The sequence below is a fragment of the Cololabis saira genome, chromosome 19 (genome assembly GCF_033807715.1).
Source record: "Cololabis saira isolate AMF1-May2022 chromosome 19, fColSai1.1, whole genome shotgun sequence".
Lineage (NCBI taxonomy): Eukaryota > Metazoa > Chordata > Actinopteri > Beloniformes > Belonidae > Cololabis > Cololabis saira.
The window spans coordinates 2,114,106-2,186,194 of record NC_084605.1 but is presented as its reverse complement, the minus strand read 5'-3'; the positions used below and the strand labels follow the sequence as shown (position 1 = coordinate 2,186,194).

The following is a 72,089-nucleotide window of genomic DNA, read 5'->3' as shown; positions in this document are numbered from 1 at the left end:
AACCCATAAAAAGACATTATTTGTTGCACGTTATGTCTTGATGTCACGTGGATGAAATGATCTGAACAGAAATATTAAGGAATAATATTAAAAACACAGAAAAATATGTTTTTCCATGTTTAGAGTTTTACATTTGGTAAACGTGTATTTGTTGAAATGAAATTTAGGAAATTCCTCTCGCAGAGGGATGCAGAGAAACTAGTTCATGCGTTTGTATCTTCTAGACTGGATTACTGTAATGTGTTGTTAGCAGGATGTCCAAGTAATTTGCTGAATAGGCTCCAGCTGATCCAAAATGCAGCAGCACGAGTACTGACAGGAATTCGCAGGAGAGACCACGTCTCTCCAGTGTTAGCGTCGCTCCATTGGCTACCTGTAAAATTCAGAATTCAATTTAAAATTTTATTACTTGCATATAAAGCCCAAAACGGCTTAGCTCCGCAGTATTTACAAGATTTGATAGTACCTTATGTTCCTGGCCGAGCTCTCCGCTCCCAGGGTGCAGGTTTACTCGTAGTTCCTAGAGTATCTAAATGTAGATTTGGAGGGCGGGCGTTCTGCTATCAGGCACCATTACTTTGGAACCAACTTCCAATCTGGGTTAAGGAGGCTGACACCACCTCCACCTTTAAAACTAAACTTAAAACCTTTCTGTTTAGTAAAGCTTATAGTTAGTGTTAAGTAAACCTCTAGCTGGTGTTGGTAAATCTCTAGGTAGTGTAAACTTTAGTGTGTTAGAGTCAGTAGTCATTGTCGCAGCTATAGAACAAAACTATAATAGTTAGTCTCAAATATAGCTTCGCGGTAGATATGCTGCTATAGGCTTATGCTGCAGGGGGGCACCGACATGATCCGCTGGGCGGTGCCTCTCACCCTTCTTCTCCTCTCCTTTTCCCTGCCTCTCTTCTCCATTACCATTTTTATTTATTATAAATATCTCATAGCTATCATTTTTGTCCATTGTTCCTGTAGTTTCTTGTGCCGGCCCCCCTTTTTTCTCTTTTGTGTATGTTTGCAGGCCGGAGCCTCAGGAGCTGCGTTCTGGCCTGTGTTCCCGGCCCTCCCCCCCCTCTGGTCATCCCATTGCTTCTTCCACCTGCCTACGTGGATGTCTGCTGTTGCTGCTTCCGCCTGCCTGCACCCCCCCCCCTCTGGTCATCCCGCTGCTGCTTCCACATGACTGTTGTGTGCTGCTGATGCCCCCCCCCCCTCTGGTCATCCCGCTGCTGCTTCCACATGACTGTTGTGTGCTGCTGATGCCCCCCCCCCCCCCCACCTCTGGTCATCCCACTGCTGCTTCCACCTGCCTGCTGTGTGCTGTCGACGTCCCTGACTCCCCCAGTCTGGCCTTCGGCAGGAGGGTCCCCCCTTATGAGCCTGGTCCTGCTCAAGGTTTCTTCCCTCCTAAAGGGGAGTTTTTCCTTGCCACTGTTTGGCTTAAGGCTTTTCTCCCACTAAGGGAGTTTTTACCTGCCATTGTTTATATAATAATTGCTCGGGGGTTTATGTTTATGTTTATGTTTATGTTTATGTTTATGTTCATGTTCTGGATCTCTGGAAAGCGTCTAGAGACAACATCTGTTGTATTAGACGCTATATAAATAAAATTGAATTGAATTGAATTGAAATTTAATGATAGTCAAAGGAAGCCAACGTTGTTTTGACTGATTTCAGCCACAGTAAGAAGTTATTTAGTAAATGAGCTCTGTAACTCATATATTGGACGATTACACATTCAGTCTGTCCACTATTGTCTGTCAGACTCTCTAAGTTTATTAACATCTGGATGACATTTTTGAACGTATTAGCTGTTAAGTTAACTCATGTTTCTGAAGATGTTTTACTCCAGGTTCAGACACATCTCTGGTTCTTCATTTGTTCCTGTCTGACACATTCAAATGTTTAGTTTTATGTCATAAACTTCGAACTTCCTCCAACTCAACTACAACAAATCGGACATGCTCATCATCGGCCCAAAATCCCTCACCAAAACCGCTCACAACTTCACCCTCACCATGGACAACTCCATTCTGTCTCCCTCCACTCACATCCGCAACCTCGGAGTTATCCTGGACAGTAACCTCTCCTTCCAACACCATGTCAACCACATCACAAGGACTGCTTTCTTCCACCTGAAAAATATTGCCCGTCTCCGTCCATCACTCTCCTTCTCTACCGCTGAAACCTTGATCCACGCCTTCATCACCTCAAGACTCGACTACTGCAACAGCATCCTCTACGGTTCAACTTCCAAGGTCCTCAATAAACTCCAATACATTCAAAACTCTGCCGCCCGCCTGCTCACCCACACCCGCTCCAGAGATCACATCACCCCCGTCCTCCAGAAGCTCCACTGGCTCCCCATCTCTCAACGGATCCACTTCAAAATCCTTCTCCTCACCCACAAAGCCCTCCACAACCAGGCCCCCTGCTACCTCACCGAACTGCTCCACCGCTACACTCCCTCCCGCAGCCTCCGCTCCTCTGACGCCAACCTCCTGTCCCTTCCAGTCAGAACCAAGCACCGGACCTGGGGCGACAGGGCCTTCTCCATCGCTGCTCCCACCCTCTGGAACTCCCTCCCCAAAAACATCCGTGACTGTACAGACCTCCCAGCATTCAAATCCCATCTCAAAACTCACCTTTACAGAACTGCTTTTAATGTGTGATTAATGTCCTGTCTCATGTTGTGTCCTTTTGTACTGTCCTGTGTAATTGTAATTTGTATTATGTGTTTTGTTTTAATGTAAAGCGTCTTTGAGTGCCCAGAAAAGCGCTATATAAATAAAATGTATTATTATTATTATTATTATAAATCAGAAGGGGAACTTTCAGAAGAAACAAACTGTTGGAGGACTAAAGCAGAGAAGAAGAACTCAGAGCAGTCAGATGGTCAGTGTGGATCAGCAGGAGATCAGCCTGATGTCTGCAGGTTAGTGTCAACACAACTTTCACATCAGATTCATCTGAACACACAACTAAAACATGTCTGACCTCAGAGTCTCCAGTCTGCAGTCTGGACTCTCCAGAAATCCACACAGATGTTTCACTCCTGAATCCTGCAGGTCGTTGTTACTCAGGTCCAGATGTTTCAGATGGGAGGGGTTGGACTTCAGAGCTGAGACCAGAGAAGAACAGCTGATCTCTGACATCCTGCAGTTCTCCAACCTGAATAAAGAATAAAAGATGTCAGCTGAAGCCACCAGGATGCAGGTTCCAACAGTCCAACAGAACCAGTGAAAAAGATCTTCATCAATATTCATGACATCATGCTGCTGCTCCAATAAAGACGTAGTGACTTCAGCTCTGCAGCTCTGCAGCTCCACCAGTGGATCCATCCATACAAACTCATGTTGTGCAGCCAAATGATTCAAGTTTCCACACAAACAAACTGTCAGGAGGAATTCTGGGACAAATGTTGACTTATTCATTTGTATGAAGAGAAAATGAAGCATTTGTTTGAATGTCAGAGACACAAAAACATGATGAACTGATGTCTAATATTTCACGCAGTAAAACTAGTTTCAAGTGTTAAACAAGCAGATAAACAACTTGTTATTGTAACATGTTGTGTTTGAATATCTCAGTCAGTACAAACGTTAGAATCTTAGTGTTTGCACAGCAGCAGGGCTGGACTCGTTACCATGGAGATCTCTGGTGTGCAGCTAACCTGGTCTGGACCAGAATAACAAGCAGGACTTCTTCATCCTGCTGCTCCGTCTGATCAGTCAGCTGTCACTCTGATCAATCAATCATTTCATCAATACTTATTCATCATTTATGTCCGTTTGTTTCATCATTTTTATCATCATCATTTTACAGATAAGTTAAAATTCAGCATCATCTTCATCATTTGACATGCTCCATACAGATGAGAATTAGAAAGGTGATGGACTTTATGAAGGCTGATGTTCATATTGATGTCACACATGTGATCAATAGTCTGCATATATTTTTCTTCAGTATTATTGACTTGATGATCAGAAAGGTCTGAGTTTGTGCTGATTTCAATAAAATCAGTGATGAGGACGACAGTCTAGACCATGTAAAGTCCATTCATGTCACGTGTTTCTGTCCCAATAACACGTATGTTTGTAAATGATGTTTTGGACGATAAAGTTTTAATTCCTAGAAGGACTTTGTGAGCAGAGAAAGAGTTTCAGGAAAGGAAGACGTCTGTGTTTATTCAGCATTCATGAAAGACATCTCTTCTCCAGTGATGGATCTGGAACTTGTGCAGAAAACTTTTGTCTGATTAAGAAATGTGATTCATCAAGAACAGATGCATGATGGTACAAAAACGTACAAATCTGAACCCTTACAGGGAAACTACAACCAAATACTCGTCAAAATATGGAAACTAATTGATGCTCCAGGGTTTAATGTAGTTTTGATAGAATTTGAATTCAAATATCCGTCTTTCTATGTAAATATAAAATGAAGGGGAAAGTTTATTGGAGCTGAGTTTTGATTTAAAAATTTGAACTTGTTTAAATGTCCCCTCCCCCCCCATCAATGATGAATAAATGAACAATATCCACAATTTCTACGTTTTTAAGGAGACATTTCTTCATCAATCTGTACATATTTGTGTGTTTAGGAGATTTTCTCTGAAAAAGTTGATTGAGTGACGACATAGTTTCAACACAAAGTTTCTGATGTTCTTGTTGGATGTTTTGTGGCTGATGAAGGAAACTCATCGTCTAGACCAGCCTTTCTCAACCTTTTTTCAGTCATGACACCTTTCAAAAGTGAATAAAATCTCACGACACCCCAGAGTAAAATATAATTAAAAACCACATTGCATCGCTGTAAATGCATATGACGCGCACGTACGGTGTGCGGCGCCGCGTAGCCTACGCCGTAGGCTACGTGTCGATTTAACGCGGAACCAAAATTCAGGCTTCACTTTGAACGGCCGGTTCACACCGACGTCCAGCGGTTGGAGTTCCTTCGTCAGACCTCCCAGAATAACAGCAAGCACCGCATTCATATTTTTCACTTCTTTTTTTACATTGTCGCGCCCCCTTCCCCCTTTAACTTCTCATGGTGGCCTCAATTACGTCCGCCATACAATAATGCAATGGGCGCATTGGGTCATTGGGCGCGCGGCACATTTAAAAAAAAGACGTTTGTCTGCGCCTAATGGTCGTCAAAATACGGTATCTTATTTATTTATTCATTCATTCATTCATTCATTCATTCATTCATTCATTCATTCATTCATTCATTCATTCATAGGTAAAAATAATGTATTTATGTATGCATTCATATATTTATATATGAAATGTCAGAATAGGTAATTTTTTGAAGACACCCCTAAAGCAGTCAGAGGACACCCCAGGGTGCCGCGACACCCCTGTTGAGAAAGGCTGGTCTAGACAGCAGCTTTATTTCAGTTTTCTTACTTCAACACACATGTATTTATATTTAATTTAAACACTGAAAACCATGAAAATACCTTATTTGTTGCAACTTATGTCTTGATGTCACCTGGATGAAATGATCTTAACAGAAATATTAAGGAATAATATTAAAAACACAGAAAAATATGTTTAAGATAAGAAATCCTTTAATAGTCCCCCAGAGGGGAAATTTCCAGTTTGTCCATGTTTAGAGTTTTACATTTGCTAAACGTGTATTTGTTGAAATGAAATTTAATGGGAGTCAAAAGAAGTCAACGTTGGTTTGACTGATTTCAGCCACAGTAAGAAGTTATTTAGTAAATGAGCTCTGTAACTCATATATTGGACGACTACACATTCAGTCTGTCCACTATTGTCTGTCAGACTCTCTAAGTTTATTAACATCTGGATTACATTTTTGAACGTATTAGCTGTTAAGTTAACTCATGTTTCTGAAGATGTTTTATTCCAGGTTCAGACACATCTCTGGTTCTTCATTTGTTCCTGTCTGACACATTCAAATGTTTAGTTTCATGTCATAAATCAGAAGAGGAACTGTCAGAAGAAACAAACTGTTAGTGGACTAAAGCAGAGAAGAAGAACTCAGAGCAGTCAGATGGTCAGTGTGGATCAGCAGGAGATCAGCCTGATGTCTGCAGGTTAGTGTCAACACAACTTTCACATCAGATTCATCTGAACACACAACTAAAACATGTCTGACCTCAGAGTCTCCAGTCTGCAGTCTGGACTCTCCAGAAATCCACACAGATGTTTCACTCCTGAATTCTGCAGGTGGTTCCCGCTCAGGTGCAGATGTTTCAGATGGGAGGGGTTGGACTTCAGAGCTGAGACCAGAGAAGAACAGCTGATCTCTGACATCCTGCAGTTCTCCAACCTGAATAAAGAATAAAATATGTGAGCTGAACCACCAGGGTGCAGGTTCCAACAGTCCAACAGAACCAGTGAAAAAGAGCTTCATCAATATTCATGACATCATGCTGCTGCTCCAATAAAGACATAGTGACTTCAGCTCTGCAGCTCTGCAGCTCCACCAGTGGATCCATCCATACAAACTCATGTTGTGCAGCCAAATGATTCAAGTTTCCACACAAACAAACTGTCCGGAGGAATTCTGGGACAAATGTTGACTTATTCATTTGTATGAAGAGAAAATGAAGCATTTGTTTGAATGTCAGACACAAAAACATGAAGAACTGATGTCTAATATTTCACGCAGTAAAACTAGTTTCAAGTGTTAAACAAGCAGATAAACAACTTGTTATTGTAACATGTTGTGTTTGAATATCTCAGTTAGTACAAACGTTAGAATCTTAGTGTTTGCACAGAAGCAGGGCTGGACTCGTTACCATGGAGATTTCTGGTGTGCAGCTAACCTGGTCTGGACCAGAATAACAAGCAGAACTTCTTCATCCTGCTGCTCCGTCTGATCAGTCAGCTGTCACTCTTATCAATCAATTATTTCATCAATACTTATTCATCATTTCTGTCATTTCGTTTCCTCATTTTCTTCATCATCATTTTACAGATAAATTACAATTCAGCATCATTTTCATCATTTTACATGCTCCATACAGATGAGAATTAGAAAGGTGATGGACTTTATGAAGGCTGATGTTCATATTGATGTCACACATGTGATCAATAGTCTGGATATATTTCTCTTCAGTATTATTGACTGGATGATCAGAAAAGTCTGAGTTTGTGCTGATTTCAATAAAGTCAGTGATGAGGACGACAGTCTAGACCATGTAAAGTCCATTCATGTCACGTGTTTCTGTCCCAATAACACGTCTGTTTGTAAATGATGTTTTGGACGATAAAGTTTTAATTCCTAGAAGGACTTTGTGAGCAGAGAAAGAGTTTCAGGACAGGAGGACGTCTGTGTTTATTCAGCATTTTAGGAAAGACATCTCTTCTCCAGTGATGTATCTGGAACTTGTGCAGAAACCTTTTGTCTGATTAAGAAATGTGATTCATCAAGAACAGATGCATGATGGTACAAAAACGTACAAATCTGAACCATTACTGGGAAACTAGAACCAAATACTCATCAAAATATGGAAACTAATTGATGTTCCAGGTTTTAATGTAGTTTTGATAGAATTTGAATTCAAATATCCGTTTTTCTATGTAAATATTAAATGAAGGTAAAAGTTTATTGGAGCTGAGTTTTGATGTAAAAATTTGAACTTGTTTAAATGTTTTTTTCCCCCCATAAATGATGAATAAATCAACAATATCCACAATTTCTACGTTTTTAAAGGGACATCTCTTCATCAATTTGTACATATTTGTCTGTTTAGGAGATTTTCTCTGAAAACGTTGATTGAGTGACGACATAGTTTCAACACAAAGTTTCTGATGTTCTTGTTGGATGTTTTGTTGCTGATGAAGTAAACTCATCGTCTAGACAGCAGCTTTATTTCAGTTTTCTTACTTCAACAACACACATGTATTTATATTTAGTTTAAACACTGAAAACCATGAAAAGACCTTGGCCGGGTTTCCCAGATCAGTTAAGTAGTTCTTAACAGCGAAAGACTTCTTTCAAACCTTCTTAAGGAGCCTGTGAAAGAAAATCGCGTTTCCCAGAGTCGCTCTTAGCTTAAGTATCTCTTTCATTAAGAAGGAAATGAAAGATGCTGCTGACCCAGTCTTTACAACCATCTTAGTGAACAAAGACTCACAGATCCAGCCGCGTCAGGCAAATCAATATCACACCAAGCAATGAGATATTAAAACAATGCACCCCGCACAAATTTTGATCTATTTTATACTTTAGATTTATATTGTTTAGCATTTATTGGTGACAGCAAAGGGGGGAAAAAAAGAAAAATAAGGAATAACAAGTGTGTTCCTGTATATGCTTTATGCATTACGCACAAATAAAACGATCATCATGAATATCATTTATTTGATAATTTGGCTGCTATACAGCATGTTCTCGCTGCAAATCAACTGCGTCGCCGTGCGCGAAGCAGAACTGTTTATATGAACGCATTGGTGCGTCAGCACTTCAATCCCCTGGACGTGCTGTCGGACCGGGCTGTCCAGGCAGCCGTGACACCGATCCTCCTGCCCGAGCCCAAGCCCGAGCACCTACATGTGTGATGACAGGGAAGCAGCAGCTGAAGAACGGGATCCTTTGATGAATCGTTCATTACAGTCTCAAATATAATCAATGGTGTCGGTTTATATTAAAGAATCTTTTTGCCCAGAAGAAAAAAGAGCGAAGACAACGACCCATAACTATTTTCTTCTCTGGTAAAAACCCACCTCCCGACTCGCGCTGTATACAGCGCGAGTCGGGATGCAGCATCATTCAGAAGAGGAGGAATACGTGCGAGGCGGTGCTGATCTCCGCAATTAGAAGCCTTCTATAATTGTAAAAAGAATTTCACTTATCACGGGTTCTTTTTGGAACATAACCCCTGCGAAAAACCAGGGATTGCTGTAATTCCACGTTGCGATTTGCGAAACTCGCCTTCTCTTGGCTCATGACCGTCATGTTTTTGAACGCACACACACGCCCACCCCGTTTACTCCCGGTCTCTGCGTGTGGGGAAAAAAGCCTCACTGTAGCCAGAAATAACGGAGTAACGCACCGTTTGGATGAAAAAGGGTCATTGAATTATATTTATCATCTTAATTTTTCATTATAACGCACAGGCAGCAGTGAATTAGTGCGTTAGGTAGCAGTGCTGCATGTGAAAATGCGCTGATAGTGATCGGTGATTGATTTGCCTGGCATCGATTGATTTGGTTTCAGAACCGGACAGCTGCTCCAAAGAGCTTCTGAAAGAGCGAAACTAAAGAACGGTGTTAAGAAGTCATCTGGGAAACACCCGTATCTTAGGGTTCTCTCTTAAGTGAAACCTTCTTTGAACCTCTCTTAAGTCCTTAAGAGAGGTCGGATCTGGGAAACCCGGCCCTTATTTGTTGCACCTTATGTCTTGATGTCACCTGGATGAAATGATCTTAACAGAAATATTAAGGAATAATATTAAAAACACAGTAAAATATGTTTAAGATAAGAAATCCTTTAATAGTCCCCCAGAGGGGAAATTTCCAGTTTGTCCATGTTTAGAGTTTTACATTTGCTAAACGTGTATTTGTTGAAATTAAATGTAATGGTAGTCAAAGGAAGCCAACGTTGGTTTGACTGATTTCATCCACAGTAAGAAGTTATTTAGTAAATGAGCTCTGTAACTCAAATATTGCACGACTACACATTCAGTCTGTCCACTATTGTCTGTCAGACTCTCTAAGTTTATTAACATCTGGATGACATTTTTGAACGTATTAGCTGTTAAGTTAACTCATGTTTCTGAAGATGTTTTATTCCAGGTTCAGACACATCTCTGGTTCTTCATTTGTTCCTGTCTGACACATTCAAATGTTTAGTTTTATGTCATAAATCAGAAGAGGAACTTTCATAAGAAACAAAGTGTTAGTGGACTAAAGCAGAGAAGAAGAACTCAGAGCAGTCAGATGGTCAGTGTGGATCAGCAGGAGATCAGCCTGATGTCTGCAGGTTAGTGTCAACACAACTTTCACATCAGATTCATCTGAACACACAACTAAAACATGTCTGACCTCAGAGTCTCCAGTCTGCAGTCTGGACTCTCCAGGAATCCACACAGATGTTTCACTCCTGAATCCTGCAGCTTGTTGTTCCTGCTCAGGTCCAGAAGTTTCAGATGGGAGGGGTTGGACTTCAGAGCTGAGACCAGAGAAGAACAGCTGATCTCTGACATCCTGCAGTTCTCCAACCTGAATAAAGAATAAAATATGTGAGCTGAACCACCAGGGTGCAGGTTCCAACAGTCCAACAGAACCAGTGAAAAAGATCTTCATCAATATTCATGACATCATGCTGCTGCTCCAATAAAGACGTAGTGACTTCAGCTCTGCAGCTCTGCAGCTCCACCAGTGGATCCATCCATACAAACTCATGTTGTGCAGCCAAATGATTCAAGTTTCCACACAAAAAAACATGTCAGGAGGAATTCTGGGACAAATGTTGACTTATTAATTTGTATGAAGAGAAAATGAAGCATTTGTTTGAATGTCAGACACAAAAACATGATGAACTGATGTCTAATATTTCACGCAGTAAAACTAGTTTCAAGTGTTAAACAAGCAGATAAACAACTTGTTATTGTAACATGTTGTGTTTGAATATCTCAGTCAGTACAAACGTTAGAATCATCGTGTTTGCACAGAAGCAGGGCTGGACTCGTCACCATGGAGATTTCTGGTGTGCAGCTAACCTGGTCTGGACCAGAATAACAAGCAGGACTTCTTCATCCTGCTGCTCCATCTGATCAGTCAGCTGTCACTCTGATCAATCAATCATTTCATCAATACTTATTCATCATTTATGTCCGTTTGTTTCATCATTTTTATCATCATCATTTTACAGATAAGTTAAAATTCAGCATCATCTTCATCATTTTACATGCTCCATACAGATGAGAATTAGAAAGGCGATGGACTTTATGAAGGCTGATGTTCATATTGATGTCACACATGTGATCAATAGTCTGCATATATTTCTCTTCAGTATTATTGACTTGATGATCAGAAAAGTCTGAGTTTGTGCTGATTTCAATAAAGTCAGTGATGAGGACGACAGTCTAGACCATGTAAAGTCCATTCATGTCACGTGTTTCTCTCACAATAACACGTCTGTTTGTAAATGATGTTTTGGACGATAAAGTTTTAATTCCTAGAAGGACTTTGTGAGCAGAGAAAGAGTTTCAGGACAGGAGGACGTCTGTGTTTATTCAGCATTCATGAAAGACATCTCTTCTCCAGTGATGGATCTGGAACTTGTGCAGAAAACTTTTGTCTGATTAAGAAATTTGATTCATCAAGAACAGATGCATGATGGTACAAAAACGTACAAATCTGAACCTTTACAGGGAAACTACAACCAAATACTCATCAAAATATGGAAACTAATTGATGTTCCAGGTTTTAATGTTGTTTTGATAGAATTTGAATTCAAATATCCGTCTTTCTATGTAAATATAAAATGAAGGGGAAAGTTTATTGGAGCTGAGTTTTGATTTAAAAATTTGAACTTGTTCAAATGTCCCCCCCCCGCCCCCATAAATGATGAATAAATCAACAATATCCACAATTTCTACGTTTTTAAGGAGACATCTCTTCATCAATTTGTACATATTTGTCTGTTTAGGAGATTTTCTCTGAAAAAGTTGATTGAGTGACGACATAGTTTAAACACAAAGTTTCTGATGTTCTTGTTGGATGTTTTGTTGCTGATGAAGGAAATTCATCGTCTAGACAGCAGCTTTATTTCAGTTTTCTTACTTCAACACACATGTATTTATATTTAATTTAAACACTGAAAACCATGAAAAGACCTTATTTGTTGCACCTTATGTCTTGATGTCACCTGGATGAAATGATCTGAACAGAAATATTAAGGAATAATATTAAAAACACAGAAAAATATGTTTTTCCATGTTTAGAGTTTTACATTTGGTAAACGTGTATTTGTTGAAATGAAATTTAATGGGAGTCAAAGGAAGCCAACGTTGTTTTGACTGATTTCAGCCACAGTAAGAAGTTATTTAGTAAATGAGCTCTGTAACCCATATATTGGACGACTACACATTCAGTCTGTCCACTATTGTCTGTCAGACTCTCTAAGTTTATTAACATCTGGATGACATTTTTGAACGTATTAGCTGTTAAGTTAACTCATGTTTCTGAAGATGTTTTATTCCAGGTTCAGACACATCTCTGGTTCTTCATTGGTTCCTGTCTGACACATTCAAATGTTTAGTTTTATGTCATAAATCAGAAGGAACTTTCAGAATAAACAAAGTGTTAGTGAACTAAAGCAGAGAAGAAGAACTCAGAGCAGTCAGATGGTCAGTGTGGATCAGCAGGAGATCAGCCTGATGTCTGCAGGTTAGTGTCAACACAACTTTCACATCAGATTCATCTGAACACACAACTAAAACATGTCTGACCTCAGAGTCTCCAGTTTGCAGTCTGGACTCTCCAGGAAACCACACAGATGTTTCACTGCTGAATCCTGCAGGTTGTTCCTGCTCAGGTCCAGAAGTTTCAGATGGGAGGGGTTGGACTTCAGAGCTGAGACCAGAGAAGAACAGCTGATCTCTGACAACCTGCAGCTCTTCAACCTGAATAAAGAATAAAAGATGTGAGCTGAAGCACCAGGATACAGGTTCCAACAGTCCAACAGAACCAGTGAAAAAGATCTTCATCAATATTCATGACATCATGCTGCTGCTCCAATAAAGACGTAGTGACTTCAGCTCTGCAGCTCTGCAGCTCCACCAGTGGATCCATCCATACAAACTCATGTTGTGCAGCCAAATGATTCAAGTCTCCACACAAACAAACATGTCAGGAGGAATTCTGGGACAAATGTTGACTTATTCATTTGTATGAAGAGAAAATGAAGCATTTGTTTGAATGTCAGACACAAAAACATGAAGAACTGATGTTTAATATTTCATGTAGTAAAACTAGTTTCAAGTGTTAAACAAGCAGATAAACAACTTGTTATTGTAACATGTTGTGTTTGAATATCTCAGTCAGTACAAACGTTAGAATCGTAGTGTTTGCACAGAAGCAGGGCTGGACTCGTTACCATGGAGATTTCTGGTGTGCAGCTAACCTGGTCTGGACCAGAATAACAAGCAGGACTTCTTCATCCTGCTGCTCCGTCTGATCAGTCAGCTGTCACTCTGATCAATCAATCATTTCATCAATACTTATTCATCATTTATGTCATTTTGTTTCATCATTTTCTTCATCATCCTTTTACAGATAAATTACAATTCAGCATCATCTTCATCATTTTACATGCTCCATACAGATGAGAATTAGAAAGGTGATGGACTTTATGAAGGCTGATGTTCATATTGATGTCACACATGTGATCAATAATCTGCATATATTTCTCTTCAGTATTATTGACTTCATGATCAGAAAAGTCTGAGTTTGTGCTGATTTCAATAAAGTCAGTGATGAGGACGACAGTCTAGACCAGGGGTAGCCAACCCTGGCCCTCAAGTGCCACTGTCCTGCATGTCTTAGATGCTACCCTGCTTCAGCACACCGTGATACAAGGAGCTGTGTCATCAACAGAACTGCCCAGACTTTGATGACAAGCTAATGAGCACCGTTAATTAAAATCAGGTGTATCGAAGCCGGTAAACATCTAAGACATGCAGGACAGTGGCACTCGAGGACCAGGGTTGCCTACCCCTGGTCTAGACCATGTAAAGTGCATTCATGTCACGTGTTTCTGTCCCAATAACACGTCTGTTTGTAAATGATGTTTTGGACGATAAAGTTTTCATTCCAAAAGGACTTTGTGAGCAGAGAAAGAGTTTCAGGACAGGAGGACGTCTGTGTTTATTGAGCATTCAGGAAAGACATCTCTTCTCCAGTGATGGATCTGGAACTTGTGCAGAAAACTTTTGTCTGATTAAGAAACATGATTCATCAAGAACAGATGCATGATGGTACAAAAACGTACAAATCTGAGACTTACAGGGAAACTAGAACTAAATACTCATCAAAATATGGAAACTAATGGATGCTCCAGGGTTTAATGTAGTTTTGATAGAATTTGAATTCAAATATCCGTCTTTCTATGTAAATATTAAATGAAGGTGAAAGTTTATTGGAGCTGAGTTTTGATTTAAAAATTTGAACTTGTTTAAATGTCCCCCCCCCCCCCATATATGATAAATAAATGAACAATATCCATCATTTCTACGTTTTTAAGGAGACATCTCTTCATCTATTCCTCCCTCTCTCCCTCCTCCCCCTCCCCCTCCTGCCTGATAGTCTGCGCCGAACAGCTGGCTCCCACCCTCACGCGGATCTTCAACCGGTCCTTGGAGCTGTGTGAGGTGTCCTCATGCCTCAAACGCTCCACCATCATCCCAGTCCCCAAGAAACCCACCATCACAGGTCTAAATGACTACAGACCCATCGCCCTGACGTCTGTGGTCATGAAGACCTTTGAGCGGCTGGTGTTGAGCCACCTGAAGGACACCACAGGCTCCCTGCTCGACCCCCTGCAGTTTGCCTACCGGGCAATTAGGTCGGTGGATGACGCAGTCAACATAGGACTGCACCACATCCTGCGTCATCTCGACACCTCAGGGACTTATGCGAGGATCCTGTTTGTGGACTTCAGCTCGGCGTTCAACACGATCGCACCCGCAATCCTTCACCAGAAGCTCACCCAGCTCACCGTGCCTGCCCCCACCTGTCAGTGGATTACCAGCTTCCTGAGTGACAGGAGGCAGCAGGTGAGGCTGGGGAGCATCACATCCAGCACCCGTACCATCAGCACTGGCGCCCCCCAGGGGTGCGTCCTCTCGCCACTGCTCTTCTCCCTCTATACCAACGACTGCACCTCAGGGGACTCGTCTGTGAAGCTCCTGAAGTACGCGGACGACACCACCGTCATCGGCCTGATCCGGGAAGGTGACGAGTCCGCGTACAGACGGGAGGTGGAACAGCTGGTCCACTGGTGCGGTCGGAACCACCTGGAGCTGAACCCGCTCAAGACTGTGGAGTTGACAGTGGACTTCAGAAAAAACCGACCGCCACTCCCCCCCCTTACCATCCTCAACAGCACCGTCTCCTCCACAGACTCCTTCAAGTTCCTGGGGTCCACCATCTCCAGGGACCTGAAGTGGTCCACCCACATCACTTTCGTCAGGAAGAAGCTCAGCAGAGGTTGTACTTCCTGCGGCAGCTCAGGAAGTTCAACCTGCCACAGCAGCTGTTGATCACGTTCTACACTACCATCATACAGTCTGTTCTCTGCTCTTCCATCACTGTCTGGTTTGGATCAGCCACACAACTGGACAGGCACAGACTGCAACGGACAATCAGGTCTGCAGAGAGTATAGTTGGGACTAACCTCCCATCTATCCAGGACCTGTACCGGTCCAGGAACAGGAAACGGGCAGGTAACATCTCTGTAGACCCCTCACACCCAGGACCAGGACCAGGACCAGACCCCTCACACCCGGGACACAGTCTGTTCCAACTCCTCCCCTCTGGACGGCGCTACAGAGCTCTGTACGCTAAAACCTCCAGACACAGGGCCAGTTTCTTCCCGCAAGCGGTTGCTCTGATGAACTCTCACAAATAACAGTCTCAGAGTAACCAAACACGTGCAATAAAAAAAAAGAAAAATCATCTAGCACCCTCTTTAATAATCATGTCTGCCTCACTCTGCTGCACCTCTCATTTTTGTATTTCTTTTGTATGATTTTTTTGTATTTTTTGTATAATTTGTCTGTTAAAATTGTAAATAGGTTATACTTATTCTAATTCTATTCAGAACTGTCCTTCTCACTACCTCAAACTGCTGCACCTTTAAAATGTTTATACTGTACATAGAAATACCACATTTGTTTATTGTTTATTGTTTATTTTTAATACCAAAGAGCGAAATTACCGGAGTCAAATTCCTTGATGGACAATGTTCGAACCTGGCCAATAAAGCTGATTCTGAAAATCAATCTGTATATATTTGTGTGTTTAGGAGATTTTCTCTGAAAAAGTTGATTGAGTGACGACATAGTTTAAACACAAAGTTTCTGATGTTCTTGTTGGATGTTTTGTTGCTGATGAAGGAAACTCATCGTCTAGACAGCAGCTTTATTTCAGCTTTCTTACTTCAACACACATGTATTTATATTTAGTTTAAACACTGAAAACCATGAAAAGACATTATTTGTTGCACCTTATGTCTTGATGTCACCTGGATGAAATGATCTGAACAGAAATATTAAGGAATAATATTAAAATCACAGAAAAATATGTTTTTCCATGTTTAGAGTTTTATATTTGGTAAACTTGTATTTGTTGAAATGAAATTTAATGGTAGTCAAAGGAAGTCAACGTTGGTTTGACTGATTTCAGCCACAGTAAGAAGTTATTTAGTAAATGAGCTCTGTAACCCATATATTGGACGACTACACATTCAGTCTGTCCACTATTGTCTGTCAGACTCTCTAAGTTTATTAACATCTGGATGACATTTTTGAACGTATTAGCTGTTAAGTAAACTCATGTTTCTGAAGATGTTTTATTCAAGGTTCAGACACATCTCTGGTTCTTCATTGGTTCCTGTCTGACACATTCAAATGTTTAGTTTCATGTCATAAATCAGAAGAGGAACTTTCAGAATAAACAAAGTGTTAGTGGACTAAAGCAGAGAAGAAGAACTCAGAGCAGTCAGATGGTCAGTGTGGATCAGCAGGAGATCAGCCTGATGTCTGCAGGTTAGTGTCAACACAACTTTCACATCAGATTCATCTGAACACACAACTAAAACATGTCTGACCTCAGAGTCTCCAGTCTGCAGTCTGGACTCTCCAGGAATCCAGACAGATGTTTCACTCCTGAATTCTGCAGGTTGTAGTTCTCACTCATGTCCAGATGTTTCAGATGGGAGGGGTTGGACTTCAGAGCTGAGACCAGAGAAGAACAGCTGATCTTTGACATCCTGCAGCTCTTCAACCTGAATAAAGAATAAAATATGTGAGCTGAACCACCAGGGTGCAGGTTCCAACAGTCCAACAGAACCAGTGAAAAACTTCTTCATCAATATTCATGACATCATGCTGCTGCTCCAATAAAGACGTAGTGACTTCAGCTCTGCAGCTCTGCAGCTCCACCAGTGGATCCATCCATACAAACTCATGTTGTGCAGCCAAATGATTCAAGTTTCTACACAAACAAACTGTCCGGAGGAATTCTGGGACAAATGTTGACTTATTAATTTGTATGAAGAGAAAATGAAGCATTTGTTTGAATGTCAGAGACACAAAAACATGATGAACTGATATCTAATATTTCATGCAGTAAAACTAGTTTTGAGTGTTAAACGAGCAGATAAACAACTTGTTATTGTAACATGTTGTGTTTGAATATCTCAGTCAGTACAAACGTTAGAATCTTAGTGTTTGCACAGAAGCAGGGCTGGACTCGTTACCATGGAGATCTCTGGTGTGCAGCTAACCTGGTCTGGACCAGAATAACAAGCAGGACTTCTTCATCCTGCTGCTCCATCTGATCAGTCAGCTGTCACTCTGATCAATCAATAATTTCATCAATACTTATTCATCATTTATGTCCGTTTGTTTCATCATTTTTATCATCATCATTTTACAGATAAGTTAAAATTATTTTTTTTAATTCAAGATCTTTTTATTAAAATTTTCACAAAGTAAAAAAGGTGAAATGCTGAATGTCAATTACAAATATTTTGAGTAGGCATGGGCATGTTAATCATAGCATACACCAGTGTACAAAATATAAAAAACAATTAAACAGTATGAAAAAATATAAAATAGTAACAAAAACAAACTACAGACCAAACTAATCCCTCCCATGTCACTGCCAGATTACTAATCACAATATGAGGTCACTCTAACATCAAAAGCCTGCACTAGGAATACAAAATAAATATGAAGTATAGTTCACAGGGTCTGGAATGCTTCTAGAAAAGGTCCCCACACTTTCTGGAACTTATTTGATTGCTGAAGCGAGTATCTAATTTTCTCCAGTTTTAAGCAGGACATGATGTCTTCCAGCCATTGTGCACGAGTAGGAGGGAAGGGATCCTTCCACCTGAACAGAATTGCCCGACGAGCCAAAAGGGAGGCAAAAGACAAAGTGTGCCCCTGTGCAGTGGTTAACTTCCTTCCTCCCTCCATGACCCCAAACAGGGCAGTCAGTGGGTTTGGTTCTAATCTGATTTTAAACACCAGAGAGAGAGTATGAAAGACTTCCATCCAGTATTTGTTTAGACATGGGCAGGACCAGTACATGTGGATGAGAGAGGCTTCTGCTACTTTACATCTTACACAGTATGGACTAATATCTGGGTACATGGAGGATAACTTTGCTTTGGAAATATGAGCCCTGTGTACCACTTTAAACTGAATTAAGCAGTGACGTGCGCACAGGGAGGTTGTATTAACCAGTTTGAGTATGGACTCCCAGGTATCCTCTGATAAGGGAAGCCCCAAGTCCTGCTCCCATGCTGCTTTGAGTTTATCTGTAGGGGCACTCCTAAGATCCAGCAACATGCCATAGAAAGACGAAATGAGCCCCTTTTTGAATGGGTCTGTGGCAAGAACTTTGTCAACTGTGGTCAAGCCTATCGATGCACCAGGGCTGGGTGTCTGGGAAAGAACAAAATGTCTAGCCTGAAGATACCTAAAGAAATGTGATTTTGGAAGGCTGAATTTACTACTTAACTGCTCAAAAGATGCCACGGTGCCGTCCATGAACATATCTCTAAAACGATTCATACCCCTCCTGTGCCATTCCTGGAAGGTGGGGTCCTCAAGGGATGGTTTGAAAGAGTGATTTGATGCAATGGGGCTAAGAAGAGAGAAGCTGTGAAAACCAAAAAACTTCCTAAATTGGGCCCAAATTCTAAGAGAATGTTTAACCACTGGGTTTTTGATTGATTTAAGTGAAGGAAGTGGAAGTGAGGAGCCGAGTAGGGCAGGAATTGACAGGTCATCAGTTGGATGTAACTCCATCGCCACCCAGTCAGGGCGGTCAGCGCCGTCGCAGTAGAAGGACCAGAATGCAAGGCAGCGCAGGTTAGCAGCCCAATAATAATAACGAAAGTTTGGGAGGGCCAGACCACCTGCAGACTTAATTTTTTGAAGATAATTTTTGTTCAAACGTGGCCGTTTACCCCGCCATAGGTATGAAGATATAACTGAGTCAAGGGACTGAAAAAAAGAACCAGGAATAAAGAGTGGTAAGGTCTGGAAAAGGTACAAAAATTTAGGTAAAATGGTCATTTTAACTGAATTGATGCGACCCACAAGAGACATTGACAGGGGTGACCATTGTGTAAGGGTTTGTTTGGTCTCATTTAACAATGAGATAAGATTCTCTTGGAGCAGGTCTTTGTGTTTCCTTGTCACAGATATGCCTAAATAGGAGAATTTGTCATTTACGATTTTAAAGGGAAAATTGGAAAGGTCTAAAGCATGCGATTCGAGATTGGTAGGGAAAAGCTCACTTTTGCTGAGATTCAGTTTATAGCCTGAGAGTTTCCCAAACTGACTGAGAAGTGACAGCGCAGGGGGTAATGAGGCCAGAGGGTGAGAGATGAAAAGCAAGAGGTCATCGGCATAAAGCGAGACCTTATGTTCCCTGCCACCTCTCCAGATACCGGACACATCCTCACAAGATCGGAGCGCTGTGGCAAGCGGTTCGATAGCCATGTCAAAAAGCATGGGACTAAGGGGGCACCCCTGACGGGTTCCACGATGCAGATTAAATGGTTTTGACCGTTGAGAGTTAGTACGAATTGAGGCTGTTGGGTGTAAATAGAGAAGTTTAATCCACAGAGCAAAGTTCGGACCAAAACCAAACCTGTCCAGCACAGCAAAGAGATAATCCCATTGGACGCGATCAAATGCTTTCTCCGCATCCAGAGAGACAACGCATTCAGGGATAGCCTCAGAGGCAGAGTAGATAATATTGAACAGTCGCCTTGTGTTGAAGTAAGACTGCCTACCTTTAATGAAGCCAGTTTGGTCTTCAGATATAATTGTGGGGAGGGCATTCTCCAGCCTATGGGCTAGGACTTTAGCTAGGATTTTAGCATCTGTGTTTAAGAGGGAGATGGGCCTGTAGGAGGCGCATTCAGCAGGATCCTTCCCTTTTTTAGCTATGAGGGTGATGCAGGCCTCCGAAAAAGAAGGAGGGAGGGAACCGTGGCTGAAGGATTCTGAAAGAACTGTAGATAGCAATGGGGAAAGCAGAGTAGAAAATTTCTTTAGAAATTCCGCCGGGAAGCCATCAGGGCCAGGGGCCTCATCTATAAAGCTTGCTTGCGCAGAAAAAGCGCCTGAAAGTTGCGGAAGCCACCTTCTACGCAAAGTCTCGGATCTAAAAAGAAAAAACTAACCGAAAAATCTGCGTATCTTTACGGCAACCCTCACCCTCCCGTAAGAGTTTACTTAAGACACGGGGAACTGGCGACGCAGGCTGAAAGGTGGTGAAATGAAGTCAGATTCATGTATGGGGGGGGGGGGGGGTCATGGCTGCCGCTCCGAGCCCACTACTCCACGCTGAAGAGGAAAAAAGAAATTGTTCTGATTAAAATAAGGAAAGTTGGACTATATAACAATTGCGTTCATAAGGATAAAGTTTTAAAAAAAATAAAAATTAAAGAAATATTCCCTTCTCCCCGTGTGTGTCTGCCTGTCATGCACGGGTACGTGCGCTCATGTTGTTACAGCCGGAATTATGGTTCTGCGTCACACCAACGCAGAGCCTACGCCGTAGGGTCCGGCGTATGGTGCGCGTCGCCGCGTACCCTACGCCGTAGGCTCTGCGTTGGTGTAACGCGGAACCATAAATCAGCCTAGAGCAGCTCTGAGGGGAGACGGGAGGGAGGAGGGGGAGCTGGGGCTGCCGGGCCGCCGTCCCGAGTGTCTTGATGATTTGCTGATCCTACCGTTAGTTTTTAAACTGTAAAAAGTGGGGGGGGGGACAAATACATGATTTTGAAAAGACGGGGGGACATGTCCCCCCTGTTGCGCCGGGGAACTCACGGCGTTTAGCGCAGCAACGGCGTGCTGCCACTCACTCGCTTTATTTTATTGTATAGCCTACTATTTATATACTTATTCTAACTTTTACTGTGACCACCAAATAATGTGGTTTTCCTGTCCTCCACATCATATCTAGGTCTCCGTGAAAGTCAGTGTCACGGTGGCTGCTACTTCTCATTCATTCTGACGCCAAACCATGGATCTGCGCCTAACAGGCTGCAGAAAGCCACTGCGCATGCTCAGCAGGCTCATCCATATGCATTTCTGGGCGTGATAGGAGGCGGATTCAGCTACGCAACCTTCCAGCTGGACTGCGTGGAAGTCTGCGTGCACATGGTTTTATTGATCCGGATTTTTTTTTGCGCACGGCATTTTCGGCTTTTGAGAGTACGTGCACTTTTAGTATGAATCCTACGCACTCCATTTTAAATGAGGCCCCAGGACATTTACCCGACTGCAGTGAAGAAATGGCTCGAGTAATTTCCATCAGGGATATCGGTTCTTCTAATGTCTTCCTTAGATCTGGTGAAAGACTGGGAATACTAAGACTATTTAAAAAGTCCGCAATCTCATCTCGATCAGTCTGAGATTCCGAGGTGTATAGCTGGGTATAAAAGTCCCTGAATGCTTCATTTATGAGTAAGTGGTCTGTAGTTACATGGCCATTTGGTAATCGAATCTTAGAAATATTTTGTTTAGCCTTAGAGCCTTTAAGTTGGTTGGCTAATAATTTGTCAGATTTGTCTCCATAAACATAAAACCTGGTTTTACTTTTCAGAAGTGACTGTTCAATTGGGTGAGTGGTAAGCAGGTCAAATTTAGTTTTAAGTTCTAGCCGCTTTTTGTAAAGATCTGGGGATTTAGTCCGAGAATATTCTTCATCGACCTCTTTGATTTGGCGGGCAAGGTCTGATCGCTCCCTATAAGATTTTTGCCTCACCCTAGCAGTGTAGGATATAATCTGTCCCCGGAGATAAGCCTTGAGGGAATCCCAGACAGTTAGACTAGACATTCCTGGAGTCATATTCGTGTATAGGAAAAAGGCTATTTCCGTTTCCATTGATTTAACAAAATTTGTGTCCGACAGCAGAGTTGAATTGAATCGCCACTGTCTGTCTCTCTGAGGTAGGTCAGGAAGGGACATGGTTAAAACCACAGGAGCGTGGTCGGAAATGACAATGCTCTGATAAGCACAGGAATGAACCAGGGGAATCAGTTGATTATCAATAAAAAAATAATCAATCCTCGAGTATGTGTGGTGCACTTTTGAGAAAAAGGAGTATTCTCTGTCACATGGATGTAAAGAACGCCACACATCACAAACACCGTAGTCAGAAAGGAACGCCTGAATAAGACGGGCTGACTTACTTGCTGTGCCGGGGTTGGTAGAGGATCGGTCTAGGACTGGGTCGAGCCAGCAATTAAAATCACCACCCAGTATGAGAGAATATGTATTAAGGTCAGGGAGCAGTGAAAACAGTCGTTCAAAAAAGACTGCATCAACTGAATTAGGGGCATAAACGTTCACAAGTACGACCAATGTATTGAATAATTTCCCAGAAACGATCACGTAGCGACCAAACTTGTCAGAAATCACATTGTGCTGCTCAAATGAAACATCCTGACTGATCAGAACTGAAACTCCTCGGGCCTTAGCTTGAAAGGAGGAGTGAAATCTCTGCCCTGACCACCTCGGGAACAGGCGGCTATTATCAGAACTGCGAATATGAGTTTCTTGTAGAAAGGCTATTTCTGTTTTAAGGTGTTTTAGATGTGAGAAGATCCTTTTCCTCTTAACAGGGTGATTCAGACCCTTAACATTCCAGCTCACCAACTTCAAGTATCTACTCATAATATCTAAGAAGAAAAATTAGGTGTGCACAATGACCTAGGCAAAAAAAAAGAAAACGGAAAGGAGGTTGAATGTGACCCACATTAAGTAATGAGTTGAAAAGAGTTAATGCAAAGTTTCTGGCAGTGACATATCCCCCCGACCCACCCACCCCAACTAAGACAGCTGCTATAGAAAAATAAAAAAAAAGCAGCAAGCTCTTCAAAACAAACAAAGTGCAATAACGCATCTTCCTATCCTACACACTAATAGCTTTTGCTCCCGTATCATGGGTGTATACATATTAGCACCTTAAAACGTGTAGATATAAATAAAAAAAAGAAATACCCTCTCAAATCTTGACCTGTAAGTCCCGATATGAGCCCAGAAATATTTGTACAAAAATATAAAATATAAAACATCCGACTTAAGCAGCGTAAAAGTAAGGTTAACAGCTTACAATTATTACAAAACTTATAGGTAAATCGGAAAAGCTTTTTTTTTTTTTTTTTCTCTCCCTCTTCACCACTTATTTTTCCCCTTCCCTCAAATAGCCAAAAATAACTGCAAATTAATAATATTTGCAAAGGGGCAGTCCAACTAACAACAGAGAAAATACTGGTTGTCGCGGGGTTACTCACCCTCCCCTCAGGAATGATGTGACTCACGTAAAAAAAAAAAAAAAGAGAGAGAAAAAAAAGTCAGTCCGTGAGCGTCAGTGAGCCGCACCGGGCTGCAGGCGGAGCCGTGACAGCCTCCAACAGTCCCGTTACGGCGGGTTTGAAGCTTTGCTGCGACTCGTGATGAATTTGCGCGCCTCATCCACAGAGCCGATCCACTTCCTGGCCCCCCCGGACAGCGTGAGCCGGAGCCGGGCGGGGAAGAGCAGAGCCGGCCTCAGACCCAGCTGGTAGAGCTCCGACATGACTCCGCTGTATTCCGCTCGTTGGCTGGCAACTTCGGGGCTGTAATCCTCCAGGACCCGGATGGGCTGGCCGCGATATTCCAACTTTCCTCTCCGGCGCGCTTCCCTCACGAGGATATCTTTCGTCTGGTACCGGTGAAGGCGGATGATGACTGGACGCGGTCTCTGTCCCGGGGCCGGCTTGGCGGCGAGCGAGCGGTGCGCTCTGTCTATCTCTGGCGGTGACGGCAGCGTATCGTTCCCGAACACCTCACACAGCAGCTTGGAGAAGAAAGCCGCCGGAGACCCGCTCTCGGTCGACTCCGGTAAGCCCAGGATACGGATGTTCTGCCTTCTGCTCCGGCTTTCCAAATCCACCACCTTGGCCTTCAGCCGAGCATTAACATCCCGTAGAGTCGAGCAGATGCCTTCAAGGTCCGTAACTCGCTGGCTGAGGTCTTCTGTGGCGAGTTCAAGGGACGAAACACGTTGGCCATGGTCCTCGACCGCGAGCCGCGTTTGGTCGAGTTTGGAGTCGAGCTGACTGAAAGTATTTTTGAACTCGGCGGCCAGGGCAGCGCGGTGTTCCTCCAGCAACGTGGTAATGGCCGCCAGGGTTAAGACAGCGCCAGCGTCGTCCTTCTTGCCCGACTTGCCGCTCTTCGAAGCCATCTCGGAGGTAAGTGGGCTCGTTCGAGACAAAAAAAAAGAAAAACAGCAACAGGGAATCCTTTTTAAAGGAAAAAGTTTGAAAGTTTGAGGGCTTGGTGGTTTAAAAAGTTTGGCACTCACGGGAGCACTCACGAAACACGTCTACTCCATCTGCTCACCAACCGGAAGCCAGATAAGTTAAAATTCAGCATCATCTTCATCATTTTACATGCTCCATACAGATGAGAATTAGAAAGGTGATGGACTTTATGAAGGCTGATGTTCATATTGATGTCACACATGTGATCAATAATCTGCGTATATTTCTCTTCAGTATTATTGACTTGATGATCAGAAAAGTCTGAGTTTGTGCTGATTTCAATAAAGTCAGTGATGAGGACGACAGTCTAGACCATGTAAAGTCCATTCATGTCACGTGTTTCTGTCCCAATAACACGTCTGTTTGTAAATGATGTTTTGGACGATAAAGTTTTCATTCCTAGAAGGACTTTGTGAGCAGAGAAAGAGTTTCAGGACAGGAGGACGTCTGTGTTTATTCAGCATTCATGAAAGACATCTCTTCTCCAGTGATGTATCTGGAACTTGTGCAGAAAACTTTTGTCTGATTAAGAAATTTGATTCATCAAGAACAGATGCATGATGGTACAAAAACATACAAATCTGAACCTTTACAGGGAAACTAGAACCAAATACTCATCAAAATATGGAAACTAATTGATGCTCCAGGGTTTAATGTAGTTTTTTTTTACGTCAGAAACAGTTTTGATAGAATTTGAATTCAAATATCCGTCTTTTTATGTATATATTAAATTAAGGTAAAAGTTTATTGGAGCTGAGTTTTGATGTAAAAATTTGAACTTGCTTAAATGTTATTTTTTCCTCCATCAATGATGAATAAATGAACAATATCCATCATTTCTACGTTTTTAAGGAGACATCTCTTCATCAATTTGTACATATTTGTCTGTTTAAGAGATTTTCTCTGAAAACGTTGATTGAGTGACGACATAGTTTAAACACAAAGTTTCTGATGTTCTTGTTGGATGTTTTGTTGCTGATGAAGGAAACTCATCGTCTAGACAGCAGCTTTATTTCAGCTTTCTTACTTCAACACACATGTATTTATATTTAGTTTTACACACTGAAAACCATAAAAAGACATTATTTGTTGCACCTTATGTCTTGATGTCACCTGGATGAAATGATCTTAACAGAAATATTAAGGAATAATATTAAAAACACAGAAAAATATGTTTGTCCATGTTTAGAGTTTTACATTTGGTAAACGTGTATTTGTTGAAATTAAATGTAATGGGAGTCAAAGGAAGTCAACGTTGGTTTGACTGATTTCATCCACGGTAAGAAGTTATTTAGTAAATTATCTCTGTAACTCATATATTGGACGACTACACATTCAGTCTGTCCACTATTGTCTGTCAGACTCTCTAAGTTTATTAACATCTGGATGACATTTTTGAACATATTAGCTGTTCAGTTAACTCATGTTTCTGAAGATGTTTTATTCCAGGTTCAGACACATCTCTGGTTCTTCATTTGTTCCTGTCTGACACATTCAAATGTTTAGTTTTATGTCATAAATCAGAAGAGGAACTGTCAGAAGAAACAAAGTGTTAGTGGACTAAAGCAGAGAAGAAGAACTCAGAGCAGTCAGATGGTCAGTGTGGATCAGCAGGAGATCAGCCTGATGTCTGCAGGTTAGTGTCAACACAACTTTCACATCAGATTCATCTGAACACACAAATAAAACATGTCTGACCTCAGAGTCTCCAGTCTGCAGTCTGGACTCTCCAGAAATCCACACAGATGTTTCACTCCTGAATTCTGCAGGTTCTGGTTCCCACTCAGGTCCAGAAGTTTCAGATGGGAGGGGTTGGACTTCAGAGCTGAGACCAGAGAAGAACAGCTGATCTCTGACATCCTGCAGTTCTCCAACCTGAATAAAGAATAAAATATGTGAGCTGAACCACCAGGATGCAGGTTCCAACAGTCCAACAGAACCAGTGAAAAAGAGCTTCATCAATATTCATGACATCATGCTGCTGCTCCAATAAAGACGTAGTGACTTCAGCTCTGCAGCTCTGCAGCTCCACCAGTGGATCCATCCATACAAACTCATGTTGTGCAGCCAAATGATTCAAGTTTCCACACTAACAAACATGTCAGGAGCAATTCTAGGACAAATGTTGACTTATTCATTTGTATGAAGAGAAAATGAAGCATTTGTTTGAATGTCAGAAGAACTGATGTCTAATACTTCATGTAGTACATATTTTGTGGACCATTAGGTATACCAGGTTATAAGGCGCATGATAAAACATATATAAAGTGAAACAAAACAGTCTGGTAAGTTGAATTTTATTCAACTCATTCACAGTAACTCAGAATATCGTTCAGTTGTAACTAATACAGAAAATACTCTCACATTTTAAATCATTCGTCTTCCACGAATCCACCAATAAAAAGGGAGGCGGTGAGTCCTGTTCTCTGATAGGTTCCTCGTTGCCAGTGATAGCAGACACCTGAAGTTAGTGTGAGGTTGGCACAACGTTTGATTCCAACATTCTATTATTATTATTACCGGATTATGATGTAGATATGAAAATTTGGTTTACTCTAAAAACCCAACGTTACGTCCTGTAATTGTAGAGTAACATGGAGTAGATGTTGGATAATGGTTATTTACCAGCGCTACATAATTGTTATCTAACGTTGTCTGACATTACAACCTCTATCCAAGGATCGACTTTAATTTGTGTCAAGTCATTGGTCCGACAATCAATCAAGCGGAGCGGCTTCTCATTTACCAAAGTCGCACCAAAACATTTTGACAGATTTTTGAGCGTACTGTTGTTGGGTCCCTAAATCAACATAACATACATTTATAACTAAGGAAAGACACAGAGACTGTGGGATGATCTTTAAGGCACTCCTGCAGGAGGGGGAGAGCACACTGACAGAGGCAGAGCCCCTGACAGAAATGCTTCCCAAAGACCCTCCCCTTGCATGAAGCTTCAGTTAAAGATGAACTTAATCTGGAACGTCAGAGCAACAGACAGGAGGACAGGAGAGAAAATACATCTTCACACTGAATATCATACAATACACAGTAATAAGTTGCAAAAAAAACACCTCAGCAGCACACAGAAACAACAGACGTCACAGGACATGGGGGTGGGCAAGTCGGGGGGGGATCCCGGCACAGTTCATCCAAGTGAGCCGCGGACGCGTGGCGCTCTAACTCGACGTCCTTGTCAGGGGGGCTGATAAGAGGGGAGCCAAGAAGGCGTTGGATGGGGGGGAGGGGAGGGTGTCAGTGAGTGTGTGTGTAAGTCTGTGACGCGATAAGTCCGAGAACCTTCGCCCAGAGCTCAGCCAAAAGTCCTTGATGTTATCAGGCAGCGGTACAGTTCTGGGAGGGAGATCCGCAGGTGTGGGAGAGGGGGAGGGTTAAGTGGGGTGCAGAGTCGTCATGTTTACATTCCTCCAGGGAGATTGTGACGGAGAGGCCTGCCAAGCCGCTCCATCAAGGGCAAATGAAATCAACAATTTATAGAGAGATAGCAGGCAGCCCAGTAATTTTCCGTCTGCCTTTAGTCTCTGGTTCCTCAATAAACTCCGATCAGACGAATTTGTGATCAATCCCCACCAAGCCGGGTACCCAGCTTCTCCAAGGTGTTCTCCATCTTGTTAATGAGCTCAAAGACCCCTGCTAGCCTGCGATTCTGTTCAAGAATCGCATCTAGCTTGTGGCCCTGCTCTCCCAATGTTAAAGTCTGAGTGCGGATTCCCTTGCTCATTCCTTCAGCAGTGTCGGGCAGCTCAGAGAGGGCCAGAACGGCTCCCGCCGACTTACGAGATTGTCGATATGCCAGGAAAATGCCCACTCCAATTAAAAGAAATCCTGCTATCATAAATCCAATTATGCCGGCGTCTTCAACGTCCTCGACAGTCAAGATCTTGAGGCACATCGGGCGCCAGTTCTTGTATGAGTCCATCGTGTAACCAGCAAAAAATGTCCCGTCGGGGCAGGAGGGCTCCCTTACCCCCTGACTTCTCGTTGCAAAAATTTGGTCAATAGTGCTGAGAGACCAGTTAATCAATTCCATGATTGTAGAGTTTTCGGAGGAGTGAAAAGGAGAGGGTCTGAAGCGACAGGACAAAAGCAGACAAAAAGCAGGCAGGCAGGGAAGGTTGATAAGGGATAAGGGAGAGGGAGCAGAAAAGCGTCCGCCTTCGCTGAGAGCCGGAAGAAGAACTGTAAATTCTGTAACTATCTAATTGTGTCTTATAGTGCGGAAAATACGGTAAACCTAGATTCAAGAGTTAATCAAGCAGATAAACACCTTGTAATTGTAACACGTGTTTGAATATCTCAGTCATAGATAGTCAATCTTAGTCAGTACAAACGTTAGAATCTTAGTGTTTGGAATCAGATAAAATATCTTTTGATTCCAGAACAAATGACAGATGAACATATTTGTAGACAATGCTGCATAATCTGTGCGCAAACACACATTCTCTTCTTTGTTTAGGGAATATTGTACACCTCTATACACTTGTGCTCAAATGATAGGAAAGCAACTACCTGCAGGAGTCAAAACCTTTCCAACCTCAGTCAGAGAACAAACCTCAGAGTCTCCAGTCTGCATTCTGGACTCTCCAGGAAACCACACAGCTGCTTCACATCTGAATCCTGCAGCTCGTTCTCACTCAGGTCCAGATGTTCCAGATCGGACGGGTCGGACTCCAGAGCTGAGACCAGAGGACGACATCTGATCTCTGACAAACTGCATCGCTCTGACCTGAAGAAAGAATAAAACACAGATAAAATCTAGATGAGTGTTTTCTCCACAACAGTTATGTGGGTGGTGAACACTGAATCATCACAGTAAGAAGGTTCCTGGTTCAAATCCCGGCTTGGTACTTTCTTCCTGGCGTTTTTATGATCTTCCCTCATGTTTCATCAAAAACTCCACACTTCAGAAACACATCTGTTTACTATCAGGAATGTGGTAAGAAAGTACTATAAAATAGTTGTGAGTACTCTGATTACTATTGGTGGACCTGACCATGTAGATCATGTAGATCCTGTATGTTGAGAACGCAGGACTGGACTTTGACTGGTTCTGTTGCTGTCATCAAATTCAATATTACAAATGTTTTGGCCTTTTTATCATGATTGTTAACATTACTTGAGCATGTTTCTGTTAATAATGGATGAAACATAGGGGACACGGTGGCGCTTCTGGCCACTTGTAAATCTAGGTTATTAGGGCCCGAGCACCGACAGTGCGAAGGCCCTATTGTATCTGTAGGAATTGTTATTGTTTTTCTTCCGACGAAATGAGGGCCTTTTTGCCCCCCTAAACGTGTCCCAGTCACCAAAGTCACCAAATTTTGCACCAAGCCAGGCCTGGTGAAAAATGTGATATTTAATGGTTTGCATTAATGGTCGTGGCCTAACGGCTCAACAGCGCCCCCTAGAAAACTTCAAGCCTCAAGCCCCACAATACGGTTTGACGTACATGCACGAAAATCGGTACACACCTGTATCATGTCGCAACCTAAAGAAAAGTCTCTTGGTGCCATGGCTGAAACCCAACAGGAAGTCGGCCATTGTGAATTAATCGTGTAATTTTGGCGCAATTTATGCCATTCCTTAGGCAGTTAATGCGGCCCGAACCGTAACGTGCACCCAGGTGTGTTATACACAACCTGATCTCACAAAAATCCGTGAAATGCCCACGACCTCTCACCACTATTTTCCGTGGTACCAACACGGAAAGTGGTATAATTCCGTGTGGGCCCCATGGATATTGTACCATGCAAAGTCAAGGGGATCCGTGGTTGTGATATATACACGGATTATGACATTATTATTATTTATATATTATTCTTTGTTATAGTGGCTAAATTATGAGTTTTTGTCGCGCAAGGTACTGTTTTTTACTTTCCGTTTGTAAAAGCACATTTTTAACGCTGTTTTAGCAGTGTTTTAATGAGGTTTTAATGGGAGCACCACAGATATAGTACTATGCGAAGTCAATGGGAGGCGTGGTCGTGATATATACACGGATTATGACATTATTATTATTTATATATTATTCTTTGTTATTGTAGCACCTATGTCACACACGTTTACCAGTAACACAAACTGAATGCTAAAGCTAATGTGTAACAATAAAATACAACAATAGGCTAGTGATCAGAAGGCTAAGGTACGACCGAAGGAGGGAGCAGACAGAGACTGAGTTTGCTGGTTATTGATACCATGTATTTTTTTATAGCAAAAAGTGCAATGAAAACCCACAACAATAAAAGTGATATTATATACAGTGAACCGACAAATCTGCTAAAGGCAGACAATTAATAAATTACGGTAAGTTAACTTCCTTTCAATCATTTGCATATGCACATTCAAGTAATCAAGATTTATAAACAGATATCAAAGTCAGAGTCAGCAATAAGAAAAAAAAACCCCATACACTTGGTTCATTATGAACACCAAAAAGATGATCCCAGCTGCCCCCCCACAGTTTAATGTAAACCCACGTCTGGGTTGGGGAATTGAGTCCAGGGGAAATGGGTGGTAAAGTGTATAGGGGAGGATGTGTGTGCGTGTGGTGGGCAGGGGCTGAGCAAGTGGGGCGAGAGTCTTTTACTGGGCTACAAAGAGCCCCCTACCAGCCTGGCAGGAGGGATGCGACTCATTCGACAATCTTGTCAGTCCGTGGCTCCTTTAGCTCGCCATCTATAAGACCCGGTCGTCGCTGCGTACTACTCATACGTTCGGGCGTCGCGGTCTCGGCACGGCAGTTGCGACACGGTAAGGGGCTCCTATAGCTCGTCTCTCATGCAGCATCCCCACTGCTCTCTCTCTGAGACTGAACTGCAGCGGCTCAATACTAAACCTCGGTTGGTCGCGCCGACCCACGTGACCCCGTGACGTCACTGCCAACTACAACGGTGATTGGCCCAGGTGAACCAGGTGACCATCCCGCGAGATTTGGACGTAATACAGCGAGAGTTGAGAAATAGATAACCCGTGAATGAGGGATTTATCACCCCTGTTACACACTCCCCCTCTAAAACCATGCAACTCCGGTGCATGCTATACTACCTGGACCCGTGAACATGCAGGGGAATGGGACAGAGGACTGGTAAACGATTCACCGTACGCATCAGCCAAGCTATGAAAAAGTGTCTGCACAACAGAAATTAATGGATTACCCAAACCGGTGTACTGCAGACGCTTGGGCGGCTGCCGCTGCCTCGAGGAACGACGGATAAACTGACCCGGTTCGACAACATCTAAATCACCCCCTCCCTCAGAGTCCAAAACAGCGACGGGTATTTCAGCGGCACGCTGTGATTGAATGACCGAATCAGGGGATGTCTCTACAGGGCCGTCAAGCTCCCCATCTTCCTCTGATGGCAGGGGGTCAACGATGGAACTGACCTCTTCAGGCTCTGTTAAGCACTCTCCATTTTCCTCCTCGGACGCTCCAGAGACATCCTCTTCCACACTGAGCAAGGGTGGATCCACAGCACCAGTCACCAGAGAACCCTCCTCGACATCTAGCAGGTTCCTTGCAGGTGAATGCATCGGTTCAGCCAATGCTGAGTTGGTGGATGACAACTGGGCAGGAAGAGTTCCACCTACACAGAACTTTACAGTTGCTGGGATTGAAACCTGGGCAATACTCCCCTCCTCCTCTTCCTCACTCAGGCATTCCTCTGGGTCTACAACCGGCTTCTTCAGACTGCGAGTTTGAGGTCTGTGTGCAGATGTAACAGGTTGCAGTTCTGGCTCTTTACTCTCAGGTAGGAAACCACACGGAAGCAGGAGGTCCCTGTGCAATGTTCGAGTTTTCCCAGATGAATCCGTCTCTGGTCGCACTGTGTAAACTGGAAGGTCGCCAGCACGGTTAACAACAACATAGATGTTTCTCTCCCACTTGTCCTCCAGCTTATGTTTTCCACGGAGTCTCACGTTCCTGACAAGCACTCGATCCCCTTCTTCCAGGGCGTAGGGCCTCACCCTCTGATCAAAACGAGTCTTGTTCCGTTCTGCTGACTTTGCTGCATTCTTGGAAGCGACTTGGTAGCTTTCCTCCAGGCGAGAGCGAAGAGTCTGCACATATTTCGAGTGTGATGGGACAGACTTGTCCCCCGCCGGCAAGCCAAAAGCGAGGTCCACAGGTAATCTCGGAGAGCGACCAAACATGAGCTCATAAGGAGTGTAGCCTGTGACCTCGTTTCTGGTGCAGTTGTAAGCATGGACCAGGGGTTTCACATACTCCTTCCATCTTTGCTTCTGTTCCGGTCCCAACGTACCCAACATACTCAGCAGCGTCCGATTAAACCTCTCTACTGGGTTGCCACGGGGATGATATGGTGTGGTACGGGTTTTCTGAATACCAGCGATGTCACAGAGGTCTCGAATTAAATGGGACTCAAAGTCGCGCCCTTGATCTGTGTGCAGACGCTCCGGGATGCCATAATGCACGATAAAATTCTCCCACAGACATTTAGCAACCGTCTTCGCCTTTTGATTGGCAGTTGGAAAAGCCAGGGCGTACTTGGTGAAATGATCTGTGAGGACCAAGATGTCTTTGGTGTTACTCTTATCTGCCTCGAGCGTCAGGTAGTCCATGCACAACAGTTCGAGCGGCCGACTGGTCCTGATGTTCACTAGCGGTGCAGCCTGCTCCGGCAGGGCTTTCCTTCGAACGCAGCGGTCACAAGTCTTGATTTTCTTTTCCACATCTGCAGCCATACGTGGCCAGAAGAACCGAGATCTCACCAGGTCAAGGGTCCTCTCGACCCCCATATGCCCCATGTCGTCATGGAGGCTGATGAGAACCCCTTGACGCAATTCCTCTGGCAATACGAGCTGAAACGATAGATGGTCTCCATCCTGCCTCCTCCTATACAGAACATCGTCTTGGAGTTCAAGGCGATTCCTCTCTCTCAACAGCAGGCCCAGATCTGGAAGTTGTTGTCGTACGGTGGGCGGCACACTCTCACCGGTTTCGATGTGAGAGATTACTTCCTTGAGACTGGGGTCCACTCTCTGCTTCTCCCGGAGGCCAGATGGGGACAGTGAAGGCACAACTGGCAGCCCTTGAGGAGACTCGCTGGCATAACAGTCAGGAATGACAGAGACTGACATGCTCAACGACTCCAACAAGGAAGTGCCGCTCTCAGGGGGACTTGAAACTCTCACCAGACCGCTGTGACAAATGGCGGCCACAACATCTGGATCAAGCTCAACCGCCTTCTCATCCACATGGTCACGGGTGAACTGCTGGACCATGTCCCATTCTTTTTGACAGCGGTCTTCATCCGGCAGGTCATGGGGCCTTCGAGAGAGAGCGTCAGCGTCTCCGTTCTGGCTGCCAGCCCGATACTGGAGTTTAAAATCAAAGGTGGACAATGCAGCAAGCCACCTATGACTGGCAGCATCAAGCTTGGCAGAAGACAAAATGTACGTCAGGGGATTGTTGTCTGTTACGACGACAAAACTTGTCCCATACAGATAGTCGTGGAATTTTTCTGTTACGCTCCACTTCAGGGCCAAAAATTCCAGCTTGTGTGCTGGATATCGAGACTCACTGGCAGACAATCCCCGACTGGCGTACGCTATGACACGCAGTTGTGCCTCTTGTTCTTGATAGAGCGCTGCTCCCAGACCTGTGGTGCTGGCGTCGGTATGCAAGATGTAGGGCTGCTTTGGATTTGCGAAGCCAAGCACAGGAGATGTCGTCAATCTGTCGATCAGCGTTTCAAACGCAAGCTGGCACTTTGGTGTCCATCTCTCATTAAAACGCTGGCTAGCATCGTGGTTCAGAGCAGTTGACCCCTTGCGACCTTGGAACGGGTCGGAATATACCCCATCGTCAGGTCGTTCAACGGCTTTGCAATTTCGGCATATCCCTTGATGAACCTGCGGTAGTATCCTGCAAATCCTAAAAAGGATCTCAACTCCTTCAGCTTTTGGGGGACTGGCCAGGATTTCAGGGCACCGATTTTCTCCGGATCCGTCTCCACACCCTGCTCCGAGACGATATGTCCCAGGTAACGCACCAACGCTTGAAAGAACTTGCACTTTTCCGGGGACAATTTGAGGCCATAGTCTCTGAGCCGGTGAAGCACTCTCAACAATCGACTCTCGTGTTCTTCAAGGGTGTCTGAAAAGATGATCAAATCATCCAGGAAGACCAAAACCTCCTTGAGGTGCAAGTCACCCATGCACCGCTCCATAAGCCGCTGGAATGTACTTGGCGCATTGGTTACGCCTTGCGGCATTCGATTGAACTCCCAAAAGCCCAGTGGAGTTACAAACGCAGTCTTGGGTTTGTCAGCTTCTGCCATTTCAATCTGGTAATACCCGGATTTGAGGTCAAGGACACTGAACCAACGTGAACCGGTCAGTGCCGCAAACGACTCCTCCAAATTCGGCAGGGCGTAGTTGTCTTTCACCGTCTGGAGGTTAAGCTTGCGGTAATCAATGCACAGCCTCACATCTCCATTCTTCTTACGTACAACCACGATGGGCGAAGAGAAAGGTGATTCAGATTCCCTTATAACTCCTGTCTTCAGCAGGTCCCGCAGATGGTCACGAACTGCCTCAATATCACGAGGATGAATGGGACGAGCTCGATGCTTGAATGAGGTCCCATCATGGAGGTGGATGTGATGCTTCACACGATCAGTACGCCCAAAGTCAAGATCATGGTGCGAGAAAACCTCTGGCATCTGCTTGAGCTTGGATACGACCCGCTCCTTCCAATCCGGGGGAATTGGAGAATCTCCAAAATCAAACTCCAAGTTGCTCTCTTCCGGGCTCTGCACTTTGGTAGTAGAGACACCTTGAGTCAAAATCCGAGGTGACCCCGAGAGTTCAGCAATGACGCCCAATGGCTGAAGTGTGATGTTCTGGTCGGATTCATTGGTGATCACGACAGGGATCCGGTGAGGTGCGTGGCTGGGCAGAGAAACAAGACAGTTCCTTACACACAAACCTCCAGGCAGTGGGGTGGATGGCTGTTCCACAAGAACACACCTGCCAGCTGATGGTAAACTTGCACGGACGGAGCCCCTGATGACCATGGTGCAGCCTGCTGGGACCTCAAGTGGAGATGCACCCGCCAATCTCACTACGCCAGTGCTCTCCCCTTGGGCCTGTTGATGTCTCAGCTGCAGCAAATGGAGGACAGCTCCGTAGCCATGCCGGGATGGTTTGTAGCTGGCACACTCACTTTCCAGACGCTGCTCATAAAGCAGATCCAATGTGTTCATTCCAATCAAGACTTGTGCATGAAATCCTGGCCTGACATCCGGGACCACCAGTGCCAGGGTACACACATCCATATCAGCACCAATAAACTCCTTCGGGAAAGTAATGGTCACCTCGATGTAGCCCAGATAGGGTACTTCTTGCCCAGCAGCACCCTCCACTTGTAACAAATCACACAATGGCCTGACAGGTTGATGTGAGAAGTGTTGATTGTAGGTCGAGATGGGTATTGTTGTCACTTGCGATCCGGTATCCAGCAAGCATGAAAACTCTTGGCCAGCTATGCTCACCTGGCCAGTGCATCTGGACCCGATCAAACCCCGTGGCAGGTGCATAACCTCGGGGGACGCGAACTGTGCTTGATCTCTGCACCTCACTGGTTTCTGCATGATGGGACGTTGTTGGTCCTCCCCAGTTCCTGTTTGCCCCTCAACAGGAACCTGGTTTAGTTTAAAGACAAGGCACTGTGAGGACTTGATCGTGACCACTTCTTCTGCCTCTCAGCAAACTGTTTTTTCTTCATAGCCACAAGTGACGGGTTCGGATCATTATCACAATTGGGTCGTATGTGTCCATCTTCTCCACAATTGTAACAATAACCTGGCTTTGGCCCTGAGGGCGGGGTCTTGTAAGGGGAACGGGGTGGAGCCTTGGTGGTTCTCATACTCTCACTGAGCCGACTGACATGAGTGGAATTGGGTGAGGTAGGCTGCTTTCGGTTGGACTGAGCAGTAAGGGCCGCCAGCTGCTTTTGAATGTCGGCAAGCTGCTGGGTGAGCTGCTGGGTGATGGTAGTCAGCACTTCCACTTTAATAATACATTTTATTTGTATGGCGCCTTTCAAGACACTCAAGGTCGCCTGACAGAGCAAGAATACAACAATAAAAATACAAATTACAACAGTAAAAAACAAGTATAAAAAATTTAACACATTATCGACAGCAGAGTCTAATCCAAATCATAAATCATAAGCCTGCCTAAATAGATGGGTTTTGAGGTGAGATTTAAAGGTGGGAAGAATGTCCATGTTCTTGATGTCGGGGGGGAGGCTGTTCCAGAGGCGAGGGGCAGAGCGGCTGAAAGCTCTACCCCCCATGGTGGACAGGCGGGCTGGGGGAACAGTGAGGTTGGTGGAGGAGGCAGACCTGAGTGACCGGGTGGGAGTGTTGACATGGATGAGGTCTGACAGGTAAGGGGGGGCAAGATTATGGATGGCATTGAAGGTGTTGATGAGGATTTTGTAATCTATGCGGTATTTGATGGGAAGCCAGTGGAGTTGGTGAAGAACGGGGGTGATGTGGGAGATGGCAGAGGTTTTGGTGATGATGCGGGCTGAAGCATTCTGGACCAGCTGGATTTTATGGAGGAGTTTGTGGGGGAGACCGAATAGAAGGGAGTTGCAATAGTCGAGACGGGAGGAACTTTATCCTCTTCTGGGGCTGCAGAGGCGTACTGGGCGTGCGCCCCGGCTCTGGCTTTTGAACCGAGGTGCTGCTTCATACGCTGAACCTTTGCCGCCCCACGATCCTCTTCCGTCCTCAGCAGACCCAGCCGGCACCCCCCACCCTTATAAAATGGAGTATGCCTGAGCACTGATAGACCAGGTGAGGAAACACCTGTGGGAGCCATCCACACCGAGAGCTGTCCAAGCCCATGACTACAGGGGACGCCGCCGCAGAGACCCCGCGGACCCAGACAGAGAGGGGCCCACAACACGGCTATAAAGCCCTGGAGCAGGACCCCCAAATATCCAGGCCAGGACAGCAGGACCCCCAACTATCCAGGCCCTGGAGCTGGACCCCCAACTATCCAGGCCAGGACAGCAGGACCCCCAACTATCCAGGCCAGGACAGTAGGACCCCAACTATCCAGGCCAGGACAGCCCCCCGTAGGCAGACCAAGCTCCCGGCGTGGAGGGCCCCCATGAGGAGAACACTGGCGCTGAGAACTAAGAAACAATAAACAAGATATGAACAGAACTAAAAGGAGTGTAAAACATACTAAAAACAGCATAAATGAATGTTACTATAAAAGATAACTTATGGGCACTAACAGTGCCCATAAGTACACTGACAGTAGAAGCAACATTAAAAAATAAATGAGTAAATAAGTAATAAAATAAATAAGTAATTAATAAAAGCTTTAAGAGGAACTTAAGAGGAATGAAATGACATAGAGGAAAACATTAATAAGTAGTGCTAAACAAGTAAAAGGAGATTCAGTTAAAAGCGAATTTAAAAAGGTGAGTCTTGAGCCGACCTTTAAAAGCATCGACAGTCGCTACGGCCCTGAATTCCTCCGGCAGGCTGTTCCACAGGCGTGGGCCATAAAAATGAAATGAAGCTTCACCAAAGGTTTTGGTTCTCACTTTGGGAACAGATAAAAGACCGGTACCAGAGGATCTCAGGGTCCGCGAGGGCCGATATGGTAAAAGCAGGTCTGAAAGATAAGAAGGGCCAAGGCCGTTAAGACACTTAAAAACAAGTAAAAGAACCTTAAAATCGGTTTTAGCAGTGTTTTATTGAGGTTTTCAGACTCCTAGCTAAAAGTGTTAGTGAACTATGCAAAAGAAGACACAAAATAGGCCCCATTCCATTAGTCAGGAGGCTCTGAGACCTATACGTTTCTACACCCTCCTAACCAGCCAGGACGTTTTGGAGGAAACACTGTTGCAGAAGTCATAGAAGTCAGATTTTTTAAATGTTGTTTGGGGGCATCCCCTGAACAGACAGACGTTAGTTTGGTGCAGATCGGACCTGTACTTTTCGATGGGCGGGGCTTTGAAACTTCACCTTTTCCAACATTCGAACGGACGCCGTTGCCAGAAAATTTGACCAAACCAAGTAAAACTTGACCTGTGGCCACCATATGGGGCTTAGATTGGGCTTGCCAAGTCTCAACTCTGTGAAACCTCTGCAACGCCAACTAGCTCTGTGGAAGTCGTACAGCCACGGGACCAAAAGATCCTAGAAAAGGGCCTTCTGCATTGCAACATAGTCAAAAATCAGCCTCCCAGCTCAAAGCGTTAGTGAATTATTAAAAAAACACACAAAAAAGGCCCAAAAAAGTCACCACACACGGTGACCTTTGGGACTTCCGAAGGTCGCACGGGTCTGGACCTCGGCACAGTGGATGAGAGTCACCTCCTGATACAGAATCTAGAATTTCAGCCTCCTAGCTCAAAGCGTTAGTGAACTGTGCAAAAAAAGACACGAAATAGCGCTTTGCAGGGCCGAAACGCAACACACGCGGTGACCTTTGACACTTCCGAAGGTCACACAGATCTGAAACTCGGCACAGTGGATGAGAGTCACCTCCTGATACAGAGTCTAGAATTGCAGCCTCCTAGCTCAAAGCGTTAGTGAACTGTGCAAAAAAAGACACAAAATAGGCTTTGCAGGGCAGAAACGCAACACATGCGGTGACCTTTGACACTTCCGAAGGTCACACAGATCTGAAACTTGGCACAGTGGATGAGAGTCACCTCCTGATACAGAGTCTAGAATGTCAGCTTCCTAGCTCAAAGCGTTAGTGAACTGTGCAAAAAAAGACACAAAATAGGCACCATACCATTAGTCAGGAGGCTCTCAGACCTATAAGTTTCTACACCCTGAGCATTAATAACTTGTCATAATCGAAGGAAAACTAATTAAAACGGATGTCCTTAACATGAACCTATATCCGTGTATATATCACGACCACGCCTCCCATTGACTTTGCATAGTACTATATCTGTGGTGCTCCGATTAAAACCTCAATAAAACACTGCTAAAACAGCGGTAAAAACATGCTTTTACAAACTGACAGTAACAAACAGTACCTTGCGCGACAAAAACCCATAATTTAGCCACTATAATAAAGAATAATATATAAATAATAATAATGTCATAATCCGTGTATATATCACGACCATGCCTCCCATTGACTTCGCATAGTGCTATATCTGTGGTGCTCCCATTAAAACCTCATTAAAACACTGCTAAAACAGCGTTAAAAATGTGCTTTTACAAACGGACAGTAAAAAACAGTACCTTGCGCGACAAAAATGCATACTTTAGCCACTATAACAAAGAATAATGTCTAAATAATAATTATGTCATAATCCGTGTATATATCATGACCACGCCTCCCATTGACTTCGCATAATACTATATCCGTGGTGCTCCCATTAAAACCTCATTAAAACACTGCTAAAACAGCGTTAAAAACATGCTTTTACAAACTAACAGTAACAAACAGTACCTTGCGCGACAAAAACCGCATAATTTAGCCACTTTACAAAGAATAATATATAAATAACAATAATGTCATAATCCGTGTATATATCACGACCACGCCTCCCATTGACTTTGCATAGTACTATATCCGTGGTGCTCCCATTAAAACCTCATTAAAACACTGCTAAAACAGCGTTAAAAACGTGTTTTTACAAATGGACAGTAAAAAACAGTACCTTGCGTGACAAAAACGCATACTTTAGCCACTATAACAAAGAATAATATATAAATAATTATAATGTCATAATCCGTGTATATATCACGACCACGCCTCCCATTGACTTCGCATAGTACTATATCCGTGGTGCTCCCATTAAAACCTCATTAAAACACTGTTAAAACAGCGTTAAAAACGTGCTTTTACAAACTAACAGTAACAAACAGTACCTTGTGCGACAAAAACGCATAATTTAGCCACTATAACAAAGAATAATATATAAATAATAATAATGTCATAATCCATGTATATATCACGACCACGGATCCCCTTGCCTTTGCATGGTACAATATCTGTGGTGCCCACACGGAATTATAGGCAAGGCAAGGCAAGGCAAATTTATTTGTATAGCACAATTCAACACAAGGTAATTCAAAGTGCTTTACATTGACATTAAAAGCGGCAAGACATAATTAGACAGTAAATAATTCGACATAATTAGACAGTAAATAACAAATATGATTGAATAAGATGATAAGAAAAGAAGTAAAATAATAAAAAGCACAATCTGTTAAAAATAAGGGCAGTAGAATACAGCAGGTAAGTTTAATTTAAGAGTACGCTTGAGTAAACAGTAATGTTTTTAACCCTGATTTAAAGGAGCTGACAGTTGGAGCAGACCTCAGGTCTACAGGAAGTTTGTTCCACCGGTGAGGAGCAGAATAACTGAACGCTGCCTCACCTTGCTTGGTTCTGGTTCTCGGGACACACAACAAACCAGATCCAGAAGACCTAAGGGGTCTGGGAGCTTCATAGGGAACTAACAGATCAACCATGTATTTTGGTCCAAGACCATTCAGTGCTTTGTAGACCAGCAGTAAGATTTTAAACTCTATCCTTTGACTCACTGGAAGCCAGTGTAGTGATTTCATGACTGGTGTAATGTGGTCCAGTTTCCTGGTGTTTGTAAGGACTCTGGCGGCAGCGTTCTGGATCAGCTGCAGTTGCCTGATAGATTTCTTGTTAAGGCCTGTAAAGATGCCATTGCAATAATCCAACCTACTGAAAATGAATGCATGAATACGTTTTTCCATTTCTTGCTTAGACAGAATCCCCTTAATTCTAGCAATGTTTTTTAGGTGGTAATAGGCAGATTTAGTGATAAACTTTAGATGGCTGTTGAAGTTCAGGTCTGAGTCAATAATTACACCAAGATTTCTGGCTTGATTTGTAGCTGTCAATGACATTGAGCCAAGGTGAGCGCTGATCTTTTCCCTTTCATTTTTAGGGCCAAAAATGATCACCTCTGTCTTTTCTGCATTTAGCTGGAGAAAATTCTGGCACATCCACTCATTGATTTGGTGAATACAGTTACTCAAAGAGATCAGGGGGCTGTAGTCATGTGGTGACACTGAAATATAGAGCTGTGTGTCATCGGCATAAGTATGGTAGGAAATGTTGTGATGTTCCATAATCTGAGCTAGGGGTATCATATAGATGTTGAATAGAAGCGGTCCGAGAATAGACCCTTGAGGAACCCCACATGTGATCTTGGTTCTCTTAGACTCATGGTTTCCTATTGACACAAAGAAGGCCCTATCTTGTAAGTAAGATTTAAACCATTGAAGCACAGTGCCGGTAAGTCCCACCCACTTTTCCAGTCTGCTGAGAAGAATGTTATGATCAACTGTGTCGAATGCAGCACTCAGATCCAGTAATACCAGAACAGAGGATTTGCCTGCATCATTATTCAGATGAATATCATTTAGGACTTTGATGAGTACAGTCTCAGTGCTGTGGTGTGGCCGAAATCCAGACTGAAATACATTAAAGAGGTTGTTTTGCATCATAAAAGCATGAATTTGCTGGAAAACTACCTTTTCAATGATTTTCCCCAAAAATGGCAGATTTGATATTGGCCTATAGTTACTAAGTGTTGTAGCATCCAGATTTGATTTTTTTAGAAGAGGTTTTATTACTGCAGTTTTCAAGGCCTGGGGAAACTGGCCTGTTTGAAGAGAAGTATTTATTATCTGCAATACATCCGGCGCTATGCAGTTAAAAACTGTTTTAAAAAAGTTTGAAGGCAGAATATCAAGACAGCATGTTGTGGGCTTTAATTTTGAAACTGTTTCCGTTAGGGTTTTGTAATTTAAAACGCTGAACTGTCCCAGCTTTACTAAAGGATAGGAAGGACAGAGTGTTATCATTCCTGAGGGGGAGCTGCACATTGCTTGTCTTATCTGTAATATTTTGTTCGTGAAAAAGTCAGCAAAGTCGTTACAGGTCTTTTTTGACAGCAGTTCAAGTGGGATTGAGGCTGCGGGGTTTGTCAGTCTTTCTACCACAGAAAACAGTGTGCGAGCATTATTACTGTTTCTATTGATAATCTCTGAAAAATACGATTGCCTTGCATTCTTCAGTTTCTGGTTATAGTTGCGAAGACTCTCTTTATAAGTGTTGTAATATACCTGAAGTTTGTTTTTGCGCCACTTGCGTTCTGCTTGTCTACATATCCTTCTCTGTTCTTTAACTAGTGTTGCGTTTTTCCAGGGTGACTTTTTCCTCCCGGACAGAACTTTGGTCTTAATTGGGGCGATAGAATCAATAACAGTCATAACATTGGAACTGAAACTATTAACAAGGTCATCAACTAGAACTGAGGGAAGGGTTGGTGATGGTGTAAAACCCTGGATGAATAGTGCACAGGTGTTATCATTTATATAACGCTTTCTGATTACCTCTGCTTCACCTTTCATAGGATTGGCAACAGTGGTCATTTTAAACAAAACACAGTAGCGATCAGACAGAGCAACATCGTTCACCACAACCTCTGAGATATTAAGACCCTTGGAAATAATTAAATCTAAAACATGTCCTCGGTTATGCGTTGAATCTGTGACATGTTGGGAAAGCCCAAAATTATCCAGAATATTTAAAAGTTCCTTAGCACATCCATCTTTGGGATTATCAACATGAATGTTAAAATCACCCACTAAAACAACACAGTCAAAATCCATGCACATAATTGACAGTAGTTTGGCAAACTCATCAACAAACCTTGCATCATATTTGGGGGGTCTGTAGATGGTCACTAAGATTGCTCGACAGGGGGATTTTAACTGAATGGCAACATATTCAAAGGAATCAAATTTACCATAAGACATTTTCTTGCATTGAAAGCTGTCCTTGAACAGAGTGGCAACTCCGCCTCCTCTCCTATGTATTCTTTCTTCACTAAAGAAACTAAAATTCTGGGGTGTTGACTCAATAAGAACTGCTGCACTATTATCCTGACTTAACCAAGTTTCAGTTAAAAACATAAAATCAAGGTTGCGCTCGTTAATAAAATCATTGATTAAGAAAGATTTGCCAACCAGAGACCTGATATTTAAAAGGGTTAAATGTACATGTAAATCCTTAACAGGAGACACTGGTGAGATTCGAGGATGACATGCTATACTCAACAGATTAGCAGATTTAACTGAACTTTTTTCATTTCTCACCAGTTTGATACATTTTCTGTTACCTATTATCACAGGGATAGAGAAAGCTGATTTAACTCCATGGGGCCCAGACTTTTCCTGGGACAGAACAATGTTAACATTGACATCACAGCCTGGACCCGGCCCATATCAGACATCACTGATACGGTAGTTCAGAGGAGGGGAGGGGGGGCGGTGACTTTTGGTTGACCGCGGTTTCCGGAGTGGTGGTTTGGGAGGGGTTGGGCGATGTGGGGGGTTAGATAAAGGATTTTGGCATGGTGTTAGTTGTAATCCAACATTCACCAGGCTTTTCATTCTGTCAGTGAATTCCAGGAGTGGGATGTCCTGACTTCCTGGAGACAGAATGCTGGGTGGGCTCTCGGGGGGTGAGGGTCTGTCTCCTGTTGGGGGCGCTGGGGGAGACTCCCCCTGTTGGAGTGAGGATAAGGATGATGATGCAGTTTCTCTCTGACTCAGTTTTCCATGGTCAGTCCTTGTCTCAGTGTTCTCATCACAGCACCGCCTTATCAGTTGTTTTGGAACGTCCTGCCTCTTGTTGTTGGTGGGGGCCTGTTTGTGACGTAGATGATAGAAAATGTTGCTACTGAATAACTGTCCACCAGCCTTATTCAAACGAGAGCCACCTGCCCTAAAAAGATGCTTGCGCCCCCAAAAAATGAAATTATCAATGAAATTAATTGATTGAGCAGCACATGCATCTTTAAGCCATCTGTTTAGCGCCATCAGCCTGCTGAATCTCTCATCTCCCTGCCGAACCGTCGGTATTGGTCCACTGAAAAAAACCTCCGTATTTAAACATGCAGCTGTGCTCATCAGATCAGTGAAGTCTTGCTTTAATATCTCCAATTGTTGCTTCACAACATCAAGGGCTCCTGTGTGTATGACAACAGCTTTAGCTGTTGGATGCTCTGCAGCAATGCTCCGGATCTTCTTTGTGATATCAGATACCATGTCGTTGGTAAAATTATACCACTTTCCGTGTTGGTACCACGGAAAATAGTGGTGAGAGGTCGTGGGCATTTCACAGATTTTTGTGAGATCAGGTTGGTTATACATCAAAATTTGCGTCTCCATCCTGTGACGATGGACATTACTTTTCTCAGTCAAAAGCGTTACCGTCGGGACGAAAGATGCCAAAAAGCACACCCACCCTTCATCTGATTGGTCGATATCTGATAGTTCCTACTTTCTGCCATAACTTTTGAATGGTTTGATATAGAGAGTTGTGGGTGGTGTCATCCGGTAAATGTCCAGCCTGAAGAATCTACATGCAAGTCATACAAGCTTCCACTGCAGCCTGAATGTACACAAGGGTGGAGGGCCCGTTTATCGCTGTTTGCAGCTTTAATTCTTGGTTATTCTTGGTTGTGACAGCCAATCACGTTCCTGCATCAATCCAAGAATTAACCAAGAATTAACAGCTCCGACCGATCAGGGCTCGGTCAATTTCTGGATGTCCCAACGACATCCAAAAATTGACCAATCAGGAACGAGTACAGGCTCCGCCCAATCTGCAGAGGCGCTGGGACATTTTTTCCGGTTCACGCTGTTCAGAAAAACCAGTCTGAAGATTGTTCCGACTACAGCAAATCCTCCCCCCACACATTTTCCGGACGTTTCAGAAATAAGTGCAAATACATTCTTTTTATAGGAAGATCTGTGCCGCAGCTCTGTAATGTACATGCTACTAATGGTGATGTTACCTGTAAAGGTGGTTTTGGGACGGATGCTCAATCCTTTGAATGTAAAGTTATGTACGGATAAACAATACAATGCAGTGCATAAAGAGAACAAAGGATCACCAACTTTTTATGAACAAACTTTGGCGAATTATAATGATTGAAAATCCGATATAGGAGTAAGTCAGATGTGCATGATTTGGCTTTGTAGATCAATCTAACAAAACATGAAGGAGTTTTCCTCCAAATTGGCAATAAATCTTTACAATCCATTGTTATAAACCATAGATATTTTTAATCTGTGTTTTTAATATTAACAACAATAGCATTAATAAATCATTAATAAGTAAATACAGTGTATATGGTAGAATTTTAATAAACTACAACTCTCCATCCCCTGGGGGAATCATGATGGTACTTTTTCCTTCACTGTCTAGCATGAGATAACCTACCCCTAAATTTGTATTTGCTAATAAACAGATGGGGGGCATGTGGTGGAGACCAGCCACTGTCGCGTCCTCCATCGCCGCCAGAGCGCAGTCATCTGCTGTTGGCCTGGAGATTGGCTGTGACATCTCTCCAGCATGAGTGCAGCTCCCTCAGAAAATCCAACGAAGGCGGATTGGTGAATTCCACTGGAGAAGGATTGCGCATGTGGAAGGTGCTAGAGGCCACCTCCGCACGCGGTGTATCCAGCTGCAAGTGCGCCAGGGCAGTGCGGATCACGCTCTCCACGGAGGAAGAAGCCGTCCCCCTCCGAGAGATCTGGGCAGATGAGTGCTAGGAGAACCCCGAGCCCTGTGAGGCTGGGCCCCCTGACGACACATTGAAGTGGCTCGCCGAGGCTGCAATGGAGATGGCGTCCTCTGGCAGTGGCGACGGCGACCCCAGACAGGCAGGTTCCACCTGGCCAGCAATAGGCTGCAGATTAAAGAGGAGCGCCTTCATCTGCTCCATGTCGGTTGCCAAGCGATCCACCTTAGAGGAGAGCTGGCTGGGCCAAGGCACGACACGCAGAGGTCATGTTCATCCGCCGGATCCAGGGCGGCCATGCAACCTGTGCATGATCGCTCCACCACAGCGACCGGTGGGAGAGAGGAGCGGACACGCTGCCATCAACACGAATGTGTCGGTTGGAGAGGGGAGCGGAAACGCTGCCGTCACCACGAGCGAACACGCTGCCGTCGCCACCAATATGCCGGTGGGAGAGGGGAGCGGCCACGCTGCCGTCAATACAGATGTGTCGGTGGGAGAGGGGAGCGAACACGCTGCCGTCACCACCAATATGCCGGTGGGAGAGGGGAGTGGTCACGCTGCCGTCAATACGGATGTGTCGGTGGGAGAGGGGAGCGGAAACGCTGCCGTCACCACGAGCGAACACGCTGCCGTCACCACCAATATGCCGGTGGGAGAGGGGAGCGGCTACGCTGCTGTCAATACGTATGTGTCGGTGGGAGCGGAAGCGCTGCTGTCACCACGAGCGAACACGCTGCCACACCACCAATATGCCGGTGGGAGAGGGGAGCGGCCACGCTGCCGTCACCACGGCTATGAAGAAAAGGCCAAAAAAGGTGTCTTTTCTCAAAAAGAAGAAGAATAATCATTTTATGTTTTTTTTTTCCTTTCCTTAAACAAAAAAATAAATAAATAACTGCAAGGAAAAAATAATGTTGTCACATTAATAAAGTGGGAGAGGGAGCGAACGCTGTCTCCACCTTAAAAAATGCACAGATTGTTCAGGTGTCAGGTGCAGCTGACAGCTTACCTCCTGTCAGCTGTGCTGGGGGGCAGGGCAGGGATACCCCGCCGCAACCCGACACAATCAAATACCGCGCCGGCCACAGCTTCTCGGAGGAGGAAAGAAAACGTTACTCCTTGTCACAAGGTGTGGTTGTTGAGGACCCAAACACAGGAGAGCAGGAGGCAGGAGTTCGCAACAAAACAGGATTTATTGAGCAAAAACAAAACCAAAAAAGCTGCTGGGCAGGATCAAAAGCAGAACAAAAACTGGAATCCAAAAACGACGAGGAGACATGGAGGGAGCAAATGGTACGGACCGACAGGGAACAAAGGAATGACAAGACCAGATATACACAGGGGATGCAGACACAATCAGGGCAAATGGGAAACAGGAGGGACAGAACTGAAACTCAAACTGGGGGGAAGTGTCAAACCCTGACAGTACCCCCCCCTCAAGGGACAGATCCCAGATGTCCCAACAGTCACCCAGGGCGGGCGGAGGGGGCCTGGAGGACGGCCCAAACCACACACAGCCAAAGTTCAGGGGGCCTTCCTCGGGACCAAGCAGACCAGCGAGAGCATTCCGGGGGCCGTCCTCGAGGCCGGGCAGACCGGCGAGAGAGTTCCGGAGGACGCTGACGGGGCCGGGCCAACCGGAGAGTCATTTTGGGGGGCCAACCCCGGAACCAGACTCGGGACCTGGCACACCGGCCAGAGGGCCGTTCTCGGGGCTGGGCAGATCCATCCAGGATCGCCTCAGGAAGAGGAACAGAGATAGGCGGGAACGGAGACTGGCGGCGGGACCGCCTCAGGAACGGGGGCAGACAGGATGCGGGGAGCCGGAACAGGGGCAGACAGGATGCGGGGAGCCGGAACAAGGGCAGACAGGATGCGGGGAGCCAGAACAGGGGCAGACAGGATGCTAGGAGCCGGAACAGGGGCAGACAGGATGTGGGGAGCCGGAACAGGGGCAGACAGGATGCGGGGAGCCGGAACAGGGGCAGACAGGATGCGGGGAGCCGGCTTCGGGACAGACAGGATGCGGGGAGCCGGCTTCGGGACAGACAGGATGCGGGGAGCCGGCTTCGGGACAGACAGGGTCCTCGGAGCTAGCTCGGGGGGAATCCGGGTCCTCGGTGCTGGCTGAGGGGGAACCCGGGTCCTCGGAGCTGATGCTGAGGCGTCCGGGACCACCGCCGGAGCAGGAACCAGGGGAGAAGCGTCCAGGACCACCACCAAAACAGGAACAGGGGGCGATGCGTCCAGGACCACCGCCGGAGCAGGAACAGATTGGAGCGGGTGCCGACGTCGCCTCCCCTGGGGTCGAAGACACCTGGGCCCCCCTTGAGCCAGGCGTGTTCCCCAGAAGGGGGGAAGAGGATGGGGTGCGTCCACTCTGTTGGGGTAGAAAAATTCCCACAGATCCAGAGTCTCTCCTGCTGGGTCCATAATGGGCGGTCCGTTCTGTCACAAGGTGTGGTTGTTGAGGACCCAAACGCAGGAGAGCAGGAGGCAGGAGTTTGCAACAAAACAGGATTTATTGAGCAAAAACAAAACCAAAAACGCTGCTGGGCAGGATCAAAAGCAGAACAAAAACTGGAATCCAAAAATGACGAGGAGACATGGAGGAAGCAAATGGCATGCGCCGACAAGGAACAAAGGAATGACAAGACCAGATATACACAGGGGATAACGAGACACGACGAGACACAGGTGCAGACACAATCAGGGCAAATGGGAAACAGGAGGGACAGAACTGAAACTCAAACTGGGGGGAAGTGTCAAACCCTGACACTCCTACCTGAATGGCACGAAGCTCCACCGGGCAGGCGGTTTAGGGAGGAAAGGAAGAAGCTTTTAACCAGCCTTCTATTTCCGTCCTGTACTTCAGACACGCGAAGCGAGAAGAATAAGGAGTCGATCCCATGCTAACGCCGGAAGTTATACCCTCCCGGGGGTCAAGCAGGGGTCATGGGTGACGTGACATTGTTGTTATTTGTACTCGACATGGGCATGCGCGAGGGGAGATATCCAGTGCTTACAGCACCGCCTGGCGGTCAGTAGGGACGAAATAGAACACAATGTGGCACGTTTAAAAAGATTTACCTCAGAAGTGACATCTCCCTGAGTGATGTCTTTGGTCTGGTCAAGGTCTGTCTGGACCTTGAGCTGTTTCATGACAGCAGGAACACACATGTTGTATGATGGTGATGTGTGTGTGGTTCCAACGCAGGTTAGAACAAGGAGATTTGCACATCACCTGAAATACCTTCATCTGAATTGATGGTGTCTTCTCTGTTTGAGGTGAACAAACTCTCCAACAAAATTCCAAAAGCCCCAGTCAGTAAACTGACCTGAGAGTCTGCAGGTTGTAGTCTGGATTCTCCACCAGATCAGAAAGCTGCTTCACTCCTGAATCCTGCAGCTTGTAGTTGAATCTCAGGTCCAGCTCTCTCAGGTGGGAGGGGTTGGACTTCAGAGCTGAGACCAGAGAAGAACAGCTGATCTCTGACAGACCGCAGCGCTGCAAGCTGCACAAAGACACCAGAGAAGAAGAACTCAGAGCAGTCAGATGGTCAGTGTGGATCAGCAGAAGATCAGCCTGATGTCTGCAGGTTAGTGTCAACACAACTTTCACATCAGATTCATCTGAACACACAACTAAAACATGTCTGACCCCAGAGTCTCCAGTCTGCAGTCTGGACTCTCCAGAAATCCACACAGATGTTTCACTCCTGAATCCTGCAGTTGGTTCAGACTCAGGTCCAGATGTTTCAGATGTTTCAGGTGGGAGGGGTTGGACTTCAGAGCTGAGACCAGAGAAGAACAGCTGATCTCTGACAAACAACAGCCCTCCAGTCTGAATGAAGAATAAACGTGTTAAATTGTAATTAGACATTATTTTTCTTCAAGCGAACTCACTTTGTTCTCAAGTTGATATGGATCTTCACTGGTATTTGTTTCAATCAGTGAACTGACCTCAGAGTCTCCAGTCTGCAGTCTGGACTCTCCAGAAATCTACACAGATGTTTCACTCCTGAATCCTGCAGGTGGTTGTAACTCAGGTCCAGATGTTTCAGATGTTTCAGATGGGAGGGGTTAGACTTCAGAGCTGAGACCAGAGAAGAACAGCTGGTCTCTGACATCCTGCAGCTCTTCAATCTGAATAAAGAAACAAGAAAATAAAAATCTATGGTATGGTCGTTTTTAACATCAGTCCAGCTGACAACACGACACATGGTTTCTGACAGAGACGTTAGAACATTTAGGTTCATTCACCAGCCGCTGACTGGATGTTACTTAACTTATTCATCATCTCATATTCTGTCTGCTTTGTCATCAATGGAATGATGTTGACCAATTTTAATGCTTTGTGAGCAGTTTATGAAAATGGTCCCGTCCTTTTTGAAAATCCACTGAACTTCAGGGAAAGAGGTAAAAGTTGATGAAGGCATGTTGTCCTTGAACCAGGTCCTCTTTGTCCTCTTCTGACCTCAGCAGCTTCTTTTGGACCTGTCTGGTTCTGTCCGACAGTCAGGACCGTGTGAATGTTCTAACAGAACGGACTGATACTCCAAGGGCCTGATTTACTAAAGGTTTGCGTGCGTGAAAACGTGTGCAAACTTGACATCACCCGCAAACCAATGTGCAAGCTGATCTACTAACAGCGTGCAAAGAGGACTGCGCCTCTCAAATGAGCAAAATAGCACACGCTGTTCATTTAGTACTTTTGTCCTGATGAATAATCAATATGGGGCGTACCCGCCAGAAAGCGCTAAATACTGGGAGGGGAAAATGCAAATAGGTTCATTTACCACACGCAATGAGATTTACCAAGCCTGAAAGTTATTGCGGGGATTGTGATTGCGTCTGTATTTAATACGTTCGAAAGGAAGGTGCTAATCTGCTGCTGCCGTTATTGTGGCAAGGAGGCGACATCGCCAAAATCAAAGAATACGCAGAGAGAGTCTTTCGGACTCGTGTAAACTTGTTTGGAATGAATGAAAACCAGATAGTTGAAACATATCAACTATCTAGCGATTCCATCTTGGAGCTGTTGAATGAGTTAAGGGCTGATTTGAGGACTGGGGTGGGGATGGCTCAACTTGTGGTGAGGATTCTCCACATGCAAAAGGAGAAATATTTTATTTGAATGTTAAATTGAGTATTATTCAGCAAAAGGTTGCCACAGCCACAGGAGGCACATTAATTTTTTTTATTTGTGATAATAAATAAATCACGTGTTTTCATGGAGAAAAAAGTGTTTCTTATTGTGCGCCTATACTTGTTCTGCAGTTGTCATACCCGGTGTTGTGCCGTATTCAGCACCCCTGCCGTGAAAAGCACCCCCTCGTCTGTCAAAAATTATATTCTCATTCCGTGTCACGTTCTGTTTAGCGTCCAGTTTTGTGTTAATGATTCATGTTTAAATGCGCTCATGGATTCCACAATAGTCATACTTTCCCACAATCACAGTCACAGATAACAAAAATCGGGTAAATGGTTATTGATGTCATTAATTAATAGCCTGCTTACTGTGTTGTCTTCCATAATATTTGTAAATAAATATAATATAAACTCCTAAGTATGTGTTTGTGTGAGTGTGTATATAAATATATTGAAGTGTCAGTGTGTTGTTTTTTTTCTTGGTCTACTTATCATTGAATATACGAGGGGGTGCTTTTCACGGCAGGGGTGCTGAATACGGCACAACAATTTGCCTCTTCCACTAATATCTCTAACTCCAACTCGTCAAATTTCATTTTGCGCTTGCAACTATATCCTGCTTTCCATCCAGACTCTCCATGGCACAAACTGTAAGACACGCAACACCTCATTTAAATACTGAGGTTTGCACCTGTTATCAATTGCGCAAGCATTCTTAGTTGATCACCCGCAAAACACACAACAACAGCACGTGCAAACGTTTTCAGTGCACACGCAATTTAGTACTCTTTATTTAGGATCTTAGTAAATCAAGCCCCAAGTGTACTCCAAGTGTAAGTGATTGAATGATGGTGAAGCAGCAGGAAGTTGAGAAGATAAACACACCTGAACCATCAATCAGAGGAGTGGACTAGGAGCAAGTTCAACACGGCCAGATTTTCAGAATCTGGACTGACAGAAGCTGAACTAGAATCAGAACTCATGGAGGTCATGATGGTGCTTGGTGTAACAATACACTAATCTCACGATACGGTACGATACACGATATTGAGGTCATGATAACAATACGATACGATATTATAGCAGTATTTTTTTAACAACTTTGAATGAGGAACATGTGACTGGAAAAAAATTGTCTTTTATTTGAAAGACACAAAATACAAAAGAATACTGTGTGTTTGCCCTATTGTTACAGTTTGTAATGCTTTATAACTGTTTAAGTTTTAAAGAGAAAGCCAGGCCAAGGGGCACGGTGGCGCAGCAGGTAGTGCAGCCGTCTCACAGCAAGAAGGTCCTGGGTTCAATTCCCGCTGGGGATGCTGTGGGTGCTGAAGTGCGTGTTAGTTCCCCCATGACTTCAGTGCCCACACCCTGGGTGGGGTTGGCGAAAGGATCTTTCTGTGTGGAGTTTGCATGTTCTCCCCGTGTTCCCCTGGGTAGCTAATGGGTAGCTACCCTCACAAAAACATGCACACAGTCCTGGGCTATACATGCCCCCTCTGGCCAACCGGGGCGCCAGATGGGGTGGGGAGGATCCGGCCGGAATAACGTGATCCTTCCACGCGCTACGTTCGGCCGGAGAAACCCCACCCTGTCTGGTGAAAAGATGCTGCTGCTCCTCAGGTTAAGGAGGAGACCTGAGCTCAGTGCAGGGCCCTCCTTGGGTTGGTAGAGGATGGAAATGCCCAGGACTGTTAGGTAGGAGCACTGGGTGATGAAATGGGGAAAAAACCGGGATAAAAATATTTAAAAAAAAAAAGAAAGAAAGCCAGGCCAACCATTTTACACAAACTGAACTAAAAGTAAATGTCAGGTTCAGTGTTGGGGTAGTTACTCAAAAAAAGTAATCCATTACATATTACTAGTTAGTTTTAAAAAAAAGTAATCCCTTACACTACTTAGTTACTGGTTGCTGAAAGTCACTAGTTACAATACTAGTTACATTACTTTTGGATTACTCCGCAATATCACCTGAACTGCACCATAACTCCATTGCCAATGAACAACATTGTTCACTGTCTCAGAAAAGAACTTTATCACAATATTCTAATTTTCTGAGACAGTCCTGTAGTTGGAACCTTATTACTGCAGTGCCCAGATCAGCACAAATGTGTATTCGTAAAGTCCCGTAAAATCACGTAAGATCCCGTAAAAATCCCGTAAGATCACGTCAAATCCCGTCAAATCCCGTAAAATCAAGTTAAAGGCTGTTCTATTTCGTCCCTACTGAACGCCAGGCGGTGCTGTAAGCACTGGATATCTCCCCTCGCACATGCGCCCGTGACCCCTGCTTGACCCCCGGAAGGGTATAACTTCCGGCGTCAGCATGGGATCGACTCCTTATTCTTCTCGCTTCGCGTGTCTGAAGTACAGGACGGAAATAGAAGGCTGGTTTACAGCTTTTTCCTTTCCTCCCTAAACCGCCGGCCCGGTGCAGCTTCGTGCCTTTCAGGTAGGAGTAACGATTTTTTTCGTTACGAGGAGCTGTGGTCGGCGCGGTATTTTGACAGTATTTTGATGGTGTCAGGTTGCGGCGGCGTTCCGCCCCGCCCCCCAGCCCAGCTGACAGAAGGTAAGCTGTCAGCTGCGCCATGACACCCTTGCAGTTGTTTTTCTTTCTGGGAAAAGAAAAGAAAAAAGGAAAAAACCAACAGAAAAGGATGATTTTTTTCTGAAAAAAAAAAGGAAAAACATCAAACAGAAAAGGATTGTTTTTTTCTTGAGAGAAAAAAAAACAACACCTTTTTTGGTCTTTCTTTACAGCCGTGGTGACGCCATTGTGTGTCCGCTCGCCCCTCCCACCGGCACATTCGCGGTGACAGCAGCTCCCAGGTCCTTCTGCCCCTGGTCAGTGAGGTAGGTGACCGGGATTCTGCGTGACATTGTTGGTATTCATCATCCAGTGCTTACAGCACCGCCTGGCGGTCAGTAGGGACGAAATAGAACGAAAGTTACGCCTGTAACTACGGTTCTATGAGTCCCGGATGACCGCCAGGCCTGCCGGTCACTCTGAATCCTTGTGCGCTCGCGAGAAGATTCTAGGAGCCGATCCCTTGCTGACGCCGGAAGTTATACCCTTCCGGGGGTCATGCAGGGGTCACGGGTGACGTGACATTGTTGGTATTAGTACTCGACATGCGCATGCGCGAGGGGAGATATTCAGTGCTTACAGCAACGCCTGGCGGTCATCCGGGACTCGTAGAACCGTAGTTACAGTCGTAACTTTCGATTTATGGTTCCGCGTTACACCAAAGCAGAGCCTACGGCGTAGGGTACCGTACGGTGCGCGTCGCCGCATACCCTACGCCGTACCCTACACCGTAGGCTCTGCGTTGATTTAACACGGAACCATAAACCAGCCTTAAGTCAGACAAGTGTTGCGCAACGCGTGAAGACGCATGAATGGCAAGTTTGATTTTCTTTTCTGTTCTCTCGTTCTACATGTAGCTGAAAAGCTTAAAGTAACTAAAGTAACGTAATTGTTTTTATCTTAGAGTAACTGTAACGGGATTACCAAAATTTCAACTGTAACGCGTTACTTTACTGCGTTACTGGCGAATGTAATCTTGTAGGCGGGTGCAGATATGAAAAAAAAGCACCTTACCCCAAAAAAATTGCAACAAAAGGTTTTTCAACAGTTTTCTGTAGCATTAGGTGTCCTTAATAACATACTAAAAGTCTGCCAAAGTCTGACCACTAGAAAGGTGTCATTTTCAAGATGGCGTCCCAGATGGTCAAAATCACCCTAAAATGTGTACTGTATAGCTCCTTTATTATATACCCTAGACAAGTAATTTTGGTGTCTAATCCTATGTTTATGAGGCCTGGGAATCCACTGGTCGTGTCCAAACTGCAGAGATACACTTACATAATTATGAAATCCAATATTTTGTATTTGCCCTATTGGTGGACCATGTCCACACCCATCATGTCCGAGTACAATGATGCCATGCAGGAATTCAATGAGCTGACCTACACGACCAGTGAGCAACATAAGGAATCGACAGAGGCAAGGATCAAACGAGATCACGCTGACCTGGAGAGAATGAAGGAAAAACTTTCCTTTTGCAAACCATTCTCTCAAGAACCAGCTTTGAGAAACATTGTTACCGGTGTTGTCGCCAAACCTGATGTTCATGAGTTTGAGTCTGTTGGGAATGAGATCATTGGGAAAATGGTTGGGAAACCAGTTTTTGGAATCTCATTCAAACGCAATGACAGGGCAAAAACTCTTGCAGATGATTGCAGCATCAAAATCACCCAAGACCGAACCATTGATCCTGCTCTGTTGTTCCAACGTTTTCTGATTATGTCAAAAACAGGACAACTTTCACTTGAAGATGTCATGGGCTATGAGCTCATTCCATTCCCTGCAGCACTGTTCGAAGCCAAAGAAATCTTCCGTAAAGCCGACAAGCCCCAACTGGCACAGGCTGTCGCTGAATTTACAGGCAAGAAGTCAAAGAAAAGTGTCCTGGATTCTATCCCACCAACTGAACAGTATGTCCTTGATGGTGGCTCCCTGATTCATCGCTTGCCATGGAAGAGGGGTGACAGTTATGGTGCCATTGCACAGTTATATGCAGACTTTACGATAAAGCATTTATGATAAAGCAGCGTGTTGTCAGTTGATGTTTGTTCATGCCTTCACAGGCTGTGATACAACATCACGCATTTTTGGTGTTGGGAAGAAAACTGCTTTCCAGAAACTTGTGAATGGGGAAACGACCATCCAGGCATGTGCGAATGGATTTGCACTACCAAAGCAAGCAAAAGCTGCCATAGAGGACCTTGGGAGCAAGGCGATGGCAGTCATGTTTGGTGGCAAGAATACCGATGCACTTGCATCTTTGCGCTACAATCTTCTCAGCAAGAAAATTGTGTCTGTGAAGGCATTTGTTACCCCAGAACATCTCCCTCCTACAAAGTCCTCAACGAAATATAATTGCCCCAGAGAGCCTCTTGCAGATGGTCCACTGTAATTGCACAACTGCTTGCCGTACACAACGTTGTAGTTGTAGAAGATATGGACTGCCCTGCATGCCTGCCTGTGGATCATGCCAAGTGGAAAATTGTGAGAATCCACATAATCAAGCATTATGGGAGGAAGAGTGTGATGATGACTAATTGTTACTCCGGAGTGGAAAAAAGGAAATGAAAAAATATAAGTAAGACGGTAAAAAAAATCACAAAAAACACAAAAAAAAAACAAAAAAGAAAAAAAAAACACAAAAAAACTAAAAAAGAAAAAAAAACACAAAAAAAACTAAAAAAATAAATAAAAATAAAATAAAAAAGGGGCTAGCGGTACTGAGCCTTCACGTGGCAGCCCTGTTTAGACGTAGTAATAATTGATTTATTCCTCATTAGTATAAAAATTAATCTCCAGAAATCACCAGAATGTGAATTGAGAGAAACCTCATTTCCCCATGCATTGTGACATCTTTTTTTATGGCATGTGGAAAAAGGAGATTATGTTTGAAATGTTTTTCTTTGTTTTTTTTCATGTCTATGTACTGCATATTTCATTACATATTCGCTTATAGTCAATTGTTTTTATACATAATTGTACTTCGATCACTTCACTATGATTTGTATATGCTTATTTTAATTCTAGATAATCAAATCATGGGGTTAGACACCAAGATTGCTTGTCTAGGATGAATAATGAGGGAATAATGGTATTTTTAGAGACTGGCGGCGGCCATTTTGAAAATCGGACCTTTCTAGTGGTCAGACTTTGGCAGACTTTTGATATGTTATTAAGTACACCTGATACTACAATAAACCATTGAGAAACCTTTTGTTGCAATTTTTTTGGGGTCAAACCATAACTGCACTCGCCTATTGTTACGTTTTGTTAAGAAGGTTATTTTGGTAATTCAGGGTTGATTATTTTATAAATATATTCTTTATATTCTGATGTAAATCAGGGACTATAATGACACTAGTCAGTTTATCTGTAGTGATTAGTCTGTTTTAGATTGGGCGGAGTGATACGCCACAGTACAGCACTAGGTGCTGTGTTGATGTTCTAAAATCCTACACTGTTGAGGGACATTAAAGTACACTGGAACTCAGCAGAAGTTTCCCCGTGTTTATCCTACTCACCACCCCAAAAAGGTTTAATTTAATAAGGTAAGGCTTAACTCTACACCAGCCTTACATAAGTAAAAGTTCAGAGCTCAAAACGGGACCGCAAAACGGTACTAGTTTCTTCTGAGCGGAGGAAGATTTTGGTCCGCGGGTCGAGGCGCGGTCGTTACTAGTCAACACAATAGATTAATATTAATAAACCAATATCAGATACACTTTGTCACCTCCACGACACGTATCGTGACGTTTTTTGAAATTTCGTGGCACGATATATTGTTACACCCCTAGTGCTTGTTAACTTCCTTTGTTAAGCAGCTTTCCCTCTTCACTCTTGAACAGTTGAACATGAACTCTCAGCTGAGACCGGCTCAGAGTCGTTGATCCAACAGTCAGTTCTGGTCAAAAGCTCCAGATTAATAATCAATGACAGATCAATGTGTTCATCAGTTAAATGTCATCAGATCAACAGGATATTCTGGTTCAGTTTTACAGTTTAAACACCAACATTTCATTGATATAATCTCAACATGTCCTTTTCCATCCAGAGTCAGTGATTTACTAACGCAGGTTTTCATCTGGTCAAACATGTTGGTGATTAATGACTGAAGACACTGAGCTCTGAGTGTTGGTTTTCATCACCTCCCTGTCTGAAACTCAGGGGAGGAAAACACAGGAAAACACAGCAGAAAGGAGCAAAGATATGTGTGATCAGGGAGCAGGTGACCCGTCATGAAGCTGACATGTAAAGGTCAGATACAGCTGCTTCCACCTCTGGATGAAGTTCTCTGGAGTTTCAGGAGGGGAGGTGGGAAGCTGTTCCAGCTGTTCCAGCTGATCCAGATGATCCAGCTGATCCAGCTGATCCAGTTGTTCCAGCTGATCCAGCTGATCCAGCTGTTCCAGCTGATCCAGCTGATCCAGCTGTTCTAGCTGTTCCAGCTGTTCCAGCTGTTCCAGCTGTTCCAGCTGATCCAGCTGTTGGAACTACTGATGGAAGATTCCACACAAGCCCAGAAAAGTCTGTCAGAAAATCACATTTGAGCTGATTGATCTTCATGTCTGATCTAAACTGGTTTCTCCTCATGTTTACAACCTGAGAAAAGTTGGAATTAAAAACTAACAAAAACATAACAAATAAAATAAAGTGATTCTTCTGAGGGGTTTTAAATGAATTTTTCAGATCTTCAGTCAGAACATTTACAAAAGAAACTAAATATCAGAGATTTTTAATGTAATCTTTTTTTTTATGTTTGTGATTGAAATTATTTTGTTACATCTTTGGAGGATTACAACTGGAGGAATGTAGAAACTTCTCCATGAACTGACCTGAGAGTCTCCAGTCTACAGTTTGGACTCTCCAGTCCACCAGTCAGAATCTTCACTCCTGAATCCTCCAGGTTGCTCTTACTCAGGTCCACTTCTGTCAGTTGGGAGGGTTTAGACTTCAGAGCGGACGCAATAACTTTACAGTGAGTCTTTGAGAGTTTATGATCAATGCATCTGTGATGAGAGAAAATATGATGTCAGTTGTAATAAAATCTGTTACAAACAAACTGATGACAAAACAGACAGACATCTCATCTCATTTCAACACGTTCCCTGACTCCAGCTCCCCCTTATCAGCCCAACACAGTGTCCAGGTTGGAGCCAACGAAGGCCCCGGCGCTCACTTGGATGAACCGTGCTGGGACCCCCCCCAGTAATCCCCCCAGTAATCATATAAATCATGATACAGTTTACACACGCAGCACAGCAGACAAACAAGGATGGAACCTCCACTAACAAGCAGCCGCTACGTTCCTCAAACTGAAGGCTGCTGAGGCAACAAAAACGTTTTTGATTGTCAGAATGTGAAAATAATTCTAATGAAATGTGTCAAACTTATCTGAAGGTCTGCATATCAAGTATGTATAAGTCCATATGAACACTATTAACTAAACTATTACCTTGGTGTTAGTTCAGTCTGTATCACTAGATCCAGTGTGTCGGCCAGGACACCACTTAAGGCCGTTTCAGAGTATGAATAAAGGACTGAGCATGACATGCCGGTCCTGACTTCACTTCCCTTTGCAGCGTCACATACAGGGTTTACAACTGTGTTTGGGGGGGGTGCTGGTGTGGGTGTGTGTGTCTGTGTGGTTTCTCACAAGAACACCTAACATATACAACTTAATGAAGGATAAACATATCCATACATTAATCTCACCAACACTAAATATAATAATACCAATCTGAGATAATCTAACAAGAATTAAACAAGAAAGGTATTCCAAAAAAAGCACAGTCTTGCATTTCTCTTCAGAAAGAATAAACATACTCAAAACACTCACTATACTGGTTTACGACACTTATGCACTGTTGAGGAATTTATCAAAACCAGTTCAGAAGTCCGCTCGTGGTATAGAAAGTTTTTAATCAGTAAGCCGGCGGTCGACATGACCAGCACAGATCGAGTCTGTATTTGGTGTGTCGACACCAATTGGTTTGTTCAAAGGGTTTTTATACAAAAGTTACAGGAATAAACCAGCCCAGTGAGAGGTGGGACCCTTTAGCTTTGGGACCACCCCTGAGGGATCAGGAAGTCTGTATATGGTCTTTGTCTCTGTGGGGGCTGGAAGTCTCGGCAGGGATGCAAGACGCCGGACATTGCGTGACAATGTCCCGGCAGGGGTCTTCAGGAACTGGAACCTGCATGTCTATGTCTTAAGGGGTATATGAGGCTTGAGCAATCTGCAAGGCGTCGTTGTGTCCCTGCAGGGGGGCCAAATGGTCGAAATGCTTCATCAGCACACACCGATCCACAAATGCACACACCGATCCACAAATGCACACACTGATCCACAAATGCACAAGATGATTTGCCAAATGCACAGAATAATTCACACGTGCGTAGGACAAGATACACAAATGTATTTCTGATGCTCACACAAATATAACCTGATTTACAAACGGTTTGTGATCATTTGTGTGTGACTTTTGAGACTCCCCGTACGTGCCTCAATCCACAAATGCGTTTTTTTTACACACGGAAGGATCTGCAACCAATCAGATATCTTCCTTTGTTTCAGCCAATCATAAGAGCGCATCCCACGTGGGGGACAATTTACTCATAAACCAATCAGATTAAAGGGGCGGAGACACCTGCTGTTTTTGTGGATTGAGGCACGCACGCACGCACGCACGCACGCACGCACGCACGCACGCACGCACGCACGCACGCACGCACACACACTCACACACACACCTCACATGACTTTGGGGCCTTTACTACACAAGTATTTGAAGTATGAACCTCTGGTTGAGTTGAGTAGAATAAACAAACACATCTGACTATAAAAGTCCTCATTTTGATGACAAAAAACAATATGAAAGGAACTAAACTGTTAATCTACACAAACTGACTGTGTTATTGATCAGATCGGGACTCACCGAACTTCTCTGCGCTCCTTCATAGCTGAGATCAGTCTCTGTTGAACCCCTTCTTTTGAGTCACGCTTCTTCATGCCCAACTGAACCAGAACCTTATCTGAAAATATAAATACGAAAACACTAATGAAACTGACCCGAAAAATGTATAATATGACTGTTGTGACGTATTAAACTAAAGTGTGTTCTGTAATCAACATCAGAAGTGTCTTCAATCTTTAATGAGTCAGTCTGAATGTTTAAAGGGTTAAAAGTGCTGACTGCTGTTTGGTGTCATCGTGTTCAAACACTGAACATGGAGCAGACATTTCATATAAATACTGTAAATACACACTCACAGAAATCCATATGTATGATTACTGTAAGTCAATGCCAAATGTATTGATCTTGACGATGTCCCGTCTTCTCTCAGTTGATTGACGGCACTGATTAGACTCGTTTCAGAATTGCAACCACAGAAACAGAAAGACCAACTGAGGAAGACGGTTCAGTCACAGAGATGGTTTTAGAAATGATGATGAGAAAAGAAAAGTTTAACTGAGAAAAATTATTGTATCCTTGTCAGAGATTTTAATTAATTATTTACAGATTCTGTGCTTTTATTGTCAGATTTTGAGTTTGTTTCACATATCTGGTGTTGAGTTGACAACAGAAGTGATGAGGAGGGGCCGAGCGTTCCCTCGTTTCTTTCGTGAGGGTAGATCAACTCACTTGGTGCAGCTGTACTGCCCCGTTTTATTGGAGTATGAATTTAATTCTGTCTTCAAATTACACATCACTCCTTTAACAAAGGCAAGAAAGTACGAGCGTGACCAACCTAATGACATCTGGAACTTATTGGTCTGGACAACCAGCCTTTTACAGCTGTTACAGATGTTGGGTTTTACAGATCTGTGAACTACATTGAACCTCACAACACAATTCCCAGTTGGTGTTTCCAGACGTGGAGTTACCTGCAAGTTATCATCTGTAATAACATAGATGGACTCCAGGTTTTTGAAATGATCTCTTTCAATAAGTTACTGCAAGACTGTGTGAATCAGAGGAAGCCCACTAACTTGGAATTAATTATTAGTAATGGGGACTATTTGTGCTCTTTAGGTTTAAAAATACATGCAGCTGACATGGTGAGTCTCAATTCTACTACGTCAGATTTAATGTCAGTATCAAGTATTGCAGCAGAAGTTTAGCTGCATATATCAGTACTAGTATCGACAGTCTGGAAAAACTTCATTCAAAGTACCGGCATATAAGATATTAGCAAATATTCAAATATTCAACATCCTGCATCCTTCGTATTTACACAAACACATCATGAAACAATATATTTACCTTTATCTCTTTTTTTTTTCCACCTCCTCATAAACCTCATTCTCCTGTATTCCTGCACCCTTTTCCTGTATTTGTAACCAACGACTCCAGAAACCAAGGCCAGCAGCAGCAGCACACCCACCACCACTCCTGCAATAACTCCAGTCCAGTCTGCAGCAGAAAAACACAACAATTAAAATGACAGTTTGTGTTTTTGATGTCAGTGATTTGAACCCGAGTCTCCACAGATCACAGCACACATGAACCTTCACAACTCTCTGTTACTGTTTGTAGCTGCAGTTTCTTAAATCTGCTTTATTGATGTATGACCAGTTCTTGAGCTAAAGTCAGTGACACAGGAGTTCTTTGAAGGTTTCAACTATTTACTAAAACAAATAATTCAGAATAATTTAGCAACATTAAAAGTCTCCATCTATAGCAGGAAATGGATGCAGTTGTGTGACGTCACGGTCAAAGACTGTTGCTCTGACGATCTACGTCACCGACAACTTACTGCTGCAGCAGACTGATGTCATGCAGATGTTCATACCATCAAAACAAGCAACACTCTTTCCTTTTAAATATTCAAATTAAACATTAGACATTACCGAAACTAAACTCTTAATAATTTATTTTCATTCTGACTCTAACACTTTTAACCATTTTACCTTTTGGTATGTGAAGAAAGGTGTATTTCACATATGTTTCCTCTTCATCCCTGAGTTCACATTTGTATGTTCCTGTCTGGTCTGAAGATAAATCCTTCAGAGTGAGACTTCCTGTCTCTGATACAGTCATCACGTGCTGTTTCCACCTCTCTGAAGGTGTGTAGAGCCCTACATGTCCCCTCTGTGTCAGGATGATCTCTTTGTGGTTAAATGTCCAGATGAGATACTTTATTGGATAATTGGCGGTTGAGCAGGAGATTTTTCTTTGAGTGTCTGATCCATTTATTACAGCTGAAATGACAGTAAACAAGACATGGAATGATGGAAACCCAAAACACCTCAAACTGAAAAGAAAACTAAACATCAGTTGTAAAGGACAAAAGCTTTTGTAGACGACATGAACATCTCATCAAGGTCTTCGTGGCACTGAGAGCCAGCACATAAACATTTAAATGTATTTTCTACCTGGTCGAAGCAAAGTGGATCTCCTGCTGTTTGCTGGAGTGCTGACGGTGCAGATGTAGTCCAGGTCAGGATCTCCGTCTGAAGGTACCAGAGAGCTGCTGATGCTGTAAAGCTGCTGTTCAGTCTGCTGGACTGTTGGTGGGTTCTGCAGGTTCTGCAGGTTCACGCTGGATGGAGGACTGGTGGTCCAGGTGAGTCCAGGTTCAGGATAGATCCCCTCTGAACTGCAGGTGATTTTATCTTGTATCTTTTCAATGTTGATGTTCTGGACTGGAGCTGGAGGACAAATAAGCAGTTGTTAATGTTGTTATGTAAGTGAACGCCTGTTTACTTCATATGCTTCAATCTCGGTTGAAAACCTACTTCTCTGGTCATTCTTTCAAAGTTACGGTCAAATGTATTTATGTTAAAAACAACCATGGTTTACCAAACTGCTTTTACAGCTAAAATAAAACAATATCCTGTAAATAATCCACCTCAAACTACATCAGTTAAAACACAACTAAAGATGATATATAAAGACAAGCGGTCTAAAACTCAACTGGGATTTAATGCCAGCAAGTAGAAATTAGTTTTCAGCAGAGATTTAAATACAACAACAGTTTGAGTTGTTCTAATACACAAAAAGGGAAATTGTTCCAGGAAATGGGACCATCTAGTCTGGATGTGGGAACTGCAAGGACAACCTGATTGGATGTTGCGCCCTGAGGTATAAAGATGAAAATAGTACCAGTTAATTTAAAACCTTAAAAACTAGCAATAAAATCTTAAAATCTGTTCTAAAATAAAAATACCTTTATTTATAGAGCACTTTTCAAAAACAAGTCACAAAGTGCTTTACATGCAATTAAAAACAGGAAACAAACAATTAGTACAATATTAAGACACAATTGAGAGATAATAAAAACAGACAAATAATACAATCAGTTAAACGCAAGTCTAAAAAAGTGAGTTTTTAAAAGTGACTTAAAAGAAGACAGTGTGTTATCTCCCTGATCTCCTCCGGCAGGTCGTTCCATAAGCGAGGGGCTAAAACAGAAAAGGCCCGGTCACCCTTGGTCTTTAAGTTGGACCAAGGAATGGCCAGGAATGACCCACCAGAGGATCTCAGGGTGCGTTCAGGCTCGTATGGGGTCAGGAGGTCAGCTATGGAATCAGGAACTAGCCCCATACGAGCCTTAAAAGTAATAATTAAAATTTTAAAATCCACTCTAAAACGGACTGGGAGCCAGTGAAGGGACTTTAAAATTGGTGTGATGTGTTCTCTCCTGTTGGACCGGGTAATGAGTCTGGCTGCTGCATTTTGAATTAACTGTAGTTTATTTAGATTTTGCTGAGTGAGGCATGAAAAAAGTGAATTGCAGTAATCTAACCGGGATGAAATAAATGCATGTATAACTGTCTCTAAGTTTTTAGATGAAAGAAATGACCTGATTTTGGATATTTTTCTAAGATGGAAGAAGCATGATTGGACAACGGAATTTATATGCTGGTCAAAATTGAGGTGTTTGTCAAAAATAATACAGAGGTTTCTACAAGAAGTGGTGATGTTGGATGAGAGGGGACCAAGATGGGAAGAAATATGATTTTGTGATGAGTCTGGGCCTATGATGAGGATTTCTGTCTTCTCTGAGTTAAATTGTAAAAAGTTTGATGCCATCCAGTTATAGATATCTGCAATGTACATGTGGAGGTTATTTAGTTGATTGGAGTTGCTATTATCAAAGGAAAGGTATAATTGTGTATCATCGGCATAGAAATGGTATTTAATATTGTGTTTTGTAATAATATGAAAATAATATGAAAAATGGACAGGAAGTCAGTGGAGGGATGTCAGAACCGGAGTAATATGCTCACATGCTTCCCTCAGACCGTCACTCTGCTGAACTTTCAGTGGTCAGAGTCTCAGATATTTGTGCAATATCTTCATGTCTGAAAATATTGCTTCTGTCTTGCATATAGTGTACATATGTTTGATAGATGTGGCTTTTTATTCATATTTCATTAGACCATCCTAATTTTACAAACAAAGGAAGTGAATGTGAGTCACAGACGTGTCAAGAACGTAGACACTGCAAGTTGAAGTACTGCGTTACGAGTTTAACAACCACTTTAGCAGCTATTTTAACTTTGTCTCAGCTGTTTTATGTCCGAGACAAACTCAGTGAGTTAATGATGTTTCTTTACAAAATGCTAATAAGGAAGAGCTGCTAAACTGTGTTTTATTGTTCCTGCAAAAGTAAACATCTGTTCTAAGATGCCGGATGGTGCGCATCGTGGGTCAGCAGCTCCTGGTTTGAGCCAGCGGCCACGATTAAAACCGACAATCTACAAGACTGATGATCAAGTTATTGTAGAGGACGAGTTTCTCAACTTTCTCGTGGTCAAAATTAAAACGATGACCCAGGATGAAATAGTCCTTCTGGCCGCAAATGCCTTTGACTCTGAGTGGATCGAGTCCTCAAAGAAGGTGCTGTTTGAACTCTGTCCTGATACCAAGCAACGGTGCGTGACCCACAAAGGCAATCAAAAGGATGCCAATAACATCAAACTGTGCCTAAAGGTATTGAATGAGTGTGGAGATAATATTCCTCGGTTTGTCTCCCACTATCTCGATGAGCTACCGCCTGTGTCTTTTAACAACCTGGATGTGTCCAACCTGCTGAGCAAAATGGAGCGACTGCACAGTGAAGTTTGCACGCTAAGGCACGCAGTGAAAATTCAGGCAGATGTCGGCGAGAATTTACGCATGGTGGTTGCGACCATAGACAGCAAAGTTGCATCCGTAGAGCGTAGACTGGAGCCGAGTCACAATGGAGGGCTGTTGGCGTAACACTGAGCCAGCCTGCACCAGCGCTGTGCGTAACGGCCCAGCTGGGGAGGATGGCACGGCGTTGGCGAAGGACGCGCGTGCCACTGGCCGAAGTTGGTGAGTGTTTTCGCTACCAGATTTACACCAGACCTCGATGCAGATACTTTGTCCAACTACTTGACAAAACAACTTGGCCATGATGTTAAATGTGAGCGTATTGACACTGTGGGCACCCGATACAGCTCGTTCAAAGTATGTGCTGAGTGTAATGATGTCATGGAGATGTATAACCCAGAGCTCTGGCCTGAAGGTTGCGTTGTGAGACGCTTCTATGAACCACGCAAAGCAGGGCAAATGGGTGCTGGCAGAGCCAGGCTTACTGTTGGGCCAAATGGGGCTGCGGCAGTGCTGCCCAGCTAATAACATTTAACATTTATGCGGGTTGGATCATATAACTGAACGCCTCGGCAATAATGCAGGAGATAAATGCCAGCGTTCAGTTGTGGACAACTTGCTGAAGAAATGTGACATCCTATGCCTCCAAGAAACTCTGTTACCAAAGCAAGACTTGGGGAAACTGAACTCTTTTAATGACAATTTTCACGGGGCTGGTGAATCCACAACAGATCTTTCCCTGGGGATTGTGAGAGGGAGAATAGCAGCCATCCTCTGGCCCAAGAAGTTGGACTCGATGATAAAAGTCATCAGGCTTGAAGCTGACTGGTGTATTGCTGTCCTCATAAAAATTAATAATAAGGAATTTTGCATCCTTAATGTATATACACCATATGAAGCATTGGCAAACGAGGATGAATATTTAAATCAACTTGCTTTTATAAATTATTTTATTTCTGAGAACCAAGCCACAAGTGTCTTTGTAGTTGGTGATATGAATGCTGACATATCAGATACAAGTTCTTTGTTTGCAAATCATATGTTGCAGTTCTTTGAAGAACATTATCTAACTATATCCACTCAAATGTTTTTGCCTGCAGACAGTTTGTCTTACATAAGTGAGGCCTGGTATACCACATAATGGCTTGACCATTGCATTAGCACTGCAGATGCACATGATATTATAAGAACTATAGAGATTGTCTATGAGGCATCTACCTCTGATCATATTCCTTTTGTCATGACATTGGATTGTGATAGTCTCCCTGAGCTGACTCAGCAGGTGAAAAACTCCTCGAATAATAAAATTGACTGGTCTAAACTCACATATGAGGATAAGCTTGTATACTATGGAAACACTGATGACCTCTTGAGTAGTCTCTGTCTGCCCAAAGATGCTGTCCTGTGCACTGATGTAAATTGTAACCTGAAATCTCATTGTGAGGATCTCTGTGCCTTATATGATGGTATTGTGGGGTCTGTATATGAGGCCAGTAAAACGTACTGTACCAACTCTGAGAGAAGACACACTATTAAGCCAGGGTGGAACAAACATGTGTCTCACCATCATGCAGAAGCCAAGCGTGCATGTAGGGCTTGGGTCCAGGCAGGCAGACCAAGAGAAGGACCTGTTCTTGATAAAAAAGCCACTACTGCTAGATATAAATATGCCGTTCGTTATGTTAATAGAAATGAGCAATTGATGAGAGCAGATTCCATGGCTGAAAAGCTCCTTGGTAACGATGTCACTGGGTTCTGGAAAGGGGTGAAAGCTATTAACAGGGACAATACATCACTACCTTGTACCATAGAGGGGGTTTCTGGTTGTGACAATATAGCTGAACTGTGGAGGCAGCACTATTCTGAGCTGTTTAATTGTGTTAAAAGTGACCCCTACATCTTAGGTAAGATTCCCAGTGGTGATAAAGTGCAAATCACAGCCAAAGAAGTGCTACTAGCTATTGCACAGTTAACTGACAACAAGGCATGTGGCTCAGATAAAATTTCAGCAGAACATCTTAAATATGCGAGCCCAAGAGCAGCAATTCTTTTAGCCATTTGTTTTACTAGTTTTATGACCCATGGAGTCCTACCAGACTCTATGTTATCTGTAACTCTGGTCCCTGTCATAAAGAATAAAGCTGGCCAAGTGGGCAGCATGGACAACTACCGACCAATTGCTTTAGCCAGTGGGCTGTCCAAAGTCTTAGAGAGTATCTTATTAAATAGAGTGTCTGCTTATGTACACACTTCTGATAACCAGTTTGGATTTAAGGCTAAACGTGGCACTGATCTTTGTGTTTATGCTTTAAAAGAGATTGCTGATAGATATAGAAGACATCATTCTTCTGTTTTAATTGGGTTTATAGACGCATCCAAGGCATTTGATCGCATAAACCATCATAAACTGTTTTTAAAATTGAGTCAGAGGGGCGTGCCTGACAGTATCCTTAGGATTCTGATTTTTTGGTATGCCAATCAGTGCATGCAAATAAAATGGGGGAATGTAGTCTCTGCTCCATTTGGGGTGAGTAATGGAGTCCGTCAGGGCGGCTTACGTTCCCCCTGCCTATTTAATGTGTATATGGATGCTCTATCAGACCAGTTGAAAAGCTGTAAAACAGGTTGTGTGATAGGAAATACTATTATTAATCATCTTATGTATGCAGATGATCTGGCAATCATTTCTCCCTCTAGTGCTGGGTTTCAGGAGCTGCTCAACATGTTCTGAATATGGGGTGGAATTCAATGTTAGCTATAATGCTAAAAAGAGCTCTGTTATGATTTTTAGAACTAATGGTGATAAGGAACTGGTGTTCCCATCATTTCATTTGTCAGGGAATGTGTTACCTTTTTGTCACACTGCTAAGTATTTGGGCCACATCATCACTGATGATTTTTGTGATGATGAGGATATGTATAGGCAACGGCCTGTTTTATATACACAAGCAAATGTGCTGAAACATAAATTTTCCTGGTGTTCTGATGAAGTTAAAATGAATCTCTTCAGAGCTTACTGTACCCCACTCTACACTGCCCCCTTGTGGGTTAAGTTCAAAAAGGCAAGCATCCGCAAACTGCAGGTTGCCTATAATGATTGCCTATGTATTTTGATGGAAAACCCAGGTGGTTAGTGCGAGTGAGTTATTCTGTCAAATGCGTATAAACACTTTTCATGCTCTGTTGAGAAAACTGATGTATAGATTCATTTGTCGACTGAATGACACACAAAACTCTGTTTTAATGCTGTTGACCAATCCTGGACTGAGTGCTGTGAGATATCAGCAATGTGGAAACACTGGCATGATTGTCTTTTTTAAATTTGTATGTGTGTTTGTCTTTTTTAAATGGACCCTGAGTCTATTAATAAAGTATATCTATCTTTTCTGTTTATTACAAAAAAAACACCATGAGCAATGGACTCGAATCTGAATCTGCTGAGGTTTTTATTCTCCACATACCGTTCACATTCAGGTGGATGAAGTTCTCCTTGTTTCCAGTGACGGTGCTGATGTTACACAGATATCTGCCCTGGTCCTGAACCTTCACTCCTCTCAGCAGCAGTGAAGCGTTTCCTCTGGAGATCTGGTCCTCAAACAGAGATGTTCTTCCTCTGAACCTCTGGTGCTGCTCTCCCAGTTGGTCTTGTTTGTGATGGTAGGAGTGAACCCGGGACTCTGGTGGAGTCTCTTGAATCCAGTGGATGACAACGTCATCATGAGCTGTGAAACTGCAGGGTAAGATACAAGTCTTGTTGACCTGACAGGAGACCTGTGTATCTGCAGAAACATCACATGAAGACTCAGAAGAAGACATTCACAGGAAACTCAGCCACTTTGAGGAACATGCAGTTATGTTATGTCTTCATTAAATATCTGCATATAAAAAAGCTGATAGAATAAAAATGATAACTATGAACTTTATTGAAGGTTTTCTTTTACCTACATAAAATGTTATAATGCAGTTGTAAACATAACGAATATTTGTCCAACTGATAAAATCAAATATTCTGTTTTTCTTTCTACGTTTGTTTCCATCCATCCCTGAGAGAAATCATTTATCCATCAGCCAGTGAGACAAACACGACTTCCATGTGAAATGTTTTCACTGTCAACAAGCTGCTGGTCCGACTCAAAAGCAGCACACCTCACTCAGCATGTGGAGGGCTGCTACTGTTCAGTGTGGCAATCCTCCTCGCTGGCTTGTGCATGTGTGATTTGTATCTGTGTTAATCTGCTGTTTGCTTGTAGTCCTTAGTTTGTGCTCGAGAGTGTTGTAACTGGCTGTAGTCTGTCTTTTATTTTATACCAAAGCAGTAAGGCTAAACCGCCATTTAATTTGATCCCTTTTTTCTCCTGTTTTTGTTAGTTTAGGAAGTTAGGCTCAGAGATTGTAATTTTGTTTGATCTTTTGTTTCCTCCCAGGGTTTAGGTAGTCTGGTTGAGAAGATAGTTTCTTTTGTTTGTTATTTCGGCCTAGGTTTACCCCGAAGAGAAGCTTCATTTTTCGTTTTGTCATTTTGTTTCTTTTGTGCTAACTCAGTTAGCACTGATTTGAACTGTTATATTGAAAACCTTGAGCTGTGAAAAATAAATACCGCCTTTTTGTTGTGAACCATTTCTTGCTGCCTCATTTTTATGTTGTGCCTCTGTTCCCCTAGCCTGGGGGGTAACATAAAGTGGGGGCTCGTCCGTCTGTCGCTTCTTCTACATTCAGTTTGTGTGTTTGGTTGGCAGTTTTTTCTGTGTGTGTGAAGGCAGTGTGATGTCTGAGATGGATGAGTTTGCACAGGCTCCTGCTCTTGAGAAGTTGGACAGGTGTACTAGGGAGGATTTGTTGGTGATTGCTGCTGTTTTTGATATTCCTGTCCCTTTGAACGCGCTTAAAGCAGAAGTTAAACGTGTGGTGTCAGAGCAGTTAGTAGAGAGAGGTATACGTAGTCGCAGTGAAGGCGCAGCCTCAGACCGATGGTGCGACCGTGGGTTTGGGGGCGTGGGTGCGGAGGCTGCTGTGGCCCCACAAGCCCTCAGTGACCGGGGAGGAGAAGAGGCTCCTGCTCCTACCCCAGGTCCGTGCCTGGATCTCAGTGTGGATCCTGTGGCCTCATTGTTATGTTGCGCCTCTGTTCCCCTAGCCTGGGGCGTAACAGAGTACATCGTCCTGACTACCAACCATGAACTCAACATAAAATATCACTGATTTCTGTTAAGATCCTTCTCTTCAGGCTGGTGAGTTCAGACGTCTCTGGTGACTGAAGACACCAGAATGTTTGTCCTAAAATAACTTTGAACAGCCTCCATTACTGAATTACTGCAGCCAGAGTTGTGATGATCAGCAGAAGACTTCACATTTCATCTACCATCTTCCCTTTGGTGAATTCCTTTAAATATTAATAAACATTTTCTCCTTCCATATAAAACCTTTAAGAGCAGAGCTCCTTCTGACTCTAAAGACTTAATCCTTCCATATTTTAATTATTAACACAACACTTTGCTCTCATAGGTTTTCTGAAGAGGAGTTTGACAGCAGTCTGGCAGTTAGAGTTAATTATCAATTCTGAAGGGAAATAACTACAATTGTATCTGTTAACGTAACTTTACTGTAATCTTTTAACTTGACAGTTATAATTATTATTATTACTTTGCATTTTCCATCCCATCCCATTTTTTTTCCAATTTGGAGTTGTCAATAAATAAATAAGCGATGAACAGGATTCTTTTTTTTCCTGTAAAGGTATGATGACTCATTTTTTCCAACCAAACTAAAACAAATCTACATTCAAACCCCCTGACAAACAAGCTCCATGTTGACGTGTTCACCGCCACCTTGTGGTAAAAACTAAGCACTGCATCAGTAAAACAACATGAAGGCTTTCTGATCAAAACACTGGGCCTTTCTCAATACAAAAAACGCTAAGAATAGACTTGTGTTCTTGGAGAGTACGTTCTTGCTAGTCGTTCTTGGAAGAATGAACTCACAAATCACGAGCAACAGAAGTTCTGTTACAGAACGCTGTTGTCAGTTTGAGACGATGCATTCTTGCTGGTATTGCGCAATACCTGAGGCAGCCTCCTAGCTGGGCTTTATCATCCAAAA

At 43.6% G+C, this 72,089-nt stretch overlaps 1 protein-coding gene across 1 annotated transcript; it reads right to left on the bottom strand.

Annotated features, from left to right (window-relative positions):
• Window positions 1-14,241: 14,241 nt before the first annotated feature.
• LOC133419424 (NACHT, LRR and PYD domains-containing protein 8-like) lies at window positions 14,242-26,418 on the bottom strand. Its single transcript, XM_061708601.1, has 3 exons — window positions 26,246-26,418; window positions 16,858-16,989; window positions 14,242-14,344 (listed from the first exon to the last, which is right to left on the bottom strand). Exons 1-3 carry the CDS (start codon window positions 26,404-26,406, stop codon window positions 14,242-14,244), a joined length of 396 nt encoding a protein of 131 aa, XP_061564585.1. The 5' UTR covers window positions 26,407-26,418.
• Between the last annotated feature and the right edge of the window lie 45,671 nt (window positions 26,419-72,089).

What these genes read in the sequence shown, in the direction of transcription:
- LOC133419424 (XM_061708601.1), bottom strand. Translation starts at nt 26,406, where the DNA reads ATGTCAGAGATCAGCTGTTCTTCTCTGGTCTCAGCTCTGAAGTCCAAC. An exon ending in TGCAGACTGGAGACTCTGAG is followed by an intron (nt 16,990 to 26,245) that starts GTCAGACATGTT and finishes TTCTTTATTCAG; the next exon opens with GTTGAAGAGCTGCAGGATGT. An exon ending in AATTCAGGAGTGAAACATCT is followed by an intron (nt 14,345 to 16,857) that starts GTCTGGATTCCT and finishes CACCTCACACAG; the next exon opens with CTCCAAGGACCGGTTGAAGA.